A 70,126-nucleotide genomic window follows, 5' to 3' on the forward strand; every position below is an offset into this window, starting at 1 on the left:
CCTGTATATTTCTTGCAAAGCTGAGTGATAAACACCAGCGAGGTCTCACTAGCTTTGGATTTACTGGCGCTGATGAGATCCTGTAGGGCTGAGCAGTGAATGTGTGGCATTACATTTGCTATTCTTGGCTGGCACCTGCAGCAGTCACGCAGTTGCTGGCATAGCAGAGAGGAATCGTGTTGCTCAGGCAGCGCTGCTAAAACCCTCCTGCATTCCTTGTGCTGCTCATTCGCCGTTGGCTTCACACGAGGATCTCATGCTGTGGTCCCTGTGGGCTGGCAAACCACTCCTGGCACCTTGATGGGGCTGAACGCGTGCTGCTGTTTGGTGACATCTAGAGAAATTACTACAGCCCGTTCTGCAGCCCTTCTGCTTCGCTCTTTGCAGTAGGTCTGTGACTTTGGGAGATGGTAGCTGCGGAGCTGAGCAAAATCTGGCCACTCCTCGTGCTGGGAAAAGCTTGTTACAATCTGTCCTCCAGGTTCCTCAGAGCTTGGTGTTGCCTGGGGCAGAGTGGGGCTGCTGGGGTGGCACTGCTTTATGTGACAGAAGATCCTGTTAGGGCAGAAAGCAAGTCCTGGGGTAGGACTGGAGCCACAGCTGCCATCTTCTGTACCTCGTGCCCTGGGGGTGGGCAGGGAGCAGCAGCTGTTGGAGTGGCCTCTGTCTGTGCTCCTCTGCACAGCTGGTCCCATCCCTCCATCTCCAGGGAGAGGAGCTGTAGGACTGCAGAGCCCTCCAGGGCTGCCCTGCAGAGAGGGATTTCCAACCCTGAGGGTGTTTGCAATTCCATCTTCAGAAGCACGGGACGCTTCAAGCCCTGCTACCCACCATAAGGATAAGAGCTGCCACTGGCACGTCTTAGCAGTTGTTGAAAGGCTGAACACCTCCTTCCTGGATGATGAAGATGGCACCAAGTTGGAACTTATCTGCCTGAGGGTAGGAGGGTCCTACAGGGGCATCTGGATGTGCTGAGGCCAATGGGATGAACTCCAACAAAACCCAGCACTGGGTCCTGTGCTTCGGTGACAACAACCCCATGCATTGCTGTGGGCTGGCAGCCCAAGGGGTCACAGTTAGCAGAGCCAAAAGGCCAGCACTGAAATGGAAGAACCAAAGTGACCAGAAGGTCAGCAGCCTGCTATGGCTGACACCTACCTTCCCTGAGCCTCACTGGTGCTGCTGGCTCCTCCTCACCCTCAGCAGGCACAGCCTTCTCCAGCAGATGCACATTTACATGACAGACCCAGAGGCACTGACCTGGGAAGTCAGTGTCAGTTTACCCTGCAACTGACATTTCCTCCTGTTTGCTTGCTCCCATGCAAGCAAAGCTGCTCTGTAGCCCAAACCTTAGGTCTGAGCGATGCCAGCCCTTCCAGGTGCCCCACATGGTGGTTTCAGGAGCTGCTGGCTTGTGCAGATCTTCCTTTTCAGTGCTGGCAGCTCAGCATTTCTCCCCACCTTGTCTGTGCCTGCAGTCCCGTGGTGAGGACAGGCATTGCCCACTGCTTTTCTCTGCCCACTGCTGCTTTTCTCAACCATTCACAACCCTGCAAGAAAAAAAAAACAAAACAGCATTCCCTGCTCTCTTTCCTCTCACCTTCCAAATCTCTGGCAGCAGCAGCCAGCAGGGCCCTCCGTCCCTGATACAGGCCAGCAGTGGGCTGTGCTTGTTCTGCTTCCTCGGGCTGCTGCCTGCCATGCTGTGCCTGCAGCCAGTCCTCAGCCCTGCTGTGGCACATCCTGGCCTCGTTCTCTCCCATTGCATGGTGAGCAGATGAAAGCCAAGCGGGAAGCATAATTTATAGGTAGCTTGAAACTGAGTTTTGGCAGGGCAAAACATGCCAGAAGATGAAGCAATTCCTGGGGAGCCGCGCTCATACTGGTTATCAAATGATGCTTGAAAGGCTCAGTAATGCAAGAGGAGAATTGAGTTGCTCAATTCCAGCAGAGGATAAACTCTATGACGGACACGTGTTTGGGAGCAGGAGCTGATAGCTTGCTTTTGAAAACTCGTCTGGCAAGGCAAATCACAGCTTAATGTCTGGGTCCCGAGGTTGGTGGAGCTGCAGAGCACCTGTGCACACGCACATGCCTCGGCAGGGCTGCTCCACCTCCTCCCGCCCTGCTGGGAGGCTGCCCTGGCCGCCTTAAAGACAACCAAACACGAGCAAGCTTTGCACCGGTGACCCCGAGATCCCGTGGGCTGCCTGCAGCTGCTGCAGCATCCTCAAGGCTGCGCAGTCCGTGGGTGTGCAGCATGGACTGGGAGCCTGCTTTGCCTCTTGTGTGCTGGTGTTGGACTCTGGGTGCCTGGAGCATCCCTGCCTGTGCTCCTTTTGGCCATGAAGCACCGCAGTCCTGGCTCTGTGCTGCCGTAGGGCTGCAGGGCAGCAGAGGAGCTCAGGCAGCGAGCTTCAGCTGCCTGCAGGGGGAAACTGCCAGGAGGTGAGGCGTCCAGTAGAGCTGTCCAGAAAAACTGCATTAAAGCCCATAAAGGTTCTGATTTTGTTTCATTTTATCCTGACTGACATCAGAGGTTACAAATTCTTCAGGGCTGCTGCTAGTTAATAACACCTGGAACATCCTTTCTGCTTTTCTACATCAAACATTTGTATAAAACATCAGACTGTTTTTGTTACAAGAGGAAGATGAGGCACTTTGATCTACAGAGGGAAGGTAAGGGGTTTTGTTTTTTTTCCAGCCATTCCTAAGCAGCAGAGCAGTCCTTAATGATTTAATTTTAATAAAATTAGCTGTGTATTTCAACCTCAGCAGTTACCGGGTCTTTAAAGAAAAGAGAAACTGCTTTTTGGTGTTACAGAAGTGGTGAACCCAGCTTGCAGCCTTGGCATGCTCACACTGCAGATCTCCGTCCTTCAGTTTTGCAGGAAGGGTGAAGAAATGTTATAAAGCCCAGCAGCAGCCACATCCAGCTGCCATCCTGCCCGTTCTCCAGATGACGTGGCTGATTTTGTAGCTAAAGCCACCATGTGTGGCAGCTTGGCTGCACAGTGTTCATCTCAGGCCATTCTATGCCTCCATGACTTCTCCAAGGCCCTCTCACTTCCATGGGTAAGAACAAGTGACGCTGTACAGAAGCTGAAGCAGAAGCAGCTCTGACTGAAAAAGCCTTCATGATGAGAAAGGTGCAGCCCTGGGATCACAACATCCCCATCCTCCAAGAGATCCAAACCTCTGCTGGGCACAGGCTGGAGCGGCCTGGCTGCCATTGGGGTGAGCCCTGCTTTGAACACAGGGATGGACCAGGACCCTCGGAAGTCCCTTCCAACCTAAAACCTTCCATGATTTTCCCCCCTGGACAGCAGGGACACACACAGCCGTGAGGCAGCTCAGCGCATCCAACCAAGCCTTGACAAAGGAGGTTGCCCTGGGCAGTGACATACAGGTTTGGGCAACACAGGAGATGGATGGAGCAGTCACAAAGCCCACAGCTTTCTCCACACCTGCACAGGCATCTTGGTTCACTGTCACAGGGAGGAGCTGTGCTGTGCCGCGCTCCAGGGCTGTGGGTGCCACATGTCACAGAATATCACATCTCCCACCTCCTCCTCCCATCTTTTGTACTGATACCCACAAGCTGCCCGCATGCCCAGCTGCACATTGCCTTCAAAAATCTGCTGTCCCTGTTTAGTCTGCAAGGGGACCATATGGAAATACCTGCCCAAAGCTCAGCTCACTGAGGGCTCTTCATGGAAAGCAGACGCAGTGAAGTGTGACATGTGGATCAGCCTCAAGTCTTGTCTCAAGATGAGCTCCCTTCTGATCAGTAGCACTGTAGGTTTCACTATTAAGAAAAGCAGCCTCTTTAAATAATAACGTGAGCAGCACAACTCACACAGATCTTCTGCTTGCTGCTCGTTCACAGCAGTTTTTATTTAACGGGTTTCAGGATTGATTTAGACACGGGGTTGAGCTTCTGGGTCATCCACCTCATCCTTCAGGGCCATTGCCACGCAGATCCCATCCCACCCCACTCCATGGATGTCAATAACATCCCGTGGTGTCTGAGCTCTCTCCGCATCCCTTCCCCACGCCGTGTCCCCGGGCCCCAGCCCACCATCGGTGCCCTCTGTGCCACAGACACGTGGCCACGCACAACCCCTGGGCAGTGCTCACCGCCCTCCTCCGCTCCCCGTCGCACCCCGGGTCCACCCCCCACTTCAAAGAGCTGGGTGACGCTGGGACCTGTTGCTAAATCATTACATAAGCTGTCCTGCCAGGTTTCCTCCCCCACCAGAAACGCAAAGGATTTCACAACCGCGTGGAATCGAGCGCATCCTCGCGCCATCGACGCGCGCACTTCCCTGCCTAAATTTGGCCCTGTCATCTCTGTTCCTTCCCTGGTGGGAACAAACTCTCCCTTCCCTGCAGCATTTCGGAGCTGGGGCAGGTCGCTGTGAGCGCGGGGAGCTGAGGAGGAGTGCGGGGATCTGCCTGGGTTGAGATGGCTGTCGGCCTCCCTGCCAGGCTCTCCAGCTGCAGAGGCACTCCCAGCTGTTGGCTGCACTGCATTTCTGGGGCTGAGCACCTCTCCTGTGAAGAAAGGCTGAAGGAGTCGGGCTTGTTCAGCCTGGAGAAGGGAAGGCTCTGGGGAGACCTCACTGTGGCTTTGCAGGACCTGAAGGGAGCTTATAAACAGGGGTAGAGCGACGGTTTGATAGTGGTAGGAAATGGGGAGATGGTTTTAAACTGAAAGAGGGCAGATTTAGATTTGATAGCAGAAGGGAATTCTTTGTGGCACAAGCTTCCCAGAGAAGCTGTGGGTGCCAGGCTGTGCAGAGCCCTGGGCAGTCCAAGCTGGTGGGGGCACGGAGCTCATGGCAGGGATTGGCACTGAGGGACTTTAAGGTCCCTTCCAACCCAACCATTCGATGCTTCCGCGAATTCTGGCAGCGTCACCTCCAGACACGGTGCCCCAGCCCTCCCTCCAGCCAATCCTGGGGCATCTGGCAGGACCTGAGCTGACTGCTTTTACAGGGCACCATCCAGGCTGCACTCGTGCACCCCACAGAGCCTCTGGAACGCACTTCTATGTTGTCTCAGGGGTTGGCTTCATGGCGGTCTGGGCTCTTCTCATTTCCACACCCCAGACACAACCAAACACTGTCCCATGCTTTTTGTTTGGGCTGCAGGTGACCAGAACAACAAGGAGCTTTGCAAGAAGGGTCCCAGATGTTATGCTACAGTGTGAAGCATTTCCCTCCCAGTGCCTCTCCTTCACCCTGAGCTGTGCATTGCCTGGCAGAGGGAATGGGAGAGAGGCAGCAGGAGATGGGCAGCACCTCAACCAGTTTGGTGGAGGCTCCTCGGATGAGGTGGGGACACAGGGAGATGAAAGCTGGGTGGACACAGCAACCTGACAGCCTGATCCTCAAGGGGAGCTCAAAGCGTCTTCCGTCTCCATCATCACCATCACCATCACCATCATCATCATCATCATCCCCTCCCAGACGCCTCCTTGGTGCCTGCCCTGCCCCAACAGCTCAATGCTCACTGACCAAGGCATGGTCAGAATTGTGAGATTGTTGCTCATCAGAGGTGAGAGCTGGGATGGAATGATTTGGTAGAGGAAGGCCAGGTTAGGGAGGGGCAGAAGGAACAAGGAATATCCTCAGCCTCGATAGCAATGAGTGAGAGCACCTGCAGTTTCTGCACAGAGCATCAGGAGTGGCCTGCAGCTCACAGACATCCTGCTCTGTGTGTCCCCTTGTGTGAACTGTGTGTGCCACGTGCTATGAGCAGGGCAGCAAAAGCAGCAACCCAGGAGTCTGGGCCCATGGAGATACAGCTGGCAGCGAGGACTGGGAGCAGAGCCCAGGATGCAGGAGGGAAGGATGGGAGAGGTCTGGGAGAGCTGTATGGGAAGGGGAGCTGAGGGACACCACAGCTCTGTGCAGCCCCTTCATATAGGATGGTACAGACAGAGGGAATCTGGATCTGCCAAGGTTAATTCCTGTGAGGGCAAAACAATTCACCACAAAAGCAGTGAAGCAGAGAAGCAGTGGGAGCTCCACCAGAGCTCAGCTGGGTAAAGGTTGGAGCAACACAGCTGAGCTGGTGCTGCTTTGGGCTGAGGGTCGGCTCCTCTGTGTTAATTACTCCATCCATCTGTCACAACACACCTGAACCAAGCGCTGATTTTGTTCCCAGCTGCTTTATCTTCACTGCACAAGGCTTTCTGCACTGCTCTCTGTCAGCTGCCCTGCCTTTCTACGGAGGGCTTTTCCTTCCCTTTATCACATAAGCTCCCATCCATGCTGATAGGTTTGCTAAGGGCACTGCCAGCATCTCATCCACCACCCAGAAAACAGCGCGGTGCCACGTGTGCAAGAAGCACCTTCTGATGCCCCAGGAGGGGAGAACCTTCCACAAGGGGCCGAGTGAAACTGAGGCTTTGAGCATGAGGAGAGCAGGTTTTCCTCCGGGAGGAACCTCGCCGGGCTCGGGGAATCTCAGCATTTTGCTGGGAAATGCGCCGGATCCCCGGCTCTGCTCCGTCCGCCCCTCCGCTGAGCACCGCCGGGCAGCAGCCGAGCGAGGAGCTGCGATGCACAGCAGGGCTGCCCATCGGGGGCGGCTGCGTCGCCCCGGCGGATCTTGCAGCCATCTGCAGGAACCTTCCGCTCAGGAGCGCCTGACAAGTTCGAACAGAAAGCCCCGCACCGCTCTGGGAGCAGCATTGGGCCAGCGAGAGCTTTGATTGCGATCAGCCAGCTGGCAGGAATCCCAGGCACTCGCACAAAAATGCTTTGAAGCGGCCAGATGCACAAAGGTGTGTCCCTGCGAGCGTGTGGGGCGCGGAGCCGTGATTCACGGCATCGCCATGCGGCGCTCGGGGTGCGCGCACGCAGCGCTGAAGGGCCGCGTCCGTCCCCCCCCCGCTCCCTGTTTTGGGGTTGCCCCCTGCAACCCCTGTTTTGGGGTTGAACTTTCCAACGTTCTGCCCGTCTCTCCCCAATCCCGGCTCGGGTTTTTCTTCCTTCTCGGCCTCCCCGTACCGCCGCGGTGCCTGCGAGCTCCAGACAGGGAGGCAGACAGGGAACGCGCTCCAGGCGCTTGCAGAGTAAGCTGCGCTGCACCGGGCTTGCTGGGATGACACTCACCGTGCCCTGCTAAGTAAGCATCCCGGCCCGTGATTCAGAGCAGAAGCAACACAGAGGCGCAGCAAACTCCTTTATTTAAGTACCTTTTGCTCTTTCAGAGTCGGGTTTGGGATCTCTTGCAGAATCCTGGGAGATTCCCTCCCTTGGGCTAAACAATACAAACTCACCCTGAAGAAACCATTGTTTCTTGAAAGCCTCTGTAAGCTCCCGTGCCTGCCCCGGCCCTGCAGCCCAGCTCAGCAGTTCGGGCAGGTTATGAAACAGGGCAGATGCCGGAGCAGCATTTCTATTATCCGCCAGCAAATGATGGGATGCTGTAACCGCTCTGCTCTCCCGTGCAGGGATGGGGTGAGGGCTGCTCCTCGCCAAGGGGGAAATGACATTACAGGTTTGCAAGAGCTGGGCACTTTGTTTGTGCAGAAGCCACCCGACGCTGACAGCCTGTCATTGATTTGCGAAAGCATCGCTTGGCATCGATAAGAAGCTTTCAGGAGAAAGAAGTGGGGCACAGGAAAGCAACAACGCTCAGCTTTTGCTTTGCTGTTCTTTATCCGGAGAGGGAGCACAGTGGACACAGCAGAAAGTCCTTCTTGTGTTGCTTGGGCACTGTGGCCTTGGGCACGGTCTAAGACCATGGCTGTGTGACAGAGCTTGTCCCTTGGGTGAGGCGTTGGGACCCTGGGGAACCAGCAGTGATTCGACTCCAGGTGCTCTTGTTCTGAGTCTCAGTGAGGGATCCAGCATCTGTGAGCTGACAGCACCAGGCCTGTGGGTGCTGTTCCCTCAAGTGATGACTGTTGGAGTTTTCTTTAGTGAGAAAACCCCATGGTACAGGAATCTGTTCCTCCTGCCCCTGTCCTGTGCTGAGGGGTCCCAAGAAGCCTCAGCTCCACGTGTCTTCCCCTTGGCCTCCCTCCTCTACCATTGCCCATGGCTGGGCAGGAGCACTGTCAGCACTGCTGTGACCTGAAATCTCACCAACTTTAAGGGGTTTGAGTCTCTGCATAGGACTCCACAGCAATGAGAAACCTCTCAGAGCCAAAACTCAATGTGTGACTCCTCATCTTGCTGCATCCTTTTGTATTCTTCTTGCAAAAAGTCCTCACTTCCTCCATGCTACCCCAAGCCACTTGCATAGATGGCCCCAGTGCTTTGCCTGGGGGCTGTCCCGACTCATCCATGGGGGAAAGCCAGGCTGTAAGGCAGTCACTGCCAATGGTGTGACCCCTGTTGGGAAGGGGTCTCATCCCCAGAACATCGGCTGGCTGCGGGGGTCCACAAAACCCCTGTTAGGCACAGTGCAGATCCTGGGATCTGGAGGCTGGGTTTGTAGCTGTGCAGGTAGAGGATGAAGAGGTGGACAGACAAAGCTGGGAGCGTCACCCAGATCCCCCATTGAAACAGGGCATGGCGTGCAGCACTGCTCCCCTGACCCTCAGTGCTGCCTCCCAGCACGGCCATCCGCACGCCCTCAGCACTGGGGCACCGTTTCAACCCAACTTGCACCCAGGGGATGAAACGCCACGAGCAAGCAGTGTGGGAGACCCTCCGGCCCACCGCTCCGCACCCACCCAGCAGCACCCACCCCTCTCTCACCCTCACCCCCTTTTTCCTCCAGGACTCCCCCATCCTGGGGGGCAGAGCTGGGAGTGAGGGCAGCAGAGCCGTGTGCCCTGCAGGGCCGCGAGCGGTGGCGGCGGGGAGCGTGTGGGTGTGTGCAGGCAGGGCTGTATATCCAGTCTGGCAGAGGGTGTGCCTGCTCACACGGCGGGGAGCAGAGCTGGGAGAAGGAGCCCTGAGACACGCTGGGCTTGGGGACGTATGGCAAGGAGGGGTTCGGGAGATTAACCCCAAAAAGAGACGCGGTCGCTGTGGCATTGCGTGGTGCGCGTGGTCAGGTGCAGAGCAGCTCCCCGTCCCCTGTGGTTTGCAGCCATGCTTCACTCTCCGCTGAAAACGGCGTTGGCATATGAGTGCTTCCAAGACCAGGCCAGCTCCACGCTGGCCCTGCCCTCGGATCACAAGCTGAAAACGAAGGGCACGGGAAAGCAGCGGGTCCAGGAGCAGGTGATGATGACGGTGAAGAGGCAGAAGCAGAAGTCGTCGGTGTCATCGAGCGTGGGACACTCCAACAGAGGTACCATCCCCTCTGGGGTCAGGGCAGCTGCTGTGGCTGCTTCTGCTGTGAGCTTCTGTGGGGTTTGGTTTATGGGGGACAGAGCGGTTCGTGTCTCTCGTGGCGTAACCCCATGACCCCCACGGCTGGGAGATGCCGGGGTCTGTTGCATGGGATGGAAGATCTGTGGTGTGCGGATGGGTGCAGTGCCACAGCACAGTGGGGCTGAACTGCTCGTGTCCCCATGGCTCTGGGACATGTTGGTACACTGCTCCTACCCTTGTTGTTCCCAGCTTCAAAGCTGGAGCAGCCGCCTACAGCTCTGCTCCTCTGCAAGCATCCTGTCCTGCAGCTTCACCCCTCCTGTGTGCAGCCAGAGCTCCCAGCATCGCAGCAATGCCTGCACACAGGACACCGACCCGAGCTTGGGATGTGCCTTCAGAGCTCCCGGTGTGTCCCCGTTTGAAGGCTGGCAGCGGTGCAGTGGGGATGCTCTGCAGTCCCCTCTGTTCTGAGATGGGCAAGGCAGGGTGCAGGCACCGTGCAACTGCTCCACCTCTGTGCACAGGGCTTGTGCGAGTGCTCAGCTGTGTCCTGGAACCAGGTTTCCTACAGGAACACCTTTCTCCATGTCTCAAAGCTTGGCAAAGGATTTTTTTTCACTGTTCTCATATCAGGAGAAAGCTAATTTGGAGGGCAGCCCAACTTCCACCAGTCAAGAGCTGCAAACTCAGGTGGGCGCAGCAGCCACAACACAAATCCCCCCTGACTCGGAGCTGCTTTCACCAGCGGCTGCGGTGAGCTCACTGCTCCAGCTGGGGCAATGGGAAGAGCAAAGCCTGGGGCCTTGGGGTACAGATGGCAGCTGGAGCCGAGTCCTTCAGCTCTCCCAGAACATGGGGATGTGTTTGCAGAAAATCCAGGTGAGCTGGCGATGACAAGTTGGCAGCAGGAGGATCAGGAGGCAGAACCCAGCACTGGGGGGCAGGTTTGCCAAGGCAATGTTCCCATAGGAGCCCTCCTGGATGCATGCATTGTGCTTGCAGAGATAGAGGGGATGGGGAAGCTCTGCAGGACATCTCCTGCTGCTGCTGTCCGTGTGAGGAAGGCCAGGAGGCAGAGGGGGATTGTTCTGCTCGGAGAGGAGCCCAGGTGAAAACTCTGGGAAAGAAATAAAGCAAAGCAAATTCCCAAGCTGCCCGTCTTTACTCAACAATCTCAACCTAAACCCATCCTCCAGACACTTTTGGGAACGTCTGGGAATGGGAATTGCGTGGAAATGTTCCACTCTGGTGTCTGCGTCCCAGGGAAGCTGAGTCACATCCCACTCCCAGCAGCTGCCTCCATTCCCACGGCAGGTTCAGGTGCCCTCCTGGTGCCCCACAGGTGGCTCAACCTGGAAGCTGCAGTGCCAGAGGGGCTCCCAGAAGGACAAGGAGTTCCCATTTATTTCTATTCTTTCTTTTGGAGCCTGAGACGGTCAGGCTGAGCTTTCAGAGCACAGCATTGAGCCACCTTGGCTTTTGCTGCTGCTGGTTCTGAGGCCAGCTGAGCAGACCTAGGGAGAAGAGTTAATGTTTCTTACAAAGAGCTGCGAGGAGCCATTGGGATCTGCTAGCAGCTCTGCTCATCTGTGTCCAAATGCTCCTCCAGCATCAGCTACATGCATCCACACGTGATTTCTCAGAGATGCTTCCCAGTAAGATGTGGGATTGGCAAAACATCCTGATAAACCTTTGAGCGCTGTTCCTTCTGCATGCAGTTCCCTGCGTGTCTCTGTTTGGGTATCAACCCAGGCCACCGCGTTTTGAGACCTGGTTTGAGCAGGAGAGCTGAGCAGAGCCTTCTGCTGCTTCAGGAATGCATGCACCCCTGCCTGTAGGGTGGGGAGCGCAGGCGTGCATCCCGCTGCATGCAGCAGGGATGGGAGGTGTGGCATCCCACAGTTGGTGTTTCTGTGGAGCAGATGTTCTCTTAATATCCTGCTATCAGTATCTACCTAAAATCCACTGGCTGACTGGAGAACAAGGAGCTGTGGCCGTTGTCTGAAGGTCCTGATGTCACCCCCTGCATGCACAACCACGGGGCGTGGGCACAGCCCCAGCAGGGCAACGTGACCCAAACTGGTGTGTGTGTGTGCTGGGCTTCTGCTCTGTGTCTGGGAACGATGCAGATTTCCATGGGAAAATGAATGTGGTGTCACAGCAGGGGAAAAGGGCAAACCAAGCTGAACTGAGTCCTCCTGGCCATCTCAACCTAATTGGGGTCATTATGTTGATGTGCACAAAGAGGTGTTTGTGACCATGAAGTGCTGGGAAGTTTTCTGTCACCTTCCCCCACTGTGAGACGATTCAGTGAAAGCTCTGCCACGAACCTTTCCGATTATTGAGCAAAGCAAAACATCCAACCCTTCAGCTCATAGGCCAGAAGGCAAAAACGCCATCTGGTCACTCCCGCATGAATCTCAGCTTCTGGGGTTCCTCCAACACTTCTCTCCTAGGAGGCATCGTGCTTTGTGCTTCCCACAGGCCTTCTTCTCTTACTACTTTTTTCCTATGTTTAATCATCCTCATTGTTTTAAAGCTGTGCATGGTTTATTATTGAACCTGTCTAGCCTGCACTACCAGTGACGGGTTCTTGTCTTGCCTTTCCCTGCCACTGATTAATGTTTATTAATATGCCTCCATTGCCACAAAGCTCCCTGTTAGCTTCATGCGTCCGGCTGAAGCCTTCTGCTGTGCTCAACAAATGGCCCTCCTGACATAATTCTTCTCCTCACCATCAGTCTTTTAGCTTTAAAAGGGTATAAAGTTGCCTTTGAAGAATGCAAATAACTCATCAAGAGGGTCCCAAAGCTCAGGCACAGCGCGCTGTAGCAAGGTCTCACTTTGCTCTGTGATGATCACTAATAGATGACTGATGACAGAGAGGGGGGCACAGCCAGCATGTGGTGGTGCTCACAGCATTCAAGCAAAAGCACTTCAAGGCATGGAACCATGGGATGGTTGGGTTGGAAGGGTCCTTGCAGCCCCCCAGCCCCATCCCTGCCATGGGTTGGCTGCTCACCAGCTCAGGCTGCCCCAGACCCCATCCGTGTCCTTGGGCACCTCCAGCATTGGGGCACCCACAGCTCTCTGGGCAACCTCTTGCATTCCCTAGCTGGTGCGGTTAGTTTTTATGCCCATGAGCTCTCTCCCTGATTCAATGGAGGTTTTAGATTGACCAGTTTTCTCTGGAGACTGTTTGTTTTTATCCCAAAGTCGCAGGACCGGTGAGCACCTCATGCGGTCTTTCTCCTTGAGGCAGTTAAGCTGAGGAATATCCCTTCTCTCCCCTCGGGCTGCTTGCACACATCCCAGCTGCCCCTCAGGAAGAATCAGGCAGAGAGCTGTGTAAACTTGCAGGACAAAGCAAAGCCACCTCCGCCATAAAATCACTGGGTTCTACCTGGCCTTCAGACCAAGCGACAAATCACAGTGCTGCGGTGGCAGGGAAGTGCCTTCTCAAACCAGCAAGGCAGCTTTGAACGTTTGAGGTTTCTATAATTATATATTTACAAGCTCTTGTATACAAGTTCTTGGAGGTGAAGGCAACTCTTCGGCAACTTTGGGCTTCTCACTACCAGTAGGATGTTGAGGGCCTGGAGAGCATCCAGAGAAGGGCAGCGATGGGTCTGCAGCACAGTGGGGTCTTACAGGGACAGGGAACTGGGGTGGTTCATTCTGGATGAGGCTCAGGGGAAACCTCATCACTCCCTGCAGCTCTTGAGAAGAGGTTGCAGCGGAGAAGTCGGCCTTTGCTCCAGGTGACAGTGATAGGATGAGAGGTGATGGCCTCAAGTCGTGCCAGGGGAGGCTCAGGTTGAGGAATGGGAGACATTTCTTCTCTAAAACAGTGGTAATGCACTGACACAGGATGGCCGGGGTGGTGGTGGGGTCACCATCCCTGGAGGGGCTCAGGAATGTAGATGCACATTGCCATGTCGATGTGCATAAGGGACGTGGTTTAGTGGGCATGGCTGTGATGGGTTGATGGTTGGGCTTGACGAACTTAGACCTCCTTTCCAGCCTTAATGATTCTACGATTCTCTATGATTCTCTCTTCAATGTCTTAAAACTACAAGTGCCAAAACTGGACTACTTGTGGTGTCTTTTTGCTCATCCCCAGTGCTGTGCACAGCAGGAATGGATGCTGGGAAGAGCAGCGCCGTCCCGGGGAGGATTGGTCAGATTAACCCATGAGTCACACCCAGAAACGCTTTCTTCCATTTAAGGAAGCTGTTGACTCACAAACAGTGTCCGGAAATTCCAGCCTGCAGATACATTATGTTTGCACAGACTGGGAGAAGGGCTGTCAGAAGTAATTCCCAGGAAACTGTTATGGGATTGCGCTCAGAACTCCCATTGTCAGCCCTGTCCCCCGCTGAGTCACCTGGCCCAGGTTTCCCATTCTAAGCCCTGCCTGCCTTCTGCCAAAGCCCAACCCTGCATTCCTCCAGCGTTTGGTGGGATGTCATGGGGTGGCACCCAGTCGGTGCCTTTACCTCCCTTGCCATATTGGTGGCCATCTCCTTCGTCCTTACTGGGAAGTCCCGTGCAACTTGATATATAGGAAGCAATCAGGGCTGGAGAGATAATGGGCATCTTGCAGCAATGCTCTATGAATGCTCTAACATCTATAAATGTGGTTAAAAATGAGATCCTGTCATTTTCTGCACAAGGACACGTCTGTGCAACTGCTCTGCTGCTGCCTACCCTGCATTCCTTGAGGTTCTTCAGATGCTGCTCCCGTTGTGTAGACGACAGAAAGAAAATCTCATTACTGCGTCTATGGGGACAATCTTCCTGAGAAAATGCAAGAATTTTTAGCCACGTACCAAATCAACATAACAGGTTCTGGATGCCTCAGGCACAGCAATAAACGAGATACGTTCTACGGGTCGGTGGCTGTAGGAGACCTGAGTGGCTTCAGGGCCTTTGTGGTAGAGCTTATCCAGTTTATCCAAGAGATGAGTCTTATCAAACAATCAGAGAGATTAGGATATTTCTGACATTACCCACCAGTCTAGGTGCATAACTTGGGACAGGTAAGTCCTGATTCTGTAGCTTGTTAGATATTCAGAGCTTTCCCTGGAAGATAATTGGAGTGTAGGGTTTGCACTTCCTCGTAACGGGACTTGGGATGCCACAATTATTGAGCAGTTTTGAAAATGAAATTCAAATGACTTTGAACTCTTTCGGACCATCTGAAGGGTGTTCAGGTGTAGTGGCAATGTTAAATCACAGCTTGATGCAGTGATGGAACACCTGGTGAGAAGGCAGGGCCAACCAGGGCAGCTCAGATGCATGCAATGTACCTAAATGACCAGAAGGGGTGGACCCTGGCTTCACCTCTTTCTAGCCCTCATTTAAAGGTTGGCAGTGGAGGGAAGGGTGTTTTGTTGGAGATCCCTGTATATTTGAGGCCTTCTGAAGGTAAGCAACTGCTTTCCTTTGTTTCTGTGTTTGTGGTTGTTGCAGTTGAGCAGATTCTTACTTGCTGCAGTGTAGAACCTTGCTGCTCTGCTGTCATTGCTGCACTTTCCACTGCATTACGTAAGGGAATTGCAGCTTAGGAAGAGGATGAATTTCTTCTAGTGCTGATCATAGCCTGTGTTTGTAATGATGGAGTCTAACACACTTCTGTGAAGGCACAGTATGAATGGTGTGATTTGTTAGAGAGTGGGGATGGAGATTGAAGGCAGCGATGGTTGCCCTGTCCCTGGGGATACCCAAGGTCAGGCTGGATGGGGCTCTGAGCACTGATGGAGCTGTGGGTGTCCCTGCATTGCAGGGAGTGGGACCAGAGGGCCTTTCAGAGCCCCTTCCAACTCAAACTGTGATTCCAGAACAGCACCCCGTCCCTCTCACGTAAGACCTGAGGCACTGCCTGAGATCTTGACCCGCTCTGCTGTTGTCCATGGTAGATCTTATGGCACTTGGTCTTTTCTGCTGAAGGCCTTCAGGTGCCACTTGCAGTCTGGTGCTGGAGTTTCTAGGAGCTTTTCTGGAACGAACATCTTTGGGCTGCCTGCATGGCAAGGGCTCAACTTACCGACTTTCTATCTTGTGCTTCCTATAGGTTTCCTAACTCCATTATTCTTCAGTGATAAGTTGAAAGGATCTAAATTCACTGCGAGGAAAAGACTGGGATGGTCTGCTGCTTCCCACTCCTACTGACGGTGCTTTTTCCATTTACAGGTTCCATGTACGACTGTGTAGCTGATGGTTATGGCTACGGGACGTCCCGGGGCAGTTATTACACCAAAACCCAAATGGGAAACAGCAGCTGGGGATATCCGGTAAGATGCTTTTATCTGGGAGCTGTGGCATCCTCTTGAGGTAACCTGCACAAAGCGTCCTCCAGCAGGTGTTGGGTGGGAAGGCACTTCAGAAGTTTCTCTGGGAGAGGTCAGGCATGGCTGTGGCTGTTCCAGCACGGATTTCAATGCAGAGGGAGAGGATCCATAGATTGAAGCAAATAGCAACAAGGTGCTGATGTCGGTGCTGTATGTGGCTGGGGGTTTTACTGTGGATGAGTTTTAGTTTGCTCTCGGGGATTGGTATCCCAACAGCACACAGTGTTTGCAGCTGTCTGAAGGCCATAGGTTCAGACTCGCATCTCAGTTAAGAGGTCTCACGTTAAGATCTTGGAGCCCATCATCCAAGCTGCAATTTCTATTTCTGTGCACGGAAACTTAATTGAACAAAATCAGTGCAGCTGACTGGGGATCCCGGGGAGTTTGCATCATAACTGTGCTGCTGTTCCTACAGTATATCATAGGATCCTTAGGGTTGGAGGAGACCTCTGAGGTCCGCAAATCTGACCCCACTGCGCCCGCTGACCGCATCCTTCAATGCCACATCTCCAGGGATGGGGACCCCACACCTCCCTGGGCAGCCAGTGCCACGGTGCAGATGTTTTTAAGGTGTTCTTTGTAACTGGAAAGGGGTTGCTTTGCTTCTCCCAGAGAACATATTGTGTTACAGATTGTCAGAAAATGCAGGTGTAAGACTGTACTTGTCTGTGCAATCAGGGGTTACGTGTCCTATAAGGTCCTGGTGCCACCCTTGGTGGCACTCGGTTCACTGGGAAGCTCTCTGAGCCACTCCTGTCTCCTGGGGCTGCGTGTTGCTGGTGTTGCCCCCCACCTGGGCTCTGTATTCTGCTCATCCCTGGTTTTCATCAGCTGTAAAGTAAAGAGGTGCGATTCCCAGATCTGGCATTTGAATACAGGAAAAATAAAGGGCTCCTTTCAACAACTGTGGGGCTGTAAAGCAGCTCCCTGACAACCATCAAAGGTTTGAACCAGGAAAGGTGCTTGGGTTGGCTGCAAGCTCAGAGACAGAGGGCTGCAGTGTTTCCTGCTGGTTGCCAGATCCTCTGCCTGTTTACAGCATCAGCATTCCTGAGCTTCACAAAGGTTTGTCTGTCATCTGTTCTAATGGCTGTGGTGCACTTGTTTGCTTTAAGGCAGTGATAATGTCACTCAGTGGGTTGGGTGCCAATGCGTGCTCAGTGGGAAGGACTGGGAGCACTGGCACGCCTTTGAAATTTTTATTTACACTGTCTGTCAGCCTCGATGTCAGCTGTTTCAAACTCCTTTGCTGAGCTGTTTAAATCTCAGACGGTGATCTTTCACTGGTGTGAGGCCGAGTGTCCATGGTGGAAAAGAGCAGAGCATCCCTGGGGCAGGCATGGACCCCCTGTGGTCAATATCCCTTCCCAGGGAGTTGTCTGAGCCTTCAGCAATGTGCAGCTGAGGGACATAGCAAGCCAGAGGTGGAACCTCAGAGTCAATTATTTGTACTGTTTAAATGATTTATTGCTGTTTTTGTCTGTTGTGGCTCCTGAGAGAAGTGAATCGACAGGGCTTCGGGTCCAGCACTGGTGCTGCCGTGCTGGCAGATGGCTCATGTGGTTGTTACACAGATTGGAGCCTCCAATAGACACCACAGAGCAGTTTGGTCACTTCTGGTTCACTTCTGGTTCACCACAGACTTGTGCAGCTCACGGCTTCTCTCTGAAGGGCTCTTTTGCACTGGTGGTCTGGGAGGGTCTCTCTCCAGAAGCACGGGTCTCAGCAGCATTGTGTTCCTGAAGTTCTTGGTGAAGGCCTTCAGATACGGGCTGAAAAAAGGAACTGGAAAAAAAAGGGACTGGGACTTGTGAAAGTTTCACAGTAGAATTGCTCTTACAAAATGTGGTCTATCTGAAAATCAGCCATTTTGTCTTAACAAGTTGTCTAGACTCCTCCCAGAGCCAACAGAGAGGTACAGCATGATTCATCTGCTCTATCTTGGAGATCTGTCAGGTCAGGATGAGTCAGCCCTCTGGATGCATCCCCTGCCATGGTCGGAGCAGCCACCTAACAGGACTGCAGCTGGGGCCATGAATCCTGAGTGCCATTGGCACATGGGAACATATAACCTCCAGCCTAAATCTGCTTAACAGATGCTTAGCAGACACGGTGCTCCCCAGTCGCACTGGGGAACCTCTGTTTTGCTTCTTCCAGAGTTGTATCAGAAGATCACGCTCCCAGCCTCCAGCTTAGGTTGACTTCGTATGAACTTAGGACTTGAAATCAGGCAGGTTCTCAGCATTTTTATAAGCATTTTCTATCTGTGATTTCTGGCTCACCAGGGGAAAGAAGATAAAGTAAATCTATTTCTGAAGATGAAGTTGCATTTCCTTCCTAGTGCTGGGGATGCTTCTGAGAAGCCCCAAAGGCCTTTGAGATGCATGGGCAAATTCAGGCATTTCAGGGAAGCAACCTAGTACAGCATCAGGGCGATTACTCTGAATACTTCTGGGATTTGAGAAGTGCAACAGGACCTGTGTCCGTGCTGCTGCTTCAAAGGGCTGCAGCTTAGACACCGCTTTTATCAGTGCATTGCTTCAGATGGTGACTGTAAATGACATAGCAAGGAGATATGTCATCTACCCTGTCTCACCCACAGCTCTTAAACACTATTATTCCCAACTTACTGCTTTTGTCTGGTTTTTTATCTTGCTGGGAATCTCAAGCTTTTGCTTCTGAGTTTTCTTCCCTTATGAGCTGCTGGTGTTCCTGTACTAGAGCAATAGAAATGACAGACCTGAAGGGAAGAGCCTCCTAAAGCTGATGGCAGCTCTCTGGATTGGTAAAGAGCTATGGGTAAAACCTTTGATTTGCCCACAGTTAGAGGTTTTTTCCTAATTATTCTTGTGGTGAGGGCCTTGTTGGTGGCACTGCAGGAGCACAGCACTGCGATGTAACAGTCTGGGTAACAGAGCTGGACCCAGCACATGCTGCACAGTTTCTTTGCCTCGCAAGTCAGGGATTGGCTCAGCCTTCAGGGACGAAGCCCTCAGTCCCATTCTGTAGGCTCATGGAGGTTGGGAAGGACCTCTGAGATCCCCAAGTCCACCCCACCATGCCCACAGACCACATCCCTCGGTGCTACATCTCCATGTTCCTTGAGCGCTCCTGGGATGGGGTCTCCTCCACCTCCCTGGCAGCCTCGTTTTGCCCAGTGGCCGTGGTGGGATGCAGCAGTGGGCACACCAGTGGCTGCAGATCAATGCGTTGGGTGATATTTTGTGGTAACTGTGGGCCAGGTGCAGTTGAGCTCACCAGACCCATGGAGACCTTCGTCCCCATGCAATTTGTGCTGCGAGTGGCCACCTGCTCCCAAAGCCATCAGTGCAGGATCTGTGCCAGGGCATGGTGGTGTAAAGCCAGAGCACTGGACCCCCAAAATGGGATTTGTTCAGCACTGGGCTCCAAGCTGCTGTCACAGTCTGGTGGCCCATGAGTTGCAGCAAGCGTGCTGTCTGCCCGAGTGCAGGTGCAGCTTTGGAGGTGTTCAGCCAGAGTCCGAGGAGGGGAACTCCATGGAAAAGCAAAAGGTGGGGCCACGATCGTGCCATTGTACTGCACATCACTGCTTAGTCAGACCCTGCTTTCCCTGAGAGGTTTTGCAAGAGGCTTTGTGCTTTGGAGGAGCTATCTGAACCATCGGGAGCGAAAGCTGAGCTGCACAAAGAACCAGATGAAAAGGCAGCATTCAGGAGAGGCGGGGAAGAGCGTTTCAGAAATGGATTAACAATATATTTGCTGGTTTTGCAATTTTTCTCCCTGCAATGGAGCTGGTAGCAGGCAGCAGTGAAAGCATTTCGCAAGGAACATCAGGATCTTTCCCCACCCATCATTCAGGGTGGGACGCGGTCATGTTGCATTGCCTGTGCTTTGCCCTGCAGCCTGGGAGAAGCTGCTCCTGACGTGTTTATTCGGAGTCCTTTACTTCTCTCTGTCTGCAGCTCTAGAAACAAACAAATTGCAAGGGAAAGAATTAGAGCTGGGTAATGAACTGATCGCGTCCTCAGATGCAGGAGTCAGAAACACCCAGTTATCTGGGAGGGAAGGAGTGCTGAGATCTGAGCACAGGGCTGTGCTGGGCAAGCCCTCCTCTGTGCTCCTCGAACAGGGATTTTGGAGGAAAAAGAAGAGCCCAACAAAGCCATTGTGACTTCCTCTCCAGCGCCTTTTTTCTTTTTTCTTCTGGTTGGGATAAGAAGTTAAAGATATCTATTCACTGGTGGCAGTGCTGGATGTTACAGTCATTGTTCCTTAAGAGGTCAGGTAATTTAGTCCCAGTGCTCCACACACATTTGCTAATTTTGAGGCAGGTCTTTGCTGCTGGCAGTGAGGGGAAGCACTTAGTGCCCAGGCCTGATAAGAGCACCTGTGTGCTATCAGTGCTCATCTCTGCTCCCTTTCCTCCCCTCCTAGTTTTAATATGAATGAGCAGCTCCCAAAGCTTGGCCTCAAACACACAGGCTCCTTTAGAAGAGCATGCTCACAGCTGGGACACTGCATGTGAGCATCCCATATCCCTGCAGAGCACCAGGGAGAAGACGTGGTGACAGTCCCTGCTCTTCTGAAGTGGTTCCAAACTCCTGCAGGGTAGATGGGATCACTGTGCTGCCTCCAGCCCTGTGTGGGGGAATCCCTGCCCTTCTGCACTGATTCTTCCCACTGCTAAGGGTGTGAGATGTGGAGCTGACCCACATGGCCGCCACTAATGGGATGTGGGGTGTCAGGAAATCTGGGTGGCTGAGGGGGTCTGAAGGTGAGAGCGATGATCTCCTTTCACTAATGCCATTCTGCACAGGGAGGGCTCACTCTGCACTCACAGCAGAAGTTTGGGGGTGGCTGCCAAGCAGCTCTCCCAACCACATCTGTGTGATGGCATCACCTTTACAAGTGACATCTCCTCTCCAGACAGCAGCGCCTCCCTCCTGCTTTGCTCTGCTCCCTATCTGCCTGATTGCTGTGTCCAACAAAGAGACAACGTGAGGAGCTCTGTTCCATTGCAGCCTTTGCTCTGAGGTGAAGGTCTCTGGCTTTCCTTGGGGACCATTTTCCATGGGGACATTGGTGCTGCTCCTAAGGAGCAGAGGTGGCGTTCTGCCGAGATCAAGGAGCGATGGGGTTGGCTGTGGGTTTGTAGGGACTTTTTGGCAAGCAGCTCCAAAATCCGCTGGAGCTGGCAGGAGGCTCCTCATCGATTTGGAGGCTTTGGATCAGTCTCCTGCTGCAAAGAGGAACTCTAAGATACCAATTAGGTCCGTGCCACTTGAAAGAGATTAAAATGGGCTCAGCCAAGCATCTGGTAGCATCAGCAATAAAAGTCATGCACTGACTTTGGTAATGAGCTTCACATCACACGGGAACTATTTTCCCATGAGTTTGCAAAAGGCCTCCCCGCCCTGCCAGGACCTGCACTGACTTGCTGCTCAGGGCTCCCTGCGTTGCAGAAAGAAGACTTTCCAAACAGGCGGCCGCTTTGCTGCGCCCTTCCCAGGGCTGGCAGGAAGGAGAACAGTGTTCTGCTCTGCTCTGAAACGCAGCAGGAAATACAGAAGGGATGATTCCCACCTATAAAGATGGACATGCTCACGCCTTCCCTTGCTCTGCTGGTGGAGAGCCCATCCGAGCACACTGGGAAGCAAACAATAGCTGTAGATAAATGACGAGCTGGCACTTCCACGGTTAGCTGAATTGGCTTTGGTAAATGCCCAGGGGCTCTGTGGCTGTGCCAAGCTTCTGACAGCCCTCTAAAATAATCCTGGCTTATAATGACTCATAAAGCAATGTGACAGGGCTCATGTCCAAAGGCTGCTGCTCCAGCCTGCCAGCGGCAAGCCCTGCCAGTGGGTTCCCCAAGGGCCACCCCACACTGTCCTGCATTGGCCATGTCCACCATCATTGTCCTGAGGGTTCCACCTCAGGAAGTGAGGTGATGATTCCAAGTTGGATGGGACCCATAAGGATCATTGAGTGCAACTCCTGTGTTCCATCATGTTCCATCAGAGAGCAGCTGGAAAAATGGAACAGAATGAGGATGGTGTCACCCTTAGAAAGACGTCCTCATTTGTGGTGGGTTAGGTCCTTACTGAAAGGTCCCTCATTGCCACAGTGGACCTGGGTGCTGAGCACCTCTGCTGCATGGCCACCCTGATCGTTTCCATAGGGCTGCCCCACTGCCGGGGGAGCCCCAAGACTCACTGTGCTCAGCCATGTGCCTCATCCTCACTCTTCTTATCGCATGCAAATTCTTCTTCCAAACCCCTGGGATCACCGTAGGGTGCACCCAGCCTGCTGCCTGCCATGTTGCAGCACTAACAGGTTTTTTCTGCGTCCTCTGGAGTAAATGCAAAGAGAATTTTCTCCCCTTCCAGCAGTTTACCTGTTTAGATGTAAACCTGCAGAGTGAAAGTATCTCCAGTCCTGCTTTGTGCTCAAGTGGCAGAGCAAAGTGGGTCCAGCGTAACTGGATGAAAGGGTTTCTTCTTCTGCCTCCTGACCCGTTCTGAATGCTTCCAGCCGTTACCTGTGCAGCTCTCCAGGATGCAGCAGAGAGGATTCACTGCATTCCTGAAGATCAGTTTCTTAATGGAATTATTTGGCTTAATTAATTAGCATAATGACAATCCTGCTGAGTGTTGGAGAGAGAAATGATGCTGAGCGTGCTCAGGGCTGGGATGAAGTGGGGCAGAGCAGCGGGATTTGGGGTGATGCTGCACAGGAGACCAAGTTCTCTTTTGCATGCTGTTTCTATGTTAGAAAATATTGGTTTGGTTTGGGTTTTTTTTTCAGATAGGCACAGCTGTGGACCTTTGCACCATGGGCTTTCCACACCAAGTGCCATTAACTTCCTTGAGTTTACCCAAGGGGGATGAGGCAGGCCTTTGGGATGAGAAGGTCTCTGGCACCAAATCCATCAGTTCCCTTTATTCCTGTTTACTCTATTTCTTGGAGTGCTGATCACCAGAATGCTGAGCGGAACACACCTGGTCACAAATAAGATTCTTGGCATGATGAGAGTCATGAATTCCATCTTTCCATTTTCTCATTCCCATTACTCCCCTCCTGAGGAACTTGCAGGCAGAAGGGAACCAAATACCATAAGGAAATTAAAAATAAGTATGGGCAGTGCTGGAAGGCCGGAATGGTTCAACGTTCTCTGTGATGAAAAGTGATGTAATCTCTTACAAGGAGGAAGATCTTTGCCTCCTGCTCTTCCAAGCTGGGATCGAGGCACTTGCTGTACGGCAGGGTTGTGCTGGAGCTTTCACTTCTGACTCCAAGCACTTGGTTACCAGATCCTGATCACTGCATCCCCAGATTTCAGGAGAAGGTTTGTAATCTTTGTAAGGGCTGCTGGTAGGCTGTGCTGCCATATATTTTGATGCTTGTACTGTGCTTGGCCCACAAACACGTCATGACTTGTGATGAAATTGAGGTATGCAGCATGCAGACCCCTCATGGGGTCTGTGCTTTAAATCAGCTCAGGTGCTGTGTGGGTTTGCTTTGGGTTGAGCGCTTTTTTGCAAAGAATTTGGGTCTGGTCTTCCTTCCTTGTGCAGGACACAAAGGCTTTAAGGTCTCTTCCAGCCCAAGCCATTCCATGATTCTGACTTTATGGTTTGATGACTGGTTGGATTAGATGATCCTTATGGATCCCCTTCCAACTTGGGATATTCAGTGATTCTATGATTCGGTAGTTCTATGACTCCATGATTCTATGACTAGGAGACCAGGTCACAGAAATACCTCAGAGGCACAGGAATGTAATACTGTAATACCCACACGTGAGTGGGCTCGGCAACGTCGACCTCCATCTCAACCTTTCCTAATTTGTGCTGTCTCCCGTTTTCTTGTTGCCCAGCTGTACAACGGGACCCTGAAGCGGGATGCTGAGAACCGGCGCTACAGCTCCTACAGCCAGATGGAGGGCTGGGGCAGCAAGCACTACAGCAAGGCAGTCTGCAGCCCCAACAGGGCCGGCAGCGACTACTGCTTTGTGCAGAACATCAAGAGCAGCCGGAGCGAGCCCGACCTCTACTGCGAACCACCGCGGGGCACGCTGAGGAAGAGTCAGGCCGGGGGTCGGGCAGAGCACAAGGCAACCTTGAACCGCCAGAGCATCTACAGCAGCTGTAGCACCCAGCAAGGAACTACCAGGACAAGTAAAAAAATGCCTGCACGGGCCCTCTCCTGCCCCTCCAGCAACAAACCCGATGTGGTCTATGCCCAGCCCATGATGAGCTGCAAGCAGGATGCGGTTTATGGACAGGCTCAGTCTGGCTCCAAGTAAGTCTGCTGCAGTGGGATGGATCTGGGTAAATGCTGATGTTGCTTCGGAGGTTTGTCCGTCTGAGTTTGTCACCTGAGCTGCTTAATAGCCACTGGAGATCTGTTGACAAGTGTGCGGTGTGCTTAATCGCATCCTGCAGTGGCATCTAAAGTGGGTCAGATGAGTCATGCTCAGAGGGCTTATTTCTCTTTACGGACTATGGAGAGAGACCAACGTGGCTGGTTCAGTGCAGATGTCTCTGCTGTAGCTGTGTGATATTGGGCAAGATGCTGCCTGGTGCCTCTGCAGTGGTTTTAGCTGTCAGCTCCTTTGCAAGATGAGGGTGGGGATGTGAAGAGCAAAAAGGGCTGGTGTGCAGTCTGGGTGTCTCTCCTGGCTGTCACCCTGCTCTGCTTTGGCAGAGAACCAACCTTAAAAAAAAACAACAGCTGAAGGAGTTTGTTCCTGAGGGTCTGACTCAGGGCAGAGCTGAGAACCTGGGAGCAGTCATGTTTCCCTTCTGCCTTCCCACCCAGCCCTGCTTCTTTCCTCCAGTTCAGGTTCCAGAAAAAAAAACCAAAACAACACTTGAGTCAGAAGTTAGAAGAAAAAAAAAGCCTAATTGGAATAACTGATATAGCTAAGACAGATCGGAAGCTATTCCTTTTCCTTTCTGTCCAGAGCATCTAGTCCCATTGAACTAGGAATTATGCAGTGGTCAGGATTGTCTTCCACGTCCCATTCAGCACCAGGTCCCCTCTTGTAAATGTTGCTGCAACAAGAGCACAGCAGTGAGCTCAGACACCCCCAAGCTGATGTATCTGCATTGCAGCAGAGCTGTCACAGAAACAAAAACTTTGGGGGCTTTGATGGCATTGAAGTGATGCTTATTTAAGAGCTGCCCTGATGCGAGTGGCTGCGGTGCCTCCAGCTTCCGAGCACAAGCCGTGTTCTGCTGCCCACAGCAGCCTTGGAGGGTATCTTGTGATGCTTTATCAGGCTAGAGAAGGTCTGCATCTTCAGGGGCTGCTGCATCACTGTCCAGCAGTGCTTGCCCTACCCAGGACTTACCTCACCTCCCATGCAGGAACTGGAACCTTTTGAGCTCATTTTTTGTGCTCCCTGTTGCCCTGGGGAGTTTGCTCACTGTAGGACATAATGTGAGGCTGCTTAACTGACAGCATTGCCTCGGTGTAGCTCGCACCACACAGGGATATTTATTGAGCTTCTGACCCAAATGTGTTATAGTTATGGAGAAAATCCCCTCCTGCAGTTGGCAGTGCCTACATGGTGCCCTCGTTCACATTGGAATGCTGGGTTAATTCTCTGCTCAACCTCCTTCATTTTGCATTGGGTAGGGGAATAAGCACTGGAGTGTGTTTGCCAAGAAGTGTTATTTGCCCATTAATTAACGTGTGGTCAGGAAACCTTGTCCTCCTGTGTGCCCAGTTCCCTTCAATCCGACACATGCAAAACCAGCCCTGGCCAACCCAGAGCACCAGTGGCATTGGCTTGCTCTATCCAGAAGCTTTGTAATTCTTCTGGATTGGGAAACAGAAGCATTCCATAAATGACAAGTAACTTGTCCTAGGGAATTTCTGTCTAAAGACCATGAAAATGTCGTGGGAGGGACGACAGAGAGATGAATTGCAGGACAGCAGTCGGCTCCTGCCCTGGGAAGGTGTCTGCTGGTGCTCGTCCCATGCAGGCAGGCTTCTCTGGGGCATCCCAGCATCACACTGCACAGCCCTCGGGTTGCAGACTTGGTCGTTTCTTTGCAAAAGTCACTTGTGGAATAATGGTGCTTATGGAAGAGAGCTGCTGGTGCGGGAGGAATGCTCTGCAGCGCTGGATGCCCTCTGGCTGGGGAGTGGCTCCGTTTAGACAGTTCTCCTGGCTTGGGGCATGGCTCATCTGGCAGAACTGGTTCTGGTGTGGAAATGAGGGCTTCAGTCCTCGGCTCAATGGGGGCTGTGCCCCCTGAGTAAATCTGATTGGGCTGGGGCACACACCCTGCTTGTGTGAGACTGCATTGCTAGCTGCCTTATAGGAGGAGAGGCTGTCAGCTGTCATCTTTGGAATTCTGGAAGCGTGCTCAGGAGTTGTCCTCTTTGAACAGATGATCTACCTGGAAAGCCATTTGAATGCATAGAGTATCTGGAAGGCTGCAGTTAGCCTTGGTCTGGAGCGTGCTGTTGTCCTTGGAGATGGGTTGGGACCGTATCTGGGCTCTGCTGCGCAGGACTTCTCTGGCTGGAGGACTCTGCATTTTGAGAGCTCAGCCTGGATTTGGGTAGCCTGGTCTTTGGAAAGGGATAAGTTTGCTTGTAGATACCCCATCGTTAACCTCTAGATGCAGGAGGAAGGTTTAGCTGGGCAACAGGTGCCAGCAAGTCCCTGTTTGAGGCTCTGGACTTCATATTCTAGTAGATCTTCAGGCAGAGGTTTTGCCTTTATAGCAAACATGGTTTTGTGTTCAGCTTTCACAATAGAAAGTTTCCACACCCACCTGGCTCACCGCGTAGCGATAACAAAAGCAGTAATAAAAGATGTGATGTTTCATGTAGCTCAGAAAACTCTGAGCCTTTCTCTTTCTCCAGCTGGACCTGGAAGCACAGGAAAACTATTCTGTTGTTTAAGCTCTGTTCTGCAGACGTGTTGCCTTCAAGTGTTTGGACATCATGTTCAGATGGGACCAGGCTCAGAGGACGGGGGTCTTTCAGGAGACCTGGAAACGTGTCATATTTTGGTGCTACTCTGATAAGGGTGTTGGGTACCTGCTGGTGGCTATGGCTGAAGTGCAGGGACAGTTGCTGTATGTCCTGGAACACGGATCCCCAGGCCGAAGTTCAGTCTCTCTGGAAGTATTCTGAACAGTAAAAATACAGAACAGTTATTGAGAGTCAGAGAAGGTGGCAGAGGTGTTTTCTGATAGACCTCCTCTCTTCTGGGATAAGCCCAAGGAGATCGGTATCAAAACATAAACTCCCCAGGGCTATGCCACACAATGAAAGCAGATGCATATAAAAAGACAGACATCTTGGTTTTGTTTTGTTCTTATATGGGCAAGCTACCTCTAAAAATGACCATTTCAGTGTTGGCTCTGTGTTATGTGAACCTGTCTGCACGGCGCATTTGCATCCAAAGCAAACTGGGGTTGCTGCAGTGCTGCCTGGCTCTGGAGGGCTGGGATGTGCTGAGGTCACTCGAGGTTTTGAGTGGCTTCACTCTCATTTGGTTAATGAACAGTGGCATTTGTGAGGCTTTTCTAGCTTCCTCCCCTCCTAGGACTTGTAGACTTAACAGACAGCTTGGAGGCTTAGATCCAATTAGCACAAACTAATCTGCTAATACACAGTGACCCAAAGGCATCAGTATCAAACTAGAGAGTTTGCCTTTCCGTGATAGTGATCCTCAGGAGTATTTGTTTCTCTTCCTCACCTGGATCTGATCATCTAATTTGACTCCTTGAATCATTGCTAATTGAGGTCTCCCTGTTCTGATTGCTTCTTCCTTGTGGAAGAACAGCCTTCAGAGCTCTTCCTACCAGGAGCATTGGCCCAGGCTGGAGATGGCCTTACTTCAAGAATTTGTCTTGGAACAAACTGTAGCTCTGATGCTGTTGATCTGGTTATGGAATGTCCTTGACTGATGAACAATCTCCTTTATTGTTGGCCTTGCCAGGTGCTTATGTTCTCAGCTGGGAGAAACCACTGCTTCTTCTGAGGCACGTGGGAGAGCCAGATGCTCTGTGAATTTCTCTTGTCAGTGAGCCAGAAGACGAAACGGAGCTTTTCCCTTCTTTTCCCATGCAGAACTGGATGTGGCTGCCCAGTTTTCCCTGCTGAAGAAGGGCTTGGACATTTTATGAGTGGATGTGCAGGAAATATCCTTCCTTGAATCACTAACGAAGCAGGCACCCTTCTTTCTCATAGAAATTACTTCTGGCTTAGGGTTCTGCTTAGCTTGGAAAACAGAGTTATCAACACCACCGCTGTGGTTACATGTGCTGCATGGCACTGACCTGGTATGTCTGCTCATGTGCTCCCTCCCTGTCCTGCTGGCCCAGGTCAGGTTCCCAAAGAAGTTCCTCTGGTGCCACTCATGCTGGACCTGATCTCATCCCAGCTCTGTTGTGTCTCACAGAATGTAGGATAGAGTTCCTAGTTTAAACTTCTTTCCAGTTCTGCATTTCCTTGTCTCAAGTGAAATGGAAGTCTCTTGGAGCCAAGTTCTGGTGGAGATTCAAATGAAGGGAAAGCGTATGATGAAGTGATGCTTTACTCAGTGCAGAAATAGAATGTTGTTCATCCAGCCTCAGATGCTGTGCTCTTAATGTCCAGTACATGATCGCCATCAGCGGAGGCAGAGATACCTCCAGGGTCAGATCTTCCTGTCTTAGGGTAAATGGTGAGCACACAGAAGCAGATTGTTCTATTTCTCTCCACTGACTACACGGGGGCTTAAATGAGGACTTTCCACTGGGTGCAATTTCACGTGTAGTCTTTCATTATGCCTTGCTGTGCACAGCATGATTGTTGGCTTTTGATATTTTGTATGAAATTTGCTGTAGGATTGTGGAGGTGGTTCGCTGGTGCTGTGGGGGGGTGAGACTTTTTATATCTGAGGAGGAATTATTTTATCTAATTGTAAGCTCCCGGAGGTGGCGAACTTCTCTGGGTGTCCTTTATAGAGCTGTGTTCTTACATTTCTTTGGAACAATCAAACCTATTCTGCATATCCTGTGCCTCCAAAAGGTCACACTGCACTCTCACAGCAATATTTAATACCTTAAATATAAGGTTCATTTCAAGATCTTATTAAAAATCCTCTTTTATTAGAGGCTGTGGGATTGTTTGGTGTTGTCAACCCATCCCAGCCAAGTTCCCACACTCTTCGGTTTCATTCACTGCTAACAAAATATTTCCCATTTGTATCCTGTCACCAGCGAGGCAGTAATAACCAACTGGGAGCTCTGGGTTTGGCTTCTGTTGGTCCTGAATGTTTTGTGGCCATTCCACAGTCAGGAGCGCTGCGTTCCAGAGCCCCTTCATCAGCATGAAAGTTCGTACATATTTCTGACTTTACAGAGTTAAAACATCAGGGACAAACGTCAGCACTGGTGAATAAATACAAGCCAAAGAGAGCAAGGCTTGATATTTCTTAACAAATCTTCAGGGGTTTATACCCAAGGTTCCACTCCTGCTCCAAGCCAGGGGTGCACAGCCCTCCTCCGGACTGTGTGCAGATTCCTTGCATGGTGGATGATGAACAGCTGTTCTGCAGGGCTTGGAGACTGCCAACAGAAGCACACCCTCCTGTTGCATTGCCTCCTACACCCTCCCAGTGCTGTTAGCAGCATCTCATGAGCTCAGTGGCTGTCCATCCCATGGCTCCAGACGTGCCTGTCTCCTTTTCCTAAGGGATCTGCCCTCACCTTCCGAGACCATCAGCTGCTCTCACATTTTTGCTTCCACCACATCTCACATCAAAGGATTAAATGCTGTGGGAAAAGCCTCTGCCTCCTTCAGATTGTCCTAATAACCTGATGGATGGTTTCATTCCTGTCCACTAATTCTTCTATGTGAACAACAGCGAGCACTGGTTCTCTCTTCCCTAATCCTTCCTAATCCTTCCACCTTAGACATAATTAGACACCAACCAAGATTTTGTCTCTTCTGCTTTGCTGATGGAGTGGATCCACAGTCCATTAGCCCTGGTGACCTGCTGTATCTTTTCCTCCTTTATCATCTCTCTTCTGAGTCTGAGCGATGCTGTAGGGTCGCACAATGTTTTTGTATGTGAAGTGATGATTTTTGGCTTTCTGTGCTTCTTTCCTTCCTAATAACCCCCAGTACTAAAGTAGCCTATTGGGCTGAGAACTCAATCAATGCTACTTTTCTCTTTGACACAGAATATGTGGTGACGAGATAGATGGTGGCACAATGACCATCCAGAAAGCCATACAGCTCCTGTGCTCCTCTGATGACAAATACCAGGCCATGGGGGCTTATTACCTCCAGCACACCTGCTTCCAGGATGAGTCTGCCAAACAAGAGGTGAGCAAACTCCTTCAGAGCTTACTGGATGTGATGGCACGTGGGATGGGCAAAATTGGTGTATCTCAATAGCAAGAATCTGTAGGCTCTCTTGATGGAGCCTCAAACAACATCAGTCCACACAGGAATAACTTAAGTGGGTTTTTCACCTCTTAGTGGCCACTTTCTGTTAATAGAGGGCAGGTCAGTATCTTAGCACAGGGGAATAGTTACCAAGCAGCAGAGACTCTGACCATGTTATCACCCCAACACGCTGTGGTGCAGATTGAAGGGATATGCATGGGAGCAGCCACCCAAACATGGTGTTCTGGATGGCACTGCACCCAGTTCCATGTCAATGTCCTGCTCTCTCAGTGTCAGAACCACAAAAATTGCACCAGATCCCACTGTGTTCCTCCCTGTGCATTGCTCAATGCCATTTCAGCCACTCATCGAAGCCAATGGGTTTGTTAGCAATACATACCAAGGCAGTTTATCCCCATCCTGACGTGTCTGCAGCCATGGCAGTGTGGTCTTCTCAAAGCAGCACCCACACACAGGCAGATTTCAGTGCTCTGGAGCAGCAGTGGAGCTGGCAATGTGCAGATATGCCCCTGTGCCCTCAGTGCAGTTGAGCTGAGCGTGGGGACCCCATTCCACAGTGCAGTCACTAATTGCAGGGCAGCCACACCCTTGGTTACCGTTGAAAACACTGAACCTGTCCCATCACTTCCCAGAAAGATGTGTTGGAGCAGGTAGATGAGTCATCCCAGAGCGTGCTTTTTTTTTGGGTTTGGTTTTTTTTTTGTTTGTTTTTGGTGTTTTTTTTTCTTTTTAAAATGCACTCATTCATTTTCTGCTGTCAGCAGATCTCCACCCAAAAGGTTTGTGTGTCCAAGGAGGCTCCATGTGGCTCTCGTCCCCAGCTGATCTGGCACAGGGAGAATCCTTCAGCTGGAGCTTTGGAGGGATGTGAAGGGATGTGCTCTGCCTTCACACCTCCCCTGCACTTGTGTGTTGTCCTGGAAGTTGGGATTCCCTGGGTCCATCCATGCCTGTCCCTCTTCATACTGAGCATGGCCCACTGACCTCCAGGGTGTTCACCTTCTACCCAGACCATCTCAGACCATCCTGTGATTTCAGGATGCAGATAAGTCCCTGTGTCATGTCATTACCCCACTATGGCTGGCCATACCCGGCTATGTATAGGCAGGGCAACATTTTTGCTCGGTGTAAACTTACGGAGATAGGAAAAGTTGACATTAACATCAACCAAGGCTTCCTCACGGGGCTGTTACCCATAGGCATCCAGTTCTGAGCTGTAACCTGGTGCCACCTGTGGGCTCTGGCCTGTCTTCCCTGCCAGGTCTCCTTGCCAGCCCCATCAGCAGGCAGCACAGTGACTCCTTGCATCACGCTGACAGCTGTAGTTGTCCTGCTGGCGATGCTCTGTGCACCACTCTGATGTCAGCACATCTTTCCCCGTCCAGGTCTATCGGCTCGGGGGAATTGCCAAGCTGGTGGAGCTGCTGCGCAGCACGAACCAAAACGTACAGCGGGCGGCAGCTGGAGCCCTCCGGAATTTGGTCTTCAGGAATCCAACCAACAAGATAGAAACCCGGCGGCAGAACGGGATAAGGGAGTGTGTGAGCCTCCTGAGGAGGACGGGGAACACCGAAATTCAGAAGCAACTGACAGGTACACAGAGCCCCATAGCTGGTGTCAGCCCAACTCTGATAGCAGCGGCCTCATGCCCCCCAAACGATCACCCCCCTCTCTACATTTGTCCACGTTGCCTGACGCACAGAAGGCCATACTGGAAAGGGGAAGTTTTGTGCTTCTATTGCTTGAAATCGTGACCTAAGTTACGAGGCAGGGGAAGTCCTGGCTCTTCGGTGTCCCATGGGGTTTCCCCAGATTGCAATTGCCCATTGGGGTTGTTTCTATCTCAGGTTGCTCTGTGTTTGCTGGGACACTCTCTTGCCTTCCTGCACCCTGTTGGCTATCTGGTTGGTGTCTCATCTTTTCTTGAAGCACTGATCCAAGTTTGTTGGTGCAGGTCACCTTCAGCTCTGCCTGAGGCCCTGTGTGCAAACCTTCACAAGATTCCTGGAGAAATGCTTTCCTCCTGCAACCTAATAGCAGGAAGCAACAATTCTGGGAGGAGAGACAATGCTTAGGTGCACATCTCCACATGATACTGTGTTCCTGTTGCCCATCTCCTACAGGGATAGGCAAAGACTTGAGCTTATCTCCATCTCCTTCCTAGGTCTGCTCTGGAACCTCTCCTCCACTGATGAATTAAAAGAGGAGTTGATACAAGAGGCCCTCCCCGTCTTGACAGACTGTGTTATCATCCCTTTCTCTGGCTGGTCCGATGGTGGCTGCAACAGGACAAGGGAAATTATCGACCCCGAAGTATTCTTCAATGCCACAGGGTGCTTGAGGTGAGTCGGCACGCGGGGCCGTACTGAATTCTCTACGTGGGCAAAACAAACATTTCCCCACTCATTTTAATAACTGTTTTGGCACAGCACAGTCCCACTGCACTGGGCTGTACCCGGCAGCCCTGACCCGGCAGCTCGTAGTGCATTGGCCTGCTTGTCAGATGGGTCACCCACAAAGAGGAGGAGCAGGCTGAGCCCAGAGCAGCTCCCTTTTCCGCACCAGAACCAGAGCTCTTGTGCAGAGGATCTCCGTCCTGACTTGCTGTTTCTCCTACCTCCCTCCTCCACTTGGATGCGAGCTCCTTGTCTCACTGGGAACAAGTGGGGGAAAAAAAAAAACCAACCCTGTATAATTAGGTACTTTCATCAACTGAAGCTCTCCCCGAGGGAGCTTAGTGCCGACCGCACCCTTAGCAGACATGCAGCCAGCAGGAGCCGTATCTGCCTGTGAAACAAAATGGTTGAATGCAGCATGGGCCCTTGGAGACGCGATGCTATCGTCCTCTGCAGCTGGGAACCGGGTCTGAAAGGCAGCCTTCCCCTGCAACTGCACGCTGTGATGTGCACGCAAAGCGCTGCGCTTTTGAGACAATCCCGACCCAACGCGCTGCCACAAAATAAGTCATTAAAATAAGGGAAGAAGAGTATGGTGGTAGTGTAAAAGGAGCCTTCCATGGAGTGTAACTCCAGCTAGGCTCTCTCTTGGGGATGCAGTTGGAGGCAGGGATATCCAGCAGCGAGTTGTGCTGGGCTGCAGGGCAGTCAGGAGCTCAGTGGGGCTGCAGGAGAGCAGGACGGTCAGGCTGGGAGCCCCCACTCATCTGACTCACAGCACTGCCACATCATAGGGATGTGGCATGCACGGGGATGAGAAGAGCCTTGGGTTTGCCCTGGGCTCAAGCCATTGCTGCTCAAGAATTTCTGGATTGCAGATGAATTCATGTTAATGAAGAGGCTGCAAATCACAGCAAACATCAAATCCAGTTCTGGAACGCCTGGAGTGAATATCTCACAATGACTGCCAACCTCTCTTTGTTTTTCATTTGCAAGCTACAAGCCAATAAAACAGGGAAGGAAAAAAAAAAAAGAAGCAAAAATAGCAAAAAAAAAAAGAAAAAAAAAAAAAGCAAAAAGTCATTTCCTGCTAGTGGAAAAACTCCCCTGTCCTGGCAGCAGCCTGGCAGTGTGCTCAGGGATGCATTACAACCTGGCCAGTCCCACTGCTCCTCTTCAGCACGTCTGCCCCCATCTCTCTAAGCACTGATGGTGACCCTTTGCAGATCCACTCTTACAACCAATTGCATCTTCCTGCTTTTCCCAAGAATAACAGATAGTCTTTACTCCATCTTCTTGTTTTATCAAACACACCTCCAAGGAGGCAATCAGCCTACAGAGCATCACTGTGTGTCTCTAAGGCCAAATACTGCTGATCTAGGAATACATCTTCTACGCAAAATTCCTTATGAGGAATTTTCTCAGATGAAACCAATCCAGATGAGCAACATGGGTGCTCAGCACAAGAGTGATCCTGCAGAAGGCCTCCAGTGTGAGAGCCTTGATCAATCTCCAAAAAAGCCCAGCAAGTCAATTCAGCCAGCACCATGTCCAAGGTCTCTTGATAGAGATTAGAGAAATCCAACTAACCCTCTCCCCTCCTTCTCTCCTGACTTGCTCTGCAATGACTTTCTTCAGAAACCTCAGTTCTGCAGACATGGGACGTCAGACCATGCGAAATTACCCTGGCTTGATTGATTCTGTCATGACCTACGCCCAGAACTGCGTGGCTTCTAACCGACCTGATGACAAGGTACCAGCTGCTGCTCCACAGCTCTTTACTACTGTTCATCCCCATAGTTAATAACTGCAATTTTGGGAGTAGCTCCGAAATCCTATCAAGCAAGCCTGAGAGGGGATGGGACTCTTTGTGGCTGCTCTTCCCCTACCAAACATGCAGTATAACTTTTAAAAATATAACTATGGCATGGCATGTGTCCTCATGCAGCTATATGCAGTGCTGCTTCGTGTTTCCACCAAATGTGACACTTGCATTTTTGTTCTGGGGGTGATTTCAGTCTGTGGAGAACTGCATCTGCATCCTGCACAACCTCTCCTACCGCCTGGATGCTGAAGTTCCCAACAAATACACCCAACTCAACCACATGGCCCGGAGCGTTTACATGGACAAAACTCTCACAGGCTGCTTCAACAGCAGGAGTGGCAAAATGGAGGTAAGACATGACGCAGAGGGCTTGGCAATGTGCTCCTCAGCTCCCAGCAGGGACTGCAAGTGAGGAGCCGGATCTGAGCTTCCAATGTCTCATCTCTTTGCAGAATGATGAGTATGGTGTCCCTCTCCCTGAAGAGGATTTTAAACCTAAGGGACCCAGCTGGCTGTACCACTCGGATGCCATCCGCACCTACCTGTCCCTGATGGATCACAGCAAGAAAGATGCCACCCTGGAGGCTTGTGCTGGAGCCCTGCAGAACCTCACTGCGAGCCGAGGGCTGGTAAGCACTCCTCTGCACACATGTGGCCAAACGTGCCAGCACCTTACAGAGGTCAGGAGCAGAAATGGCCTCCTTCAACCTCAGGGCAGTATTGCAGGGCTTTCCACACTTGATGATGCAGCTCAGGTGCTCATAAATGCCAAAGATGAGTCCTTGCAGAGGCTAAAGTCAGCACTCCAAGGATTTATCCCGGGTCTGTGTGCCTTTCCAGGAGCTCCTCCAGGTTTCAGTATCTGAAAGGGGAAAGGGACAGACTCCATAGCAGTGCCTGTGTGATGGGACAAGAGGAGGTGATTTCAAACTAAAAGAATGGAGATTCAAACTGGATATAAGGAAAAAGCTCTTTGCTGTCAGGGTGGTGAGGCGCTGCACAGAGAGGCGGCGCTGCCCCATCCCTGCAGCCCCCCGAGGGCAGGGCTGTGAGCACTGCTGGGGCTGGGGGTGTCCCATGCATGGCAGGGAATGGGACCAGATGGCCTCTGAGGGCCCCTTCCAACTCAAACCGTTCTGATTCTACAATTGTACGATTTCCACTCTTGGTTGTAACACCAACATCTGTTGGTAGTGGCACCCTCCCTGCAAGACACCAGTGACTCCAGATGTGCACATGTGGCCAGGTGTCATTTACAGGAGAGAGGAAGGATGTGCATGCACCACCTGAGTGTGTGTTTGAAGCGAGAGGAGGCCGGAATCACGGGATGGGTTGTGCTGTGGGTTGCGGTCACATCACAACTGCTGGTGGAATTACCCTCACAGACAGATGTCCTATAGACACCTCTGTATGGCAGCACGAAGGTGACACAGGCTGTGATGCTGTGGGCGTTGCAGGGGCTGGAGCACGGCGAGTTGCAGTGCCCAGTGTTGCTGCATGTCCCCACAGGCTGCGCTCACGTGGGCAAACCTCGACTTGTCTGTTTGTGTCAAGCTTCATCAATTCTAATTTAAATAAGATGGCGAGGGAGATAAGGGGTAATTATTTTGTACGTAGGAGAGGTGTGTCACGTGTGCGAGGCGTTCCACCCAGCAGCTCGGTGTGATTCACTGCTGGAGCCTTTGCTGGATGGCATTAACAGCTCTGACCTGCTGGGAGCTTCGCTTCCAAGGCTTTCTTTTGGGTTACGAGCCTTTCAATGTGAAATACTTTGGGTTTTTTTCTTCTGGTTTAACTAAACTGCCTCACTAACAACGAGGATGGAGGTTGTCTCAATATGGGTAGAGTTAATCGAAGATGTGGAGCTATTTGCTCCATGGAAATAAAAAGGCTTTCATCAGTCAAGAGTGGCTTCTTGGGGGCTGGGAAAGAAGACAAAGAATTGCCCCAGCAGCGCTGAGATAACTTGTTTCAGCCTTCTGGAATAGGATGGTTGGAACAGACCTGGGTATATATTAGGGTCTTCTCTCACAGTTTTTGTTCCGTCTCAGAGCTGGAATTGGGGTGGATTGCTGCATTTGTTGGTGCTTAAAGGAGAGAGAAACAGAGGAGAAGCTTGCAAAGCTTACTGTAGCCCTTTAGCTGTTATAGGAGGACTATGAACCTCTCCTCAGCCCCAGCTGTATACATCTCAGTTGCTGGCGTGGATCTGTAATGCAGTGCATGTGTCTCCTGGCACACAGGAGGGACATTGGGTGTCAGCCCACGCAATGGGGTGCCTCCCAGCCTGTTCCCTCCATCTCCGCTTCACTGCTGATGGATGTGTGTCACTCCAGCAGTGTGATGATATCTAATGGCGTGTAGCTGAGAAGTTCAGATTAAACTCTATTAATAAGTGGGCAATTTATTAATGGTATGTGCTTCAAAGTCCAGAGCATTCGGCTGCATTGGCTACGCCCTAAGATCTTCTAGACTTACGTAAGCAAACATGAAATCAGGTTCCAAGATGTTTATTTTTGTCCTTCAGCTCGTTGTTTAGAGGTGTCATTAGCCATTTCTATTCCAAAGCAGCATATTAGTTGTGGCATGGCAGGGAGCTGAGCAAGGGCAAGTAGACATGAAAGGTAAAATTTCTCCATCAGTTGAGAATATCGGTTAGGAGATCCCTCAGGCCTCTAGAAAGAGGACAGAAATCCCTGCCATATGACAGAGGATGAGAGGCTGACTTATGGAGGAGTAAATGACAAAGTAAGTGGGATTAAGGCAGGAGAAAGTGTGCTTGTTTTGTAGTATGGCCACCTATGTCCAGACCTGCACGTGGTTGCAGGTGCATTCTTCCAGCACTGGAAGTCATGAGACGTTGCTGTTCTGTCTCTTAGATGTCCAATGCCATGAGCCAATTGATTGGGGTGAAGGAAAAAGGTTTGCCTCGCATCGCACGGCTCCTGCAGTCCAACAGCTCCGAAGTTGTCCGGTCTGGTGCTTCTTTGCTGAGCAACATGTCCCGACATCCTATCCTGCACAAAACCATGGGTAAGCCATTTCCACCACAGCAGAGTTCAGTACCATGTCTAGTTTCTACCTCTCTAATATCTGCTCTCCTCACTTTATAAACCCTGTAATAGGACTCAGCCAAGCTCCCACACTGGGCAAATGGTGTCATTTGTTCTGGTCAAAGGACCATTACAGGTGATAGAAGCAGGCTTAACACAATGCATGCTCTCTCAGCCTTTACAAGCAGACAGTGTGCTGAATGGGTAATGATGAATCTGCAGGGTTGGGAGGATGCAGTGCAGATGATAGCATTTGGGGAGCTGAGCCAGACTTGACCCAACTCATTACCTTTCCAGAGGTCCTCACCGTAGTTCTGGAAACCAGCTAAAGCTGCCGTGCTGATACCATCCAGTATTATTAGTGCCTCCTTTGGGGAATAACGCTGCATTCTTTTGCTGAATAATGCTAACACAAATCATTTCATCCACCTGTGCTGAGTTTACTTAAGTGTTGATTGGAACATTCCGCCTCTTCAGCTCACCAGGTGCTCCCAGATGTATCACGTCTCCTGTCATTCCAGTCTGCAAATACCAACAGCTATGGCGAGATCATGACATCAGCTTGTTACACTCTGAGGAACCTCATCATGTCCAACCCGCACCTGGGAAAGTGTTACTTGACAAGCAACATGCTCAATAATGTAGTAAGCCTGTGCCGAAATGGGTGAGTCTGGGGCAGAAGGCATGAGAGGGTCTCAGGAAATTTGCTGCTCTACTGGGGTTGTGCTTGGCTTGAATGTTCACGTTGGTTCATCTTTTGGTTGGAGCGCTCACCTCACATGGCCAAAACACAGCTGTGATGAGGCGTATACAGATTTTATACGTAGGTCCTCTGGTTTACTCATCTGTACTCCATGAACTTCAACAGCTGAGCGGTCTCAGCAGATTTTGCCACTTTTCCTTGTGGGAATGGTTTGAGTTCTGTACCCTTTACAGCCCCGTGCAAAAGCTTGTCAACTCTTGCCGAACTGTGAGCTCATTTCTGGCCAAATTGCAGTTTACAGTCTTTGACCATATCTCCATTCCAAGACTCTCATCTCTCCTCCCATCTGGCTTTGAAATACCTTGTGCAAGCAGCCTATTGTTTTCTGTTATGAGAAGACATTCACAGGCCTTCTCCATCATCTTTTGACAAACCACTTACAATTTACCTCTTGTTCTATGGCAGCAAGGAGATTCTCAGTCATTACCAGTGGCTTCTCTGTTTAGGTTGGGCCTCAGCCAACAAATATCAGTCACTTCACTGCCTTTATATGCTTCCACTCTGCAGCAAGCTCAATTAACACCAAACCCTGCCCTCTTCTAAGTCTTCATTGTTATGGATGGCATTAACTTCTGCCTGAAGTCCCGCTTGGGCTCCCTCAGACCAGTCCTCAGCTCATTACTGCTTCAGCAGAGCGTTGCACAACCAGGGCCATGCGTACCTAAATTGCCTGGGCTGTTCAGCATGATGAGCTTTGTTTCCAGTGACTCACTAACTGTGAGAGTTACTGAGCTCCAGAGAAGTCTTCAGTGTATTTCTCCTGACGGTGTCGCAAATTCCTCCTGAGAAACTCCCATGTGAGTTTGAACTGTTTCCAGATATGGAAACCATGTCCCTTCTAAAAATTGGAGCTAACTTTTCCCACTTCCCTGTACTTCTCTGAAGGCAAATGGGAAATTTCAGGGTAGCATTTGTCTATTCTATGTCAGAAAGAGCCTCACATTCCCTGATGGCAGCAACTGGACCCGACAGCTCCTGCAGGGCTGCTGGCGATGCTGGACGCAGACCCCATGCTCCCCAAATCGTGCTGCTGGATTCCCCTCTCCCAGCCTCACAGCCAGCAGAAATAGAGAGCACAGAACATCCCAGCGGTGACCGAATCCCCATGGGGAGCACTGTGAGCATTTTGCAGAGCTTTCTCTGTTGGTTTGCCTCAGTTTACCTGCAGACACTCTTGTAGTCACATTTTAGACATAACTCGCAGGCAGCAGATGAGTTATGGACGCTTTCCCTTCCCACATTCCTCCCAGACACCAACCAGCACCCCTCAGAATTGGGCTCCCTTCCCCTGATGCTCCATGCTGGTGTATTCCCAGTGAAAGGCATAAACAGTTCCACACTTTATCTGATTGCTGTGGTTTCTTCTCCTTCCTGTTGCATCCCAATTAGATAATTGTCTCAGTCTCCTGCATATATCCTCCTCTATGACACAGCCTTCATAGTGATGATGGCGTGTGCTCACGCTGTTATTTTCAATCCAAGTTAGCAAAATATTGCATATCCTAAATACCTCTGAGTTCATTGCTTTCAATGGCTGTTTGGCCAGATTATAATTTTCAGCCACAACATTTTTCTAAGTGTGGTCATTCTGATGACAGAGTATGGGATGGTTATAACCAGAGGAACCATTTTGCAATGAAAGCTCCTTCTCTTGGCCCAAAGCATTGCTCAAGAATTTCTTGCTGTGTGCTGCTCTTCCAGTCCTCCAGGCAGTGCCAGCAACACGATCTGCATCTCCCATGCGGTCATTCCGACCAGATTAAGTGTGGTCATTTCTTGTAGGCTGGAAGATTTTGGTATCATCTGTTGTGTCTTTTAGGGAAATGCCCTGGATTTGCTCATTGGGTTTTCACGCTCACAGGATGAAGCTTGCAGGTCCCACACTGCCAGCCCCATTTCTCATTAGCCCAGTGCACTGTTTGGAGGACACATTTTGGTAGAAGCAGAGGACCATAGAATCACTGAAGTTGGAAAAGAGCTCTAAGGTCCCCACGTTCAACCCCAGCTCATCCCCGCCATGCCCACCAACCACGTCCCTCAGTGCCACATCTACCCTCTTCTTGAAAGCCTTCCAGGGACGGTGGCTTTATGGAGCTGTACCATGCTGGCAGCCAGGGAGGTCTGATCCTGCTCCCCGTGACTGGGACAGGCTGGGGCTGTCGCAGGGCTCAGCGCTCTCCCAAAGGCAGGACATGGTCCAGCAGATCAGGAGCAGCGATAACAGCTGGCACTGACGTTTAGATCTGGGTTGTCATATGAAATGTTCCAGAATTATAGAAGATACTGTTATGACTCATGGTTTCGGAGCTGTTACGTGAGCAAGTATCTATTAACTTGTGCTGAGCAAGGACTTCTGGTTACAGTTGTTATTGTGAGCGCAGAGCCTTTCCCTGTGCTGCCCTCCTGAGGGATTCGCCCACAGCGTCCCCATGGAGCCCGCATTGGCACCACTTCACTTCCTCACCCTCCCAAATTTCACACTCCAGAAGCACTTTTTCAGCTCCGTTCTTGAGCTCCGACCTTCCCTTCCTGCTCGTTCTGTTCTGGTCCCAGGGCATTTTGTCACATAACATTGCTGGGGGAGCAACGAAGGGTTGGACTCAATGATGGGTCCCTTCCAACTGGGAGTACTGATGGTTCTGGGATTTCATTGGCAGTCATCTATCAAGCCAGCGAACGCCCGGCTGGAGGTGGCTCCTGGTGCTGCTTTGTGGCTGTCCACAACTCCTCAATGTTGCTTTCATCTTCCCAGCTCCTGTCCAAAAGCAGCTGAAGCTGCTCGCCTCCTCCTGACAGACCTTTGGTCGAACAGGGAGCTCCAGAGTGTGCTCAAGCAGGTAAGGAGAACACCTCTGCATTTTGGCTGGTGGCACAGCCCCACAACACTCCATGAGGTTGCAGAGATCTTTGTGAGGTTCCTTCTCTCTTTTCTCCCACTTTCTTCTGCACCCGTAGCCCTACCCTGTGGTCACATCACCCCTATAGTCAGAATAACCTCTACAGCCCCTAAGAGGAATATTTAGGATTTATTTTACACCCCGCAACAGAAACTGCAGAAGTGCTGGAGAGTCAGGGCGCAGAGCCAGATCCCAGCCCTGTGGCTCGCTTTGAACCAGATGGGTTTTTCCAGCTCACCAACAGCAGCACCTGCACAGAGCAAATGGCTAAATTAAAGAGAAGGAGTAACATCCACAAAGGGGAATTCCCCAGGGGCAGGAAGGCAGAGAGAGCCTGAATATTGTTCTTCTCTTAACGGTGAGGGACTTTCTCCGTGGGAGCTGGTGTAGCTTTGCACTGGTGCTGCCCACTCGTTTCGGTGGGACTGGGTCGTGCAGGTGCTCCTGCAGGTGGTCGTTGCACTGGGTGCACATCAGGGTGGGAGTCTGCAAGCAGAGATGCACCATGCATGTATCTGTGCCATTTTTCCAGGATGGGCAATAAGATGAACTAACTAACATTCAGTAAAGGACCAAGGGAGGTAGAGCTGGAGGAGCCCAGCAAAAAGGGGAGGTCCATCCGAGAAGGTCCATCCATGAAGGTGACCACTCATGTGTTGAGGACATGAAGAGAGTGGAGGAGTCTGTTTGGGAATGGGGCACGCTTTATAAGGATGCTTTTGAATTGGCCAGGGGGGTCTTCCACAGCAGTTGATAGCTATCCATTCTGAAAGCAATGCACATTCACTGCTCTCCATTTCCACCTGCTTTTTCAGCAAGGATTTGATAAGAACATGATGGGATCTTTAGCTGGGACGACCTTCAGGACTCTTCCTTCCAGATTTTAGGAGCCTCTCCACACACATTTGGGCTGCAGGTGAGAATGGGGCCCTCATCCATGGGGAAGGGTGGCATGGGGGCACAGAAACTGGGGACAGGGCAAGGGAAAAGACTGAAAGTTGGGTGTGGATGAAAAGAAATGAGATCATCGATGCTTTAATATCTGGGTCTCTCTTTTTCTTTGTTTTTCAGAGATTGGAATTGGTTCATCTCCAGGAACACAACCCGTTCACAGCTCCTTAGGATGTTAAAGATGTGGAGTGTCTGTGAGTTAAACTCAACTGTAAAGCAAACCAAACATACGGATTTCATGTGGATCGTACTGATATTTTTAAGCATTCTCTTCTTTTTTTTGGGGGGGGGTGGGAGGGGGAGAAGGGACTTTCATGGAGGTTATAGTTTCTTGATGTCAATATTTTTATTTTTTTGCAAAGAGTGTTTCTGTGTAACTGTGCCCACGTTGCTGTGGTGTGCATGCGGCCAACGCTCACACCTGGCGAGCAGGGCTGAGTCCCCACCAAAACTCAGTGTCAGCTGTGCAGTTTCAGCCCCTCGCACGTAAGACAAATCCCACCCGATCCATGCAACAAATGCTGCCGCACCAAATTCTTGTCACAACCCATTTTCACCCAGAAGTGCAAAAATGGCCGGTTTGATGTTGTCCCCACGTTGCATATGGCTGTTATCAACAGATACACACAAAACTCTTCTTTAAAAAGGCTGCTTCTTCCTAACATTTACGAACATGGGCTTCTTTCCTGCTTCTGATTTTTCTTCTCCTATGAGCTCTCATAGTTATTAGTATTTCCTCTCCTGTCATCTAAACTCTTTATCTCCAGAAGCAAATTGTTGGCTGCTGATTCTCCCCTGGCACTCAGCAACTGCTCTCTGAAGCTGTATGGACAGTGCTGACACAGAGCACGGTCTCACCAGGTGCCAAATCAATCACCGGGCACTGGAACAGTGCAACCATGGGACCAGGTGTGGAGAAATACGGCTTTTGGGAAGCTGGAGCCAGGAGGAGGAGCTGGCTTTGCCCAGCATCACTGAGTGCTAAGAGTGAGGGATGTGGCCTTCATCATCAGGCTTTGTTTGTACCAAGCAATGTAACGAAATAGCAAAAATGGAAAAGCATGTGAGAAATGCGAGCTCGGAGGCACAGGGGGAGGATCAGCAGAGGATGCACTGCAGGGGCACAGAGATGTGCAGATGTGGAGGGTGCAGGAGGCGCTTGGGAAGGATGGGTTATGGAGCTGAGTCTGGGCAGGGAGAAGCAGTCTCGTGTTTGCAGGGTTCAGGAGGGTTCAGCTCCTCGCTTGGTGACAGCTGGCACATCCCATTGACCTGGCAGGGCTGACTTCAGCTCTGCTCTGGGCAGCATCATCCCCACTCAGAGCGCAGGGCGCAGAGCGAGAGGAGCGCCAGCCGCTTCTCTCTTGGCCTACAAAGGGTGGCTCAGCCTTGTGCACTTTAATGAGCAACAGCTATTTGCTTGCATTCACCCACGTTCAGTCAAGAGCTTTCTGTGCGGAGCTCCCAGCCAAATGAAAGAGCAAAAAGCACCTTTGAAGTGGAGAGCTGGAACCAGGCGAATCCGGTAGGACAGTTTCAGGAGCATTTAAACAGCAGCGGAGGAGCCCAGGCCTGTGGGCATGCCCTCACCACGGCTGCCAGCTGTTGCATAGCTGGTGTATGCCCTCATTTCGTGGTTCAGAATGTTTTTGGCAGGACCCAAGTCTATGGACGTCCAGAAAGGCTGCAGTGTCCGCAGGAAGGGTTGTTGCAGTTTGGCTTTAGGATTACGCTGCGTGCAATTTTGCATTCAGATTTGTTCCTGTAATTACACGTTAGGCAGAAGTCCTGGGAGCTAATGTTTTTCCCTGTAAAATTAATTGGGAAAGCTAACTGCAAAATGTAATGATGGAATATTGAGGAAATTCATTCTAATTGACTGTTATTTGAGCTTTATTCTAAAGCAGTGCTGCTGCTTTCACCGGTAATGCAATTTACAGCAGCACTATGTTAGGCACAAAGAGCTGCAGTAATCATCCCACAATTAAATTTACAAGTCCTGGAGGTTTCGTTGCAAAGTACTGAGCTCAGAGGATTGGATGCATCATTCACATCAGTGTCAGTGACGTACAGCAAAGCTGACCAAACGACACAAATTAAAACTGCCTCCATCCTTGGAGATCTCATATAGAATCACGGAATTGCTGGAGCTGGAAGGGACCTTTGAAGGTCATCTGCTCCAACTGTCCTGCAGTGAAGCTGATCTTCAGCTCTTGGCTGCACACAGCCCTGGATGCTCTCCCTGCCCTGAGCTGGGAGCTCCCTCCAGCCTCAGTTTCCCTACAGTGCTGCAGGTTGCTGCTCTCATACCTCAGAATACAGCTGACCCAGGAGAGCAGGGCTGAGCTGCGGCCCCTCTGACACCCCTGGGCTCTTTGCAGCTCTTTTTTCCCCCGAGGAAACTCTCTGATACTCATCTCTATTTCCCTCTCAGTCTCTCTGTGTTAAATCTGGACTACAGACTCTACCCACGTAGGTGAAGTGACGCTGATGTCTGGCAGTGTAAGGAAAACCTCTGCTGTTGCTCATACCCAGCGGTCTGGGGACCTTCTTTTCCAAACCACGCTTCTCCCAGGGGCAGAGCTCAGCACCGGGATGCTGCTTTCACTTTTTTCCACCAATCTTCTTCCTTCAAGGGAGACATTGCTTCATAGAGGCAGATCTTTAGCTGAGATATGCTCCTTGCTGAGCTGTTTTCCTGTTTTTTCCCTGTGTAAAAGGCAAGGCAGGGTGGATCTGCAGGGATAGAGCTGGGGCAGGTCTGCAGGGCATGGGTTGGAGTGATGGAGAACTACTGAAGAGGGAAGGACCACAGCGAGCAGCACCCTGATCTCTGCCAGCAGCAGAATAAGAGCAATTGGGGCTTGATTTGTGCGCAGGACACACAGCCATGTAAATAAATACCACGCTTGTTTGTCCTGGGCTTAGCAGAGCTTTTTGGCCTGTTTTCTCTTAAATGCTTTATTTGTTTCGTGTATGTACAATCCAACCCACCCCAGCATTTCAGAAGCCTCATGGACTGCATGAAAGGCAGAAGGCAGTTTTATTCCTCTCTGACCACACAGCAGTTTGAGACCACCCGAGCCTGCCAGTCCATAGCTATACAGTGTATTCTGTAAGATATAGGTATGTGAGAATAACGTATCAGAGTTTTGTTTTGGCTGTACTGTATGTATTTGCTTCATTGGAAAAGCTGGAATCAATAAAAGTTGCTGGAATTTCTTCAAGCCAATTGTTGCACGTGGATTTATTTTGGTTGTCTGGCCGTGAGCTTTCTTGGGGAGTCACCATCAGTTACCACTATGGATAGATATATATAGATAGACTATGATAGATATATAGATAGACTACGGAGGTCTATCTGTTGATTTCACCACTTGGGTGTCACTGGGATGGGACCCTGGAGTTCCTCCAAGCAGTTGTGGTCACTCCAAGGCCATCGTTTGCATATGCTAAGATTATTTCACCCCAAATGCATCACCAGCACTTTCCTATGCTGGTGTCTCTGTGTCATTTAGCACCCATTCCTTATTGGTCTCCAGTTCACTGGAGTTTCACACACAAACATCACCTTTAGTCCTCAGGCACACGGAGATGTGTGGATGCTTCATGCTAATCAGGAGCAAATTCAAGGCTGCTCTGGGGATTTCCCAGCCTGCTCCAAGGAACTGCTGTCAGCAGCACTGAAGAGTTTGGTCTCTGCTTTGCATCCTGCAGCAGCTGTAACCTGATGTGTATGGGGATTAAGGAACGCACAGAAGACACAGTGCTCTCCATGCTGGGGAGCTCAAAGCCAGCCAGGAAGCAGCACTCTCTTGATCTCCATAAGATGGCTCTTCAAAGAGGAAACGTGCCAAAGGGAACATGATCTCAGCTACAAAGCGTGTTTAGTTTGTTTACTCGTGGCACGGCTTAGGAATGATGCTCAGCCCTGACCAGTATCTTACAAGAGGATTCGTAGCTATCAGACAGGCTTGGCACATCCTGCAAACCCATGCTCAGGAAAAGGGGAGGACATCCTGCTGTGCTCAGAGCTCCTCTCTGGAAGCACCCTGTGCTGAGACCTCTGAGGGGTGGGAGGACAGCAGGGGACGCAGCTCAAAGGCAAAGCCCCGAAACCCAAACTTCTTAATCAGTCTTGGGTGGATCTCACACACCAACACTTAGAAACCAAAATTGCATTGGCAACCACCATCATTCCTTACTCAAGCTGCTTCTAGGCCATAGTGCAGCAGGCACGTTTCCAGTTGGTTTTGGATGGAGTGCCTCAGTAATTGCCTTATAAAAGCCCTTCTGAAGCAACGTATCCAGAACTCCTTGTGAGGATTAATTGTCAGTACCACATGTAGTGATGGTGTCCATTCCACAGCTTTTTCAGGTACAAACAGCACCTGCAGGCACAGCTGAGTCCAGTCATATAGGTTACAGGCTACGAGAGCAAATAGTCTTCTACATGATGCATTACCCAGTGTTTGGGTCTCTCTCCATCCATTTGAAGCGTATAAAGTGAATACCAAGAATCTTGAAAATGTTTCCATTTGGGACCAGTATCCTTCATACAAGCACACAAAAGAAGCTCATTTTCAGGCAGGTGTAGTGGCAATGCTAAGTCAGGGATTGAAGCAGAGATGGAGCACTGGTGGGAAGGCAGGGCCAACCCAGGGGAGCTCAGGTGCGTGCAGTGCAGCTGATTGAGTGGACGGAGTGGAGCCAGGATGCATCCCTTCCCAGAACTCATTTAGGGGTTGGCAGTGGAGATGAGGGTATTTCACTGGAGATCCCTGCATATCTGAGGCCTTCTGAAGGTAAGCAGCTGCTTTCCTTTATTTCTGTGCCTGCAGCTGTTGCATCTGAGCAAATCCTCCCTTGCTGCAGCTCTAGGATCTTGCTGTTCTGCTGTCATTGCTGGGCTTTCCATAGCGTTGCAGCAGGGAATCTTGTAGATACACACTGTTGTGCTCAGAGCATTCTCAGGCCTGTGGGATGTGTTCCCCACAGATCCCAGGCTTCCCCCAAAATGCTCCACTGCCCCAGGTCATCTCCAAAAGCCCAATTTGGGCTCATTAAACAGCCCAGAGATCACACTGCAGAGCACACCGAGCCTCATCCACACCTCACAACAGCACAAATGACCCGGTGGTGCCACCACCCCATGCTGGAGCACAACAGAGCTCCCCTATCTTGGTTTCCCCAAGCAGAGGCACCGCTGTGGCATCCCAGTCCCACATGGCACGCTCCTCCAGGACACGTGGTATCCTGTACCCAGAAACCCTGCTCCATACGGACCCGGTGCATGCAGAACAGCTTCAGTGTATGCACGGCACCTGCAGACCATGGCCCTACAGCACTCACACACCCCTGCTCCAGGGCATCCCCACTGTGGGAGCCGGGGGTCAGGGAGAGCATGAGTGCCGTGCGAGGCGCAGTGACTCATCCCCTATTTTCCTTCCCTGCAACGTGCGCAGCTTTGTGCTCCTCTATCACATAACCCTCATTTGTATCCTTCCCACAGCTGCGTCTCCTTGCAGATGCAATCTCACTGCGACAGAAGTTCTCTATGCAGGATGGTACTCAGCCCCTTTTTGGTGTTTTGCTCAGAGCTGTGGGTGCCCCATCCCCAAAGGTGCTGAAGGCCACGGATGGGACTCTGGGCAGCCTGAACTGGTGGGAGCAGCCAGTCCACAGCAGGGGTGGAATGATATGGGCATGAAGGTGCTTTCCAACCCAAGCCATGTGACGGCTTTTTGCACTGAGTGTCCTCCGTCCATCCAGGCCTCAGTGATGCTCTTCCAGTTTCTGGTGCAGCCTCCTGAGCCTTGGAAATCTCACACTGAGTGGGCAAACACCACAACTGGTCCTGAGCAATGCTTCTGCCAGTGCTGCGGGTCCTGGCTGGGATCCCAGCTGTCGCAGAGCTGTGAGGTGGGCACAGCTGAACTCTGCTTGAGCAGCTCAGTTCTGCTATACCTGGAGCAAAGCAGGAGTCCTGCCCGAGCCTGGTGCCTCCTGTACCTGTGGAGCAATTCTGCAAATGTAATCATAGAATCATTATAGAATAGAATGATTTGGGCTGGAAGAGACCTCAAAGATCATCTAGTTCCAAATGGGGAGCAAAGCCAGAGCAATACCCTGCACAGGTGTGCCTGGCCTCCCAGAGCAATGCAATGGAAAAAGAGCCGGTAGAGATTTCCAGAAATGGTAGCGCTTTTGGAAGCCCTGGCACTCCAAAACCCAAATACTTTCCCATAGAAGCAGAGTTCCTCCCTCCCTTCCCTTCTCAAGGAGCCTCACAAGAGCACTGCAAGTTCTCACCTAACAGATCTGAGCTCAGGCAATAACAGTGGCTGCTTTTGGGTCCTGAGGCCAAGTTTCAGTCTGAGGGATGACCCAGGCTGCACAGCGAAGCACAGCAGGGATTTGCTTTGCACATCTGGTTGCTTTCCCTCCTGCTTTCTCTATTCTTTCCCTGGAAGTCTCTTTATCTCACAAGATGGGTAACTCTTGCCCCGATCCTTCATGGCAGAACAGGAAAATCAGTCTCACATCAGCAGAGCTGAAAGAGCTAAAAAAAAAAGGAAAATGTGAGATTCTCCCTTTGAGTGCCTTTGAGCCCCACCCTGAGCTTTTCTGCAGCGTTTCACCCGCTTGGAAACTGATTCTCACTTCCTTGCAGGGAAGGAGGAGCAGCCCATGGGGGTGAGGGTGATGATTCAGAGTCACAGAGGGACCATGGGTGGGATCACAGAGAGACTTTGGCTTTCCCAGGCTGCAGCACATCTCTGTTATTTCTGCCTGTGCGATGACATCCTGGCTGTCCCCATCTTGCTTATTTTCTTTTTATTTTTTTCTCTTTTCCCAAGCACAATCCAGAAACAGCATCAAAATTATTTCCTGCGAGAAGCAAAGGGTTAAAGAGGGAGGCGAGAACACAGGTAAGTGTTTATGCTATCCAAATAGTGACTGGTGCACAGAGCAAAACCCACACCCACCTCTTTCCTGCCCCAGGAACCTGGGTGAAGCAGCAGTGTCCCTGCAGGGCTCAGGAACCGTGAGAAAACCAACGGCACACAGCAATTCAGAGCCCCACCTCGCCCAGGGCAGGAGGAGCAGAGCTTACAGCACCCCAGGAAAGTCAGAGACAGCGCTGCAGCCCGTGGAGCTGCAGGTAGAAAAGGGGTAAAGCCGTGCACTGAATTAGCCTGCACAGCAGCTGATGGGATCATGAGAACCAATTGAGTTTTTCACAGTATTTTTTCCTTGTGGAATTTCCCCTCTCAGCCTTCTGTGTCCCAGGCTGAACAGCCCCGGGGCTCTCAGCCTTTCCCTATAAGGGAGATGCTCCAGGCCCCCCACCTCCCTGCTGGCCACGCTCTTTGTGATGCACCCCAGGGTACCACTGGCCTTCTTGGCCACCAGAGCACACTGCAGGCTCATGGTCAACCGTAATGCCCCAGGGCTGCTCCTTTCCTAAGTGCCCAGGACCAAGAGCATCCTCTGCCTGGACCAGGGAATCCAGGGGTTATCCTTATTCCAAGGCACAAGTCTGAGATATTTTAGCTAGACACTGACATTTCAAAAAGGATGAGTGATTTCAGAGCACACAGGTGCTTTCATGTTCAAAACACCCCGTTTTCTTAAAGTCTTCTTGAGGGATCCCCCAGCATAATTTATTCAGTACAAGCTTCCCAATGCTTGTGGGTCTGCAAGGCTGCCCCATGCCCCGCTGCCAGCAGTGCAGACCCGCCATCTCCTCCCCTCTAGCAATGGCAGCTATTGTTTGCCCACAGCTTTGCAGGGCTTGAAGGACAGCTTGCTTGCATTATTTTTTTAAGCAGCCAAACACAAAGTCTCCATTGGCTGAGGTAAACAACCACATCTGAAAAATTTCCCTACCGCCCTGGCCTTTATTGCTCATTCCTTGTTAGAAGAAATCTCTTTGGATCAATCCACCCTCACCTGGGCAGCTTAAAATTAGACACTGAAGCACTGTGGGATCCCCACAGAGCCAGTGGAGAAACCACATGGTTTATCCATTGTAGGACAGAGACGGAAGGAGGGGCTAATTAATAATTTTCTATTTCCACTGTCAATTAAAGGGGCCCAGGTGAAGATAAGTGATGCTCAGATGTAGCTAGGTGGCCCAAACATCATCCTTTATCTTTCGTGAGCGCATATGGACAAAAACATATGAGTACTGTATTGCAAAGGGCCAGCCTTCATTCCTAGCATGCTGAGCTGGCACTACGCTGCCAGGATGGGATGCTGCACATCTCCTGGGTCCTTCTGACATGAGAGTGAAACAAGCAGCAGATCAGCATCCAGGTGGCAAAGCTCTGCAGTCGCACACCATGGGCATGCTCCCAGCCCTTGTCTTGCCACCCCCACTTGCACCATTCCTCCTTCTCATAAAGTCCCATCTCCTGGAGTCACTGAGCTATGTAGGGCATTCACTTTCCCCTTTTTCTACAAAAAAGCCCACAGAGAAAACTTGACATGCTCAGCAACACCCAAATGCCAGAGGGTAATGCATCGTTATTGTTAGGATTAAGAGGACTTCACTGCAAATAGCTGGGCTCTTTGACTCATGCTCAGGGCTTTGTTTGTTTTGCTCATCCCTGGATGGAAAGGCTTCTAACTGGATTTCCTTAGCAATTTGTGGCTGCTTTCGCTGTCTCTGGTCGGAAGTAAAGCAATGCAAAGAGGCTGGTGGCTATCAAAGCTGCAGACTCTCCAGCCTGGATTCTCCTGGTGCTGCTCTGACCCAGACAGGAAATGAGAACTGGAAGTCACATAGCCAGTGCTGGTAACCCACAGAGTCAATGGAAATCATAGGACCATCGAATCATTGCTGCTGGAAAAGGCCACCGAGGTAAACACGTTCAAACCCAACCCGTCCCACCATGCCCACCAACCCTCAGTGCCACCTCTCCACAGCTCTGGAACCCCTCTGGGGATGATGTCTCTACCATTGCCCTGGGAAGCCCATTCCAATACCTCACCACCATTTCTGAGAAAAATTTTTTCCTAATATCCAACCTGAATGAGGAACCTTATGCCCAAAACAACAGGGATACCATGAATCCGCAGACTTTTGCAAAGGGTATTTTCGTTCAGTGATAGTCTTGAATCCAACAAGCCACTGAATCTGCACATGGGGCCATTGCAATGGGAATGCTGGGCCAAAAGAGTTCAGGCACCCAAACAGGAAAGCACAGATCTTTGCAACCATCACTGCACACGCCAGAGTTTGAAATGCCTCTGGCAAGATCTCCAAATTGCCAGATACACAATTAGTGACCAGGTCTGCAAGCAGTGTTGTGTCCATTGCGCTCCACAGGGCAAGGCAGCTGTCTGGCCAGCGCGCCCTTTGCAGACACAGAAACAATACTTTCAGTATTACCACTTATCTTTGAACATAACCCAGTGCTTACGAGCTGCTCTGTGCATTCATCTCACACATTGCCTTCTGGGCTGTTTAACTTCACGCTGCTCTGTGAGATGCCAAGATCTCAGGTGCTGAATTTGACCCCTAACACACCCACATTAGGGTATAAAAACAAAAGAATAGAAAACAACACTGGGCTCTTTTACTCCTTCTACATCCAAATGGAACCCGGTAGGAAGTAGATTGAAATCTGTGGTCCAGATTCCAAGCTTTTGGGTCTTCTGCCAGGAGTAGCATCACTCTGTGTACTGATGCTAAGCCACTCTGTTCTGCCTGGCTGGGGTTAAGGAGATTCATGAGCACCATGAGGTGTCGTTAGCAAAGAGCTGCACTGAAATAAGGACAGAACTGGGTGTGTGGACGGTTCGTTTTTTAGTGCTGTTAAGCATCTTAGGCTGAACCCGGACTTTATTGCTTTGTCACACACACACACACACACAAAAGATTGCAGATAATGAGCTAATAACACTTCACTTTCCCAGCCTGCCTTGCATCTTCAAAGCGCTCCATGAGAACAAACTAATTAACTGTCCAGAGAAGAAGCTCATGACTAAGAGCTGAGAAGCCATGTGAGTCAACCCACTTGCAACAGGTCTTTGCAGATTTCAGTAAAAATTCATTTTGGAGGAAGATCTGTTGACTGGCCCGACTGGTCACACCAATCCCCAGCCACATTCCAGGGCTGTGAGTGCTGCGAATGGACCCAGCCCGGAGAAGCCCCACTGACATCAAAAGAGCAACACCTCGCAGGAATGCCCCAAAACCAACCGTGTGGCTTCCTCCTCCTCATCTGTGTGTGTGTGCAGCCGCTGTGCACTAAAAGTGCTGAGCTAACAGTCCCTCTGCACATCCACCAAACAAGGGCGCATCCTGCTTGGCACTGTTGGCCAAACTGCCTTTTTTCTGCTGTCTCGAGACCAATTATTTGGGAACAACAACCCATAGCAGGGTCTCTTAATGGAGATGTGGGCTTGGTTGCAATCGAGTGGCACCGGAGCAGCATTCAGTCCCAACTTTCGTATTCCTTGCTTTTGGCAAATCATTAAGCTCCCACAAGAATGTGACTTCTGCAGGTCGCTGGCTTTTGGGGAATGTGGGACACATTAAGCAAAACAGAGATGAGGACATTGTTTTTTTTCTTCTGTGGGTAAGTGAACTCAGAGACCCAGCCCTACAGCAATAATGTAGACATTTCAGGCCAAGAATTTTGGCTTGGAAACTCCTGCATGCTCCATAAATCTCTACCAGGAAGTATCCCTGGTCTGCCTCTGGGGCAGAACCTCAAAAGGGAGGACAAAATTAAACCCAGTTTTGTCTGAGGCATTAGAAATCCTGCTTCAAAACTGCTAAATTCACCACTGGATCCAGGCGCCTTCAAGTGAGCTCTCAGTGCAGCTGTCACCCTCGTGTCCCTGGGGCAGGCGGCCACGTGCTTTCCATCGAATCATCGAATCCTTAAGGTTGGAAAAGAGCTCTGAAATCCCCAAACCCAACCCCAGCCCGTCCCACCATGCCCATCATCCACATCCCTCAGTGCCACTTCCCTGCAGTTCTGAAGCTCTCCAGGGTCAATGACTGCACCACCTCCCCGTGCAGCTGTGCCAACACATCACCACTTCTCCTGAGAGGGGATTTTTCCTAAGATCCAAACTGAGCACCGGGACAGATTTACAAAACTTCTGTCTCAGCACACAGCAAAAAACGATCAATGGAGAAGCTTTGCACCCACGAGAGCCCACGTCTACATGAAACATCTTGGGTTTGTGCTGCACGCACAGATGGGACTCATAGCAGACAGCAGCTGCTCCCCTTGCTCCTCACCAGCTTCGTGGACAGAGGCACTTGGGAGTTTTGCATCATTTTTCCATTTTCCAAAAGAGAAATGCTTCTTTCTGGGTTTATCAGTTTGTGTGCAAGGAGCTGCCACAGCCCAAGGAGCTGCAACTGGGGCTACTCCACGGCTGCAAAGAAATGCCAGCAATTCCCAAAATCCCTTGGTCGCTCTTCCTTTGCAGTGATGATGGTTGTATGGTTTTATGATCTTTAAGGACCCTTCCAACCCAACCATTCCATGGTCCCATGGTATTTATTGTCTTTAAGGTCCCTCTCAACCCAACCGTTCTATGGGTCTATGATACTATACTGAGGTGATGCTGAGATCTCCTTCACACTGTTGCACCAACCCTGATGGACAGGAGCCCTTGGTGCAGCCAATCAGTCCCTGTCCTCCCAGCATGGCCCATGGGCATCTCACCCAGCACCCAAAAATTCTCGTTCTCTGCCAGCATCATTTTGTTTGTAATTCTTTGAAATGTCCTGGGTGGAAAACATCTCAAAGCTAAATGTTCTCTTGCCAAAATATGTTGTTCCAAGGTAACTGGCAGAATTTGAGAACTGCAAAATGTAATTGATATCCATGTTCTGCCTGCTTTGTTTTGAGGTGTGCCGTGGCCCACAGCCAACGGGCTGACATTGCAGCAACACTGCCTGAAAAGTGACAATTACTGCTCTATTTCAACAGATAATCACCAACATCTGGTTCATCAGAGGAGATCAAAGTGCTGCCCTGGATCAAAGCGTTCTGTCTTTGTCATGATATCAAGGTTTGATTTATGGCTCTGCAGAGGCACAACTCTATTTATTTACGTGTGCAGATAAAGGGCTCGCGGCGCTTCCAAAACCAGCAGAGCACCACTTGTAGGGCAACGTCATCGATTTGTGAAGCACGGGGAGCATCCACCAATGTCATGTGCAGAGAGCACTGAGCTCTGATGGGGTGAAAAACAGAGCTCAGAGCTCCAGATCAGGGCAAGCAGTGCAGCACTTCCATTGCCAGCCATGAAGCTTATGGATCCAATGCTGGGCCCCCGCTGGGTCTCAGATCTCAGTGTTCCTGCCAGTGGTTGCTGCCTGCACCAAAGAAGAGCATGGTTTACACCCAGGACTTCAGCTGAAAGCTGGGCATGAGAGCACATGCAAAAGCAGTGATTCAGATATCACTAGGAAGCTTATTTTACTTCCACTAAGCACCAATAAAAAGCTGCTTCCACGCAACAGCCAAAGCTTCTTCCTTTCCATCACAGATCATGGTTGCTTGCTTTGTCAGCAGGGCAAAGTCTCACAGACATGGGTCATTGCGTAGATGCTAAACTGTGCTTAGGGTGCATTAAAGTCCTCATCGATGATTTAACACATCTGTGGGATCAGCATAAGCCATGGGTGAGTTTATCCAGCTAAAACAATTAACTGATACCCATGAATTAGCTGTACGGGCAGCGCTTTACAGCGCTGCGATGTTAATTGAAACTCGAGGTTTTATAGGGCGTTTAAAAGCAGCCATAAAAAACTTGGAAATGTCAGATATTTGCACAACTTGCAAAACTCCATTTCGGAGCCTCCTCCAGAATGAACCACCCCAGTTCCCTCTCCCCACAAGACCCCACAGTGTTCCAGACCCCACCTCTGGGGCACGCTCCAGAGCTTCAGTGCCTTTCCTGCAGCAAGTGACTGGGGAAGGACAAAGCTCTCTGCCCCTCGTTCTGTGCTCCAGAGGATGTTCATGCTTTGACTTCACATCCAGAAGTCCCACTTCCCATGCAGGCACTGGGACCACACAGCAGTACTGCAGGACATCAGCGCACTGCAGAGTCCCAGCAGCACAGCACCAAGTTCTCTGCACACCCCTCCAATGTCTGCTCTCGAGGTTCCCTCGCTCCCATCCTACAGCAGCACAAAGCCAAGACTCATCCACTTGCAAAACACACCTTGTGCACGGCAGGATGGTGACAGCATGCCCAGACATCACTCACCGACACACAACGCCTTGGCACAACACGCTGCGCCCATGCAACCATCGCACAGCCCGTGCAGCACACAAAACCCCAAAGAAAACAACCCCCGGGTTGCTGCGCTGCGCCTCAGGGGACACCGGCATCCCGCATCACGCTCCACCGTGCCCGCAGGTGGTGGGACACGGGTGGGAGATGGCAAAGGGCCGGGTGCTGACTCAGGGTGCAGGGAGGTGCCGCGCAGGGAGGAGGGCGCCGGTTTCGGCCCCGGTGCAGGCAGCCAGGCTGGCAAGGGACCAGAGTGCTGCTGGGACAGGCTGTGCTGTGGCAAACAGGGAGTGCCGCCGTGCCGTGCCCAAAGCCTGGGCGCTGCCGCCCACAGGGACGGGCAGAGAGGCAGCGCCTCTGTGCAGCACCGGGCACGGCCCTGCCTCTGCACGAGGGTTTGGAGGATCGATGGCTTGGAGCTCGGGGTGATGCTGTCTCTGAAGGGACACGCATCGAGGCAGGTCGGAAATGGCTCTGGTTGGGTCTTTGCTCGGCTGCCCTCTGAGGCATGCTGAGGGACATGAAGCGTGTGAAGATCCACCATCCCGTGCATCCCTCCTCATCGCTCTGGGAGAAGCCTCGCGGCTCAGGTGCTGCTGAGTGACAGCAGGGGACAGCTTGCCTCAGCTTGTAAGGGGTCTTCTGCTGGCCTACATGCCACCAGGAGCTCCTGGGGAGAGCACACGTTTCAGAAGGCTCCAGGTGGAGCCGCATCCCCTCGTGCTCTGACAGTGGGCTCAGCTGAGCGCTGCTGGGACAATCTGCCATGTGCTTCCTCCTGGTTCCCAGCGGACACAACACCCACACCCCCTCACTCCTCTCTTTATTTACAGACACAACATCACGTGGGGGTGTGGAAATGAGAATCAGCAAGCATCTCGCTGAGCACCTGCCCGCCCCAGCAGCACGGAGCCTGCAGCAAGCACTGCACGAGCACCGCACGATGGGGCAGCAGTGGAGCCCTGGATTGGGCTGAGCGCACAGCACTGCGTCTGATGGCTGAGCCTCACCTCTGCCTTCAGAGCCATCTACTTCCATCGGCCACCCACCATGGTCTTCCCACGGGCAGCCTTTGACCTAGATGGGAAGCAGAGCAGGCAAAATGTGTTAATGGAAATGAAAAGAGGAGAGAGATGGATACTGCTGGAGCACCCTCAAAAGAGAACCAAGTTATTGCTGGTTGATGCTTGCAAGGAAAATCTTCAGGAGCACCTTCCCTAATGTGGGGGCTGAGCCAGCCGGTAGGTTTGGGACTCTTCAGGAACAAGCTCATGTTCTACCAGGTGTTTCCAACCAGCCCCCATGGCCTCATTATGCTCCTCCATCCCAGTGAGCATAAATAAAGGACCTCCAGCTGTAGGGGTTTTGTGATTGTTGTGGGATCCCTCTTCTGAGGCTGAGAAGCTGGGACTGGCTGTACTGAGCTGCTTATCCAGAACTGGGGGAACAGGTGCTCTGGGCATGTGCTAGCAGGGAGGTGGAGGAGGAGGTGATGGTGGTGGAGACTTGGACAGTCAGCAATGGGCATTTTGGGCATCCTGAGAGTCACCAACCCAACTCTGATATCGGTTCCCAGAACAGTCCTTCCCTCAGCCCTACTTCTGGTGCAAGGTCAGCCCCAGGTGTCCATGCAGCACAGGTGTGATGGGAGGCATGCAGCCTGCACTTACCCTTTGCTGCAGCACCAGGCCACGGGAGGGCAGAAGAGAAGAGAGATTTGGTGTAAGTGGGGGAAATGCTGCTAACTGACTGAGGGGAAGGCGAGGAACAGCTCATGCAGGATGAGACAGGGGAAAGAGAGCAACACAGTGCTCCTGGGAGAACAGGTTAAATGCTCACCTCCACCCTAGGTCCCCCAGTGCTGTGCAAGGGATGTGTGGACCAGCTCCCAAGTTTTTGTGGGACTGCACAGCTCCCACAGCCCATGGGATCTCCACTCCCATACAAGCTTGGGGGGGAAGGAGGGAGGGGGGGGTCCTCCAGGGCCTTCCCTGAGGTGGTGGGTAGGGATACAGAAGGGATGGGGGCAGCTGGAGGTATGTGTGGCCTGCAGGACACATGGGGCTCTATGTGGGTCTGTTTGGGGGCAGGGGGAAACTGGGGGCCAGTGAGGGCTTCTCAATGGGAGCACAGTGGCACAGTCTGAGGTCCCTGCAGGTGTGTAAGGATGAGGCGTGGGGCAGCTGGGAGAAACATGGGGTGAAATTGAGTGATGAGGAAGGGCGCTCGGCCAGGCTGGGTACTTACACCTTCTGGTGGTCACTGACACGATTTCGGAGGACGTTGATCTGCAGGAGAAATGCAGGCAGGTGGTGAGGCTTGGTGGGATGCCCCATGCCAAGCTGGGCACGGGTCTCTCCTGATGCAGCACAGCGTGCATCCAACACGCGACTCTCCCATATCAAGAGCTGGAGATCCAGCCAGGGAGAGCCAGCAGAGAGGAGCTGGCAGCTCACCTCGTACTTCTGCCGCTTGAACTTCTCCTGCAAGTCGAATTTCTCAGCCTCCAGGTCACGGATGGTTTGCCACAGCTCCTTGGCTTTGTCCCTATGGGAAGAGATGGATGATGATGTCAGTATGGAAAAGGGATGCAGCAGCAAAGAGATGGGGCAGCAATGCCACCCCCTCCGCGGCAGGATCCGTCCCATGGGTGCTGCAGGCTCCGTGCCCAGTGGGGCCGTGCCGGGCAGCCCCACGTCTGTGTCTGGCTGTGGGGACACGCGTGTCCCACGTGTGTGAGCGTGGCTCCCTCTGATGGCCGCCGCTGTCACCCGCAGCCTGGCGCAGCCATGGCGGTGGCACAGCCCCGTTCACCCCTCCTGCAGCATCCCTACCTCAGCTTCTCTTCGCTGAGGTGGTCGATGTTCAGAGGCTTCCGCCGCTCGCTGAGGATCTTTTTCTTCTTCTCCCGCTCCGTTTGCTTCTTGCCACCCTTTTTCTCTGACTGCGGAAACCGTTGGAGCCCATGAGAGGGAAGGAACCCGCCTGGCCTCTGCTCTCATCCCCAGCCCTTCCTCCCAGCAGCGCCCTCTGCTTTTGGGATGCTCTCAGTACGTTCCCGTCCTCTTCTGCTTATAGGAACCCCTCTCTGCAGCACAAGATGCTGTGGGACCAGCTTGTGGCCCAGTCCCCCCCACTCCAGAAGCACCAGCAGCTCTGCTGCAACCCCACGTGCAGCTTCACACCTTCTGCATGTAGCCTCCGAAGTGCAGCATGTTGGAGAAAGCTTTCTTTTTCCGAGCTTCTTCCTCAGCCTTCTTCCGTGCCTCCTCTTCCTCCTTGCGAGCTCTCTCCTCCTGCCAGGGATAGAAGTGGGTCAGGAGTGGAGGCCTTGTGGACCAACGTGCCCCATAGATGGGTTTGTGGGGGGAAGGTGGGCCATGTGCTGCAGGGACCCCCCAGCCCTGATGACACTCACAGCCATGCGGGCCTGGCGTTCCTTCTCCCTCTCGCTGCGGATGCGCTGCTGCTCTGCCCTCTCTGCCCTCCGCTGCTCCTGCAGAAGGAGAGAACCATGGCTGGGTGTCCCAGGACATTCCTTTTGTCCCTCGGCATCCCTAATATCCCAAGAGCCCCAGGGACAGGTCTGCTGCTCCCACATCTCCATATGGGAGGGGTATTACAGCAGATTCCCAACCCCTGGGCACCGAATTTGGCTCAAATCCCAATCATTCTCTGGCAGGGACACGGGACATCTTGGGTCTTGCTGTTGCAGAGAGTGTCTGCGCTGTTTGCCCATGAAGGGGATGGGCTGCCCACGTACGATCCTGTCTTTGAGGGAGATGAGCTCTTCTTCCTCCTTCTTCCTGCTCTCAAAGTGGGCTTCAATGAGGGCCTGCAGCTCATTCAGGTCCTTCTCCATGCGCTTGCGGTGGATGTCCTGCACCAGACAGAAATGAAGGTGATGGCTGTGCTCACAGCGGTGAAGCCCTCTGGGAGCTGCTGGACGCAGCAACACCACAGCGCTGCTCTTAGATGCACTCACATCGAAATCCAGGCGCTCACCATCAGGGATTTTGGGAGGCACCAGGTTGGGCATGAAGGGCCTGAAAGGTGAGTGGGAGGTTGGGAGCTGGCAGTGGGTGGCTGGGATGGGGCAGGGCTCCCACCCGTGCACTGCTCTGCCCAGCCCTCCTCCCTGAGCCCCATGGCCCCCAGCAATGAGTGCTTGTGGAGGGCAGGGAAGAGTCCCATGTTTCTCTCTCTGTTTTTCTCCCTTCTCTCCATGTCGCAGTCCCTGCCCAGTTTTCATGCTTTTAGGGCTTTGTTGTCCCACGTTCCTTATGGATCTCACTGTGGCACTAAGCTGCAGTGAGAGCCATAGAGGAACAGCTCCTAGTTCAAACCTTGCACCAAAGAAAATGCACCAACACTTACTTGGGTTTGGGCTTTGATTCACCTGTGGGTCCCCAGGAACAGGAGAGAAAGGCACTGTTAGTGGCATACTTTGACCCCAAGCCCCACGAAACCCAACCACCCCTTCCTCTCAGCAGTGCAGGCACATCATCCTCCACCAAAGCAACGCAGTGAGGTGTCCATCTGTGTCAACATCTGAGACGTGCATTGATGCTCCAGGCATTCAGGGTGCGTACTGTGAAGGGACAGTGCCTCCTACCCCAAAGGGGAACAGGGATGGATGCCTCACCTTCCCCAGGCTCCTGCTCCCGGTCCCCCTCACCACCTGTGGAACATGGGATGTGTTGGCCCTGGAGGGGCCGTCAGGCTGCCCCAGCACTGTGTTTGTCCCCACCACAAAGCCCAGGATGGACGTGGGGAGGGCAGGTCCCTCAGCCCCAAGCAGATGGGGAGAACCCCGGGTCCTCTCCAAAGATGAGCTCTGCAGGAGCTCAGGCTGGGAAGGCACCAGCACTGCCTTCTTGTTCCATTTCCTGGGGTGAATTTCTTACCTAAGCAGCATGAATACATCCCACCTGCAGATCTCCTGCTGCCCCTGCCCTGCTAGGGATGGGGCCAGGGCAGCTCTGCCCAATTTACTGCAGATTGTCTCCTTTCAGCAGCGGCTGAATTCAAAATTTGACATTGAAAACCCCGTGGCAAGGAGGCAGCATTGTGGGAGATTGAAATGGCCAAGAAGCGCCCTTCCTCCGCTCCTGCTTTACCTTCTCCTGGTGCTTTTGTTTCATCTTCTTGTTCTGTCTCAAAAGTAAGAGGGAAAGTGTGACCAGAGCATCCACAGGTGTCCCACCACACGTCCCTTACACTCTGCATCGTGCCTGCAGGTGTGACAGCGTGGGGACACAGACCACACACCTCCTGCCGTGGTTTCCTCTGTCTCCTGTTCCTCCTCATCTACCTGGTCCTCCTGACCTGTGCAATAAGGACAGGGTCAGTGGGACGGCCACAGCTCCTGCTGGCTCCCTACAGACCCCCAGAATGGGACAACTGTGGTACTGAGTCCAGGAGGCCTGAAGGAGAGGGAGCTATGGGAGAAAGAAGCAGAAAGTAAAGGGCTTTGCCCAGGCCCTTACCCAAAGGTAAGGCATGGATGAGGGGGAATAAAATCCAAGGAACTCAGAGCCCCCTCCTGGTTTTGTCCCTTGTTCCCTCCCCAGCTGTGCCCTGGGACCCCAGAGTGGAGGAGATTGATTTCTGTTGCTCTCCTCCATGCAGCAAAGAATGAAACTGTATGGTGTAAATCTCATGCATGGCACTGTTGGAGCATTTTTCCACTGGAGGGAGCAGTACCCCCGCGAGAGTTCTGTCAGAGCCCACAGGTCCTGCGGGAGACGTGCGGTCCCACAGCAAGAGAAGGAGAAAAGAAAAGAAAAGAAAAGAAAAGAAAAGAAAAGAAAAGAAAAGAAAAGAAAAGAAAAGAAAAGAAAAGAAAAGAAAAGAAAAGAAAAGAAAAGAAAAGAAAAGAAAAGAAAAGAAAAGAAAAGAAAAGAAAAGAAAAGAAAAGAAAAGAAAAGAAAAGAAAAGAAAAGAAAAGAAAAGAAAAGAAAAGAAGACAGCAACCCACGGGTGTGTTGGGATGGAAGACAGAAAGCACAGAAATGAGAGCAGGTCGACACAGCAGGATGGGGAGAGTGCGAAAAGCAGCAGAGGAGAAAGAATGAAAGAAAACCATTTCCCAACCAGGGAAAGGCACAGGACACACCGACCCACAATACGTTCAGACGAAACAAAGAAAGGTGCAGTAACTACCGTCTTCTTCCTCAAGCCATTCTTCCTCTTCTGAGCCGGGGAGGAGGGGAGGGAAGAAGCGCAGAGGTTAGTCAGGTGCCCTAAAGCTGCGGGGCAGAGCTCTGGTGTGCACGAGGTGAGGACTCCGACCCTTTGCTTTTAGCTCTCAGGATGCTTTGCTGTGCAGCAGCCCTGAAGCAGCAGGAGCCCCAGCAGACCCCCGTTCCCATGCCCACCCCATACAGACAGCCCCACTGCTGCAGCACGGGGTTTGGTCCTGCACCACGCTGATGGAGTCAAGGGTTCTGCCTGAGCATTGTTAATGTGCAGTCAGCTGGAGCTCCAGCGCCTGCTGAATTGTTGTGCTCACGCTTCTGCACGCACCCACATCCAGCATTGCCACCTCCCTCTGTGGGCCAAGGGATCTCCCTGGGAAAAGAAATCCTGAGAAAATTCAGGGTGGCTTTGGTCCTACTGATGGTTGAGGTGGAGGAATTCAGAATGTGGTCCCATTGGCCTTTTCTGCTCATTCTGCCCGTGGCAAGGAAATCACCACCACCGCTCAAGCAAAACCCTGAACCAACAGCACTGCCCTTCCAGCAGCAGGAGGATCACCTACCTTCCTCCACATACTCCTCTTCATGTGAGCGCACAGGGGAGAAAGGGAAGAGAAAGAAGACGTGGGTTACTGCCGTGACCCCATCGTTCCTTAGCATCAGTCTCAGGGTGGCTGTGGAGGCTCTGTGTCCCCTTACCTTCCTGCTCCCTGCAAAGTACAACACAAAGAAGCCAAGTGGCAGCGATCTGCTGCAGTGGGGCTGAAGGGGAGCTCCCATTTCCCAAGGGCCAGGGACCCCTTTTCATGGAGGCCCCAGTGACTGCTTGGCTGTGCTGGGAGCTGGCAGTGGAGACAAGCCAAGACCTGAATTGAGCAGGAACTGAAGTGCTCTTATGGCACTCCTACAGCGGTCAGAGCCCAGGACCGTTATGCAGTTTGAGAGGATCAAGTACCCAAAACCTGTCAATGGCCCCAAAGTCCTTTCCTGACCTGAAGGGAGGTGCACTGTCTGTCATCAGATGTGCCAAGGGGATGCTAAGTACAAGGCCTGACCCACTGCTGATGCCCAGCTTGTCTCAGCACAGACACAGCAGTGATGCCTGTGGTCGTGGGGAGATCCTGAAGTGCTCTCACATTGCGTGCTGGGGCAGCAAGCACAGCAGCAACCACCCCCTCTTGCAGGAACGCAGGAATAAGGAGAAAGAAAGAGTGTTAGAAACCATGCCACTTACTGCTCACATTCTTCAACAACCTCTTCAGAGTCCGACATGCTTGGTTATCTACCAGAATGCAAGGCAAGATGGAAAAAGCGAGGGTTAGGAGCTGAGATAAGGACAAGCACAGCCCGTCCTGCTGCCTCTCCCCAAAGCACTTGGAGCTGTGAGCTGTCCCAGCTGGGCTGTGGCAGTGGTATCTCAGTGGAGATAAGGCTCCCCTGTCCCTTTCCATCCCAGGATCACAGCTCACCGTGGATGAGAGGCAGGAGGTTGGGCTCAGCCCCATGCCATGCTGATAGCTGCTGCCAGGAGTTGTGCCCAGGACACACAGCTCTCTGTGCTGGAGCCATCCCAGGGTGCTGCTTTTGCTCAGGGCATGGGAAAATCACCCAGTGATAATGCTCAGCTTGGTTTCTTCCTGACTATTCTTAGCTCAGCTGTGATATGATGACTTGCAGAGATGTTCTGTTATCTCCACTCTATAGCCCTGCTCCATGAGACAGCCCGGCCCTCCGAGAGCAGAGGGGCAATGTGAGCTCAGCAGGAGCACTGCCCTCTTGCTCTCAGCCCTGAGGCTGAGTTTAGCCAAAGGGAGCAAATAAATCACAGCCTGGTGTAGCAGTAGGGCTCACATAGCATCTTCCTTGCACATCCATCTCCCTCCCAGTTGTGTGATATCACCCAGCGTGAGGCAGTCCTAGAAATAACCCCCCTGTGCCCAACCACCTGTTCCCAGAGCAGCTCCTCACTCCCACTGGGCGTTGTAGGAACAACTGCTCCTGACTGCATCTGTCGGGTATTTATTACCCGGGATGGGGAGGAGAGGCGTGGGGATCACTTGGTAAGGATGCTGAACGCAGGATGGGGACCCACAGACGCGGGGAAGGCGCACGGCAGTGGGGATGCCTCAGTGTGCCGTGCAGCTGTCAGATCTCCCTGCTGAGCGGTGACTCAGGAGGGGCTTTTTGGAGACCAATGAAGTCAGAAGACAGCCCCGACTGCCTCGGGTTCACTGCCCATCTGCTGCCATTTCCCCCTGCCTTCTGGATCAGCCCCTCGGCCTCCTGAGCTGATATTTGGGGCACAGCACAGCTCTGCTGCCCCCAGAATTCAGCCAAACCCTTTGCATGGCTGCTGGCACCTGGGCTCCCAAGTGCAGAGATCACTTCCTGGCCAGGATGCACTCCCATTCAACTCCTGCATCACCAGATCCCACCATGCATTTTCTGAGCAAAAACAGCAAAACCAGAACTGTTGAAGGGGCACACAAGGAAAGCCCACGGTATGCTAGAACACGGCTCTAAAAAACGTCTATCCATCCTCTGCAACTGACACAGAAATGGGACAAATATTCCAGTTCAGGCTTTGAACGCTCACTCTGGAACAACCAGGAGTGCCCCAGCTCTGACACACGCTGCGGGCTGTGCTGGTGCTCCTGCAGGCATCGTATCTCTCCCAGCACCACCAGGGCTCCAAGCGCACCCCAAATCCTTCCCAGCTCCTAACGATGCTGGCACTGCTGCCGAAAAACCCACAGAGAGGGCTCTGATGCTTTGCCCAGGGCAATGCCTGCACAGCAGGAAGACATCCCAACGAGAGCAGCTGCACCACGCCGACCACGAGCCAAACCCCCGCGGGATCAACACCTCCTGGAGCTGAGCATCCCCAGCCTTACCTGTGCCGAGGTCCCACAGAGCGGTGGGTGCTGACGGCCGTCTGGGAAGGGCTCCTTGGGGGGCAGAGGCTTTAAGGTCCCCCCAGCGCCCACCCCAGGGCGGGCAGAGCCAGCAGGAATGTGCCCGGCGCCCAGAGAGGAATGCAACACTTGTGAGCTGCTATTTCGGCAGCAGTGGCCCCAGCCCCCTCTGTGCTCCCCCTTCCCCCCCAGGAGCCCATATAAGCCCAAGCTATTGTGTGGCCTCAGAGATTTGCTATTTTAAACCCGTCGGATGGAGATACGTGAGTGCCCGAGGGGCTGACACAAGCCAGCCAGCTGTCACCTCCCTGGGCTGGGGACGCTGATAAGGCAGAGCTTCGGACCCGACCCTCTGCTACAGCCCCAGATGCTGCCATACGAAAGCTCAGACTGCTTTTATCCTCCACCCTGAGATATCTGTCTTAATTTTTGCTTTTTTCCTCTTGCAGGACGATGGGAAACAAGTCCTTCAGGTCCTAGCTGAGCAGGAACATTTCAGAAGGAGCCACTTTTATTAGAAAACAACCCAGTCCTCGAGAAAATCAAGTCCTACCCAAAGCCAAACAAGCAAAAGCAGATCTGGGGGCAGCAGGAGGGTCCCACACCGAATTTGGACAACGCAGTGATTGCTGAAGGCTCAGCTCCAGCCTGTGGCAGAAAGATTTGGGCATCGTGTCATAGGCAACTGGTGTCCCCCCAGGTGGGCGCAGCAGGCAGTGGGGACCGGGTGGCTTTGGGGTCTTTGGGGTCTCCAGGCTACGATAGTGGCACACACACTTTACAGCCTTTGCCTTTGGTTGGGCCAGCCCTGGGGAGGGGTGACATCTCCCTGCCCCCCACCTCGCCCCACACATGGGGCTGGGCACAGTTTATGGATGTGCAGCCTCACTGCTGACACGATCCTGCTGCAAGGGGCAGGGATGGGCAGATCCCTTCAGCAAGCACAGCTATGGGGCACAGCCAGGGAATGGGAGCAGGACACCACAACGCTGTAGGAAAGCAAGGCAAGGGTCTGCTCAGAGTCTGCAGGGAGCCTCCAGGTCTGGGTAATCCTGGCCAGGCAGCGAGCGAGGAGAGGGGATGCAGGGACGGACTTCCAGCCTTCTTCCTTTCCAGCCCACAAGCGGAGAACCCCGGGCCACACCGTTCCACCCGCAGGTGGCAGCGGGGACTCATCGGCACTATGGGCTGCTGGACGGCAGGGCAGGGCCAGGCTTTGATCTTCAGAGCAGAACAGTTTTTATCATCTGATAATGTTGTGCGTGGCATTGTTACAACTGGAAAAAAAAAACAAACAAACGAAGGAACGATGGAGGAATGGGGCTGAGGCTCCGGGTGACGCAGATCCCAGCCCTGCCCCAGCCCAGGGCGGCTCTCAGTGCAGCCCCACATCTACCTCGGGGTCTGCAGGGGTTTCTCTGGGCTGCTTCACCCAGCCGTCACGCCTTGGCAGGCTGTTGATCTTCCTGATGTCCTGCAAACAGGAGAATTGTGAGAGGCACAGGAAGGTCTTCCCCATGCGTCACGCCTCCGGGTGAAGAATTTCCACCCCACTGAAACCTCCAGGAAGTGCACGGTGGGAAGTGTTATTATAAGGGAAAAATAAAACAACCAAGGAGGAAAGTTTTACCCAGGAGTGACCCCAGAAGCAAAACCCTTTCAGGCAGACCCAGGCGGTGCAGCCTCCCATGCAGTCGTGTCTGGGCAGTGCTAATCCCAGAGCTCAGTGCTGGGGTGCCCAGGCATGTCTGACCGACTGGGGCTGCCCCTCCTCGTCCTGTACCAGGAGGCTGCCATGAGCAGCAGCAGCAAATCCTATTGCTGTATAGGGTGACATCTGCCCAGCACTTGTCCTTGCTGAATCTCTCCAAGCACAGAAAGCTGCCTGGAAGCCAAAGTGTCTCCTCCCCATCTCCCCCAAATCAGTGCCCCTGGAGTCAAGTCTGAGTCCCCGCAGCTGTGGGACATCATCATCTGGGGAATATCCTGCACACAGGATGTAAATCATTCCAGACCCCGAGCACAGCTTGGTGCACAGCAGGTCCTCAAGCTCCACAGAGCCCATGTGAAGTATCAGAGCCCTTAATGGGTTCAACCAAAGATCTTACAAGCCCTTCCAGCCCCATCTGCCCCTCTAGATGCAGGGACGTGTCCCACCAGGCTGCCAGGTCTCAGGGTTCATCCCGAGGCGATGGCACAAGCTGTTACCTTGCTCTTTTCCTCCTTGGCAGGCTCCTGAGTTCGGCTGATCCACAGGTTAATGCGCGACGTCACCGATCCCGGGATCTTCAGGTTATCCTGTGGCACAGAGATGGACAGCAGGGTTACAGCTCCAGCTCTCTCACTGCACAAACACAGCCCAGGACTGTGCCCAGGGCACAGGGAGACTGAGCCAATCCACAGAAGGTGAGGACCAGCACTGGCTCTGTCCCAGCTCCCCAAATACAAACCCACTCACTGCCAGCACGCAGTTTCGGTGGCCGGATCCCTGCTCTGCCCACACAGCCACCACCGACCTCCCACCAAACCCATCTAGACAGCAGCCTGTCACACTGCACATTGATGTCCACACATCTGTATCCAAAATGCCCTAGATTTGCCCTAGAAAGCTGATGTCTCCCCTCACCTTCCTGGCAGTGAGCGGCTCTGCCTTGCTGGGAGCGCTGGCCTCGAAGAAGTTGCGTTTGCTGGCCACCCCCTCTGAAGTCAGCATCAGGCTCTTCTGGACAGTCAGGGAAGATCTCACTGAGCCCGAGCGCTGCAAGAGAGGGAGGGCTGTCAGTGGGGGCTGTGCTCACCCCCGGGGTGCAGAGCAGACCTCACAGTCTGCTCCCTCCTTGACCTTCTCCAGCTCTCAGGGTTGCCCAGCAGAACCCTGCAGCATCCCCACGACCCTCTCCAAAGTTCTGCTCCTAAAACCCCGAGGCTGATCCATTTTCCACGAGACATTCTTCAGCCCCGTTGGGATGGTTTTTTTTTTTTGGTGAAGCTCAGTCCCTCTTCTCATTCAGCTCCAGACCACCCCTTCCCTCCCTCCAAACACCTCCCAGCCTGGTTTCTCTACCTGCACAGCTGATGTGTACTTTTCCAGCTTCTCCTCAATGCTGCTGCTGCTGCCTGGGATCCTCATGCTCGCACTGGTGAAGAACAGGGGAGGGTGTTGAATGCAGCCCCCAGGATCTCCTCGCCTCAGCCCACGGCCCTGGGGGCTCCACTTGGTAGGAGGAGAGTTCATCCAACCCAGGCACTCATCCTGCACCCATGTGCCAGGGAAGCAGCTCCATCCCCAACCGTGACCCAGATCTGTGGGGATTAATATGGCCCACACTCTTGGCTCCCCAGTTTACTGTCTCCAGCACAACCAGATCTGGGCTTCGTCTTAGAATCACAGAATCCTTAAGTTTGGAAAAGACCTCTAAGGCCATCAGGTCCAACCATCGACCCATCGCCCACTGAGCCATGTCCCCATCTTCCCAGTTTGCTGTGCATCCCTCTGAGCATCCTGCAGCCTGGGGCCAACGTTTTGCAGACCCAGGGTTAGGAAACATCCCCTCCTCCCCCCTTTGAGAACAGAGGAGGGACCATCCCTGCCCATGAAGGCAGCAGGTGGGGGGCTCTGACCTTCTTGCGAGAGGACTCTCACTTTCTTCTTTCTGTTTGTTTGAGATCACCTGGAAGACAAAAGGGGATGGAATCTAGGAGCAACAGATAAGAACAAGAGAACCTGGGTCAGACTCAGCTTCCCCATTCTCAAGCATGCTCTGCTTTCACCTGCAGAAGAGCCAGATCTCAAACCTGGGGTATCAAGAAATGAGAAGAAGGATGGATGTTTCTTTTTTTCATTTGGCATTCTCAAGAACAGAAATGCCAGAGGGCGGACGGTTGTGTCTGTGACCTTTTGGGATCTCCCTGACAACGAGCTCCCTGTTTTCTCCCCCCTTCCCACAGATTTCCATTCCAGCACAAGGCACACAAACACACTGTCTGATGCTGCAGACTTTTGATCTGAGAAGAACAGAAACAGAAGAAAGACTGAAGAGCAATGCCCAGACCGAAGGGTGGATTTCAAGTGCACATTTTGGACGAGGATCTGTGCCTGGAGACCAAAGAACCCTTCCTTGCTCTCATCTTCCACTGCCTTAATGTTATTTCTTTTCACCCTTGTTTTGCTCTTACCCGAAAGGAGACCGTTCGTGGGCTGCTTCTTCTGATGGAGGTGCTGTAGGTGGCAGGAGCTGGAGGGGCATCCCGCTTTTCTGTAGGTTCCTCCTGGCTGGGAGGCGGCTGCATTCCCTCCTTTGAGGGATTCCTGGGTGGTTTCTGGGAAAAAAGCAGACATCCGATGCAGCCATGCAGAGTTTGCAGGGAAGGTTCAGGTGCACTGATCAGAAAAGCCAGGGTGGAAATGGTTTGGAGATGGTGGTTTGAGATCCTGACCCTCCAAACTTTGGCTGTCTGCTTTGGATTTGCAAATTCCCTTCAGGGAAACCTGATGGCAACTGGCAGTGCTGCAGGAGAAGGCGATCCTAGTGGCACATGCAAAGTGAGGAAAGGAGGAGGTGGGACTGTGGATCCTCCTCACCCATCTAAAGCGTGTGGTAGGGCGAGGACAGACCCTGACCTCAGCCAGCAGCACCATGGGGCCAGGAAGCACTTCCCCAAAGACGCCTTCCCCAACGGCCTGCAGGCTGCCTTTCCCTCCTGGTACCCTTTGGTTCTCCTTTGTCCTTCCAGCACCCAGAACTTCCCAGCCCAAGGCTCAGCACCGTGCCCAGGTCCCGCTCACCTGCTGGGCTGGAGGTGAGGTCCCCTCTGAGGCCGCCTTCTCCTCCGTGCTGGAGCTCCTGGTTCGGGTCAGGATCTTCACCTCGCGCAGCCGGCAGCCCCCCAGCTCTGGAGCCACTCGCTGCTGCTCCTCCTCCCTCCTCTGCTCTCCCCGCAGTGTCCCCACGCTCGGTCCCTCTCTGTCCTGCAGCCGTCCTCTTGCTGTCACCTTCCTCTCATGGCTCTGCACTGGGTGCTGCTCTCCTGCTGGGGCTGGGGCTGTATCCTGACCCCGCTCTGTAGCCGTGATGCTCTCCTGCCCCTCGTGTGGCTTCATTCCTGCCTCCTGCTGCTCCTTCTCCTGTTTCGGTTTCTCAGACACTGCCATTGGTGACCTTATCCGTCTCCCTTCTTTTGTCCTCAGCACCTCCGTCAGCTTACGCTCCTCGCCCTCCTCGGGAGCCATCGGCTTCACCGGGGCCTGGGGCCTGCAGAGAGACCAAGCAGGGCCAGACCTCAGCACCCAGCACCAAGGGGAGGCTTCCAGCCCACAGGTGAGGTTAACCTAGCGATGGGGCACCTCTCTGCTCCAGCACAGTTCAGCTCAAGAAGCACCCAGGCCATGGCTGGCACCTGGCACCCACCTGCTGGGAGCGGGGCTGGGGTCCTTCCCGGGGCTGGGGTGGTCTTCATCCACGGATGAGGAGGACAGCAGGCTGCGGTGCCTCCGCCGGCGCTCCCTTTGCTGCTCCTCTTCATCTTCAAGTGTCCTCTGCCTGGCCAGGCTGTTTGGAAGGAGATGTGGAATCACAGAGTCATAGAACATCCAGAGGCGGAAGGAACCTATCAGGATCACTGAGTTCAACTCGTGGCTCTGCACAGGACCACCCAAAAATCCAACCATGGTCGAGGTGTGGGACTGCTGAGCACAGGGGAGGGGACACCAACACGAACCGTGTGTTGCAAAGCACTCCTGCTCCACCCAACTGATCCCCACGTTTCCCAACGCAAGCACTTGACTTTCCAACTCCT

General features: G+C 52.4%; 3 protein-coding genes across 3 annotated transcripts in view; 1 reads left to right on the top strand and 2 right to left on the bottom strand.

Moving 5' to 3' along the window:
- Positions 1-9,062: 9,062 nt before the first annotated feature.
- Positions 9,063-41,870, top strand: PKP1 (plakophilin 1; the record flags this gene model as incomplete). Its single annotated transcript, XM_079546564.1, has 13 exons — positions 9,063-9,264; positions 15,483-15,583; positions 23,499-23,923; positions 29,821-29,965; positions 31,435-31,642; positions 32,214-32,391; positions 34,084-34,198; positions 34,464-34,619; positions 34,723-34,899; positions 37,150-37,303; positions 37,801-37,987; positions 40,839-40,923; positions 41,799-41,870. 13 exons carry the CDS (start codon positions 9,063-9,065, stop codon positions 41,868-41,870), a joined length of 2,205 nt encoding a protein of 734 aa, XP_079402690.1.
- Positions 41,871-56,243: 14,373 nt separating this feature from the next.
- TNNT2 (troponin T2, cardiac type) lies at positions 56,244-62,687 on the bottom strand (the record flags this gene model as incomplete). The annotated part of the gene is made up of 15 exons (XM_079546478.1): positions 56,244-56,292; positions 57,463-57,503; positions 57,672-57,762; positions 58,050-58,159; positions 58,401-58,511; positions 58,634-58,711; positions 58,979-59,095; positions 59,201-59,261; positions 59,593-59,614; positions 59,861-59,896; positions 60,336-60,368; positions 60,487-60,543; positions 61,381-61,410; positions 61,979-62,125; positions 62,657-62,687. 15 exons carry the CDS (start codon positions 62,685-62,687, stop codon positions 56,244-56,246), a joined length of 1,014 nt encoding a protein of 337 aa, XP_079402604.1.
- A 3,018-nt stretch (positions 62,688-65,705) lies between these two features.
- LAD1 (ladinin 1) overlaps positions 65,706-70,126 on the bottom strand; it is a gene marked incomplete at both ends in the record, with an annotated part of 7,022 nt that continues 2,601 nt past the window's right edge. Inside the window, 8 exon segments of the mRNA XM_079546479.1 lie at positions 65,706-65,804; positions 66,539-66,628; positions 66,957-67,088; positions 67,395-67,467; positions 67,952-68,001; positions 68,507-68,650; positions 69,117-69,582; positions 69,739-69,879. Of these exon segments, the coding sequence (XP_079402605.1) occupies positions 65,706-65,804; positions 66,539-66,628; positions 66,957-67,088; positions 67,395-67,467; positions 67,952-68,001; positions 68,507-68,650; positions 69,117-69,582; positions 69,739-69,879 (1,195 nt within the window).

The sequence above is a fragment of the Tetrao urogallus genome, assembly GCF_951394365.1.
Source record: "Tetrao urogallus genome assembly, chromosome: 24".
NCBI lineage: Eukaryota > Metazoa > Chordata > Aves > Galliformes > Phasianidae > Tetrao > Tetrao urogallus.